Here is a 64,827-nt window from a genome sequence, read left to right as displayed (position 1 = left end):
CGGTCAAAATCACTGAGATCACATTTTCCCCCATACTGATGGTTGATGTGAACATCACCTGAAGCCGCTGGGCTATACCATCATGAGTTGATGCATTGCACTGTGGCCACAAGTTTGACTGATTAGATAATCTCATGAATAAGTAGGTGTGCGGGTGATCCTAATAAAGTGCTCCGTGAGTGTAATTTGACTTATATGGTATGCCTAGTCCTTAAAGCAAATGGCATCTTCATAACTGCTTGTCTAAGCAATTAATGTTGGCAATATTGTAAGTCCTGTTGCCCAACATGTCTTCATGTCATTTTTAAACAAATATAAATAATCAACTCTCACTGTAATGGCTCAATGGCACCATTGAAATAGCTCCCATGCTGACGCTAATTATACATCTTTCAGCAAATGATGCCAATAGTGATTATTCTTCTCGAGAGAGACGCTGCCTTTTATCTTTGTCTGTTGTACAATATACAGTGTTGTCCTGGCACATATAAAAGCTGCACAGAGAAATGAAAGAGACAGAGAATAAGAAACCCTGCACTCAGAATCTGCCAAATGGGGCATTTCTGTTCCCCTTTCAGAAATTGTTTACAGGCTGAATACTTTAAAAGTTGTCATGGTAAGTTGAGATAAATCACATAGGAGCTATTAATAAAATTAATAGAACATCTAATGTGAAGTGATGTAAAATAGGTACTAATAGATTAGACCTATATAGATTATATTTGTATTTGGTTATTAGTATATTCTATTTGTGTTTTTTACATTTGAAAAGAAGTGGATTATTGTATGTCTTATTCTGAAATGCTTATAGAAAATCAACTTAATTGCACCCAATATTCAGAACACACAAAACTATTGTACTTAATGATTAATATCTAAACAAATTAAACTGTTTTTAAGGTTGGCTGTGCTTCTTTTAATTCTAATGCACTTTAGTTTGTCAATTAGAGACCCTTAGATAGCATGTACATGGACATTAAACAACTATCTGAGCTAATAATTGGAAAGTGACGATCTGTAGGGTTCAATCACCCTTTGCAAATATTGTCTCGATTTGGCCAGTTTTCACCAAGTTACACAGAACAATTAAGAGACCATAGATGCTCATCAAATTCTGTGATGAGACAAATATAATTGTGAGAAATGCCTGCTGAAAGTTGATTGTCTGACTGCAGCCATGTTTTTGAAGTAACCCAGTCATTTAAAATCCATTTAGTTTACCAAAATGTGTAGTAATACAATTTTCAGCTTGATCTGACTTACAGTTCCAGATAAAGCTATTTGAACTGACCTTCAAAAAGCTATTTTCACTGACCATGCCCCACATTGCTAAAACCTACCCAGAACCTAGTGCTGAATAAGACCTGAAATTTTTGAGAAAATCCATACAGCTAGTCCTGAATTACAGTTGTTTGAGTAAACCAAGCTCTCACCCCACTAGGATTTATTGGGATGTTCTTGATAAACGTGTTTTTAATCATTATTGAGGTTCTCTGACGAGTCATGTGAAACCAATTGTATGAAGATAGGGTAAAAATCCTAAGTTCGCAAAAAAAAGTTTCCGGAGTTTCTTTAATTAAATCTGCAGTAAAAAGATTTAGGGGGGGGAGGGATTTGAAAAGTGCTATTGTACACTATTTCATAATGTGGGTTGTGCTGAGACCTTCATTACCATGCAGATTAATGTCACGGCTACAACATTTATTTTTTGTGATCTACCTTGGAGTGCAGAAAAACAAACTGATGACTCTTTGATGTGTCATAGTTCAAAATTACACTCCAGTTTTTTTCTGGCTCGAACAATGCCAAACCCAAACATGTTTAATGTTATGGTTTTGTATTTAACCCATTGCTTAGAACAGGACTTTCTAGCTTTTCTTTAAATGACAGCGATCGGAACAATTCCCAAACAAAAGCTTAAAACAAATTAAGCAAGCCTGTTAATGTCTTAAAACACCAATTAAATGAAGTAGTAAAATACATTTGCACTGGTGCAGGGACGAATGGTCAGGAATTCCCAATTGTAAATGATTTTAAAAGCGCAGTAGAAGCATGTGCGTGAGTATTTAGAGCCCTTGTTTTATGCCTAATTAGGCTGCTGCACACAAATTATTTGTTCTTTTCTAAAGTTTTACAAAACTAATTCTACCAGGCACAGATGGGCCGACTTTATGGAAAATATCACACATTTTTGAGACAGATTCTTCACACCACTGCCTCTTACAGCCACATTTGCTGAGCGCTGAAATATGCTAAATTATTGCTTCTCTGTCATCACCAATAATGTGTTTAGTACACTACACATGAAGGAAAAAGTAATCAAAAATTGATGGATTAGGGAAACACTGGCCTTATTCGAACCATAAACATGTACTCTATCTAAAAAGGATTTTATTAACATTTGTTGCAATCAAACACTAATGCCATTTCTACATTCATGTGCAATTCCAGAGAAAACACTGTGCTCTTAGAAATGGGACACAAACTTCAGTTTAGGCCTTTCTAAAGATATAAAGGACATATGGGGTAAAGGAACAGATTTATTCAATTTGTCATGAACATCAGCATGACTGTATGATTATCTCCATGGGATACTCATCACCAGTCAAGTCATAAATCTCCCACACACAATTCAAAACCTTATTCAGTGTTTTTTTCCCCTAAACTCACAGGTAGTCTGGCAACACATTTGTCTGACTGAAATGTTCCTGTAATCATTAGCAGAGTGAAAATGAACATCTTGATTCATTTTCAATGGCAGAGCTATCCTTTACTATTGGCAGATGATGGTAACAGCTAACCTGCTTTTGAATAGTTTCCACACTAATCGTTTAAGCTTCATGCAAGAGTTTAAATCAAGTGGATGAAACATTTAAAGTGAGTTTTAAATTTACAGAGGTGTTTCACCACACGAACACTAGACCAGGAGTGTCAATCATATGGCCCACAGGCTGGGACTGGCACAATAATGAACTGGCTTGGAAGTTAAGGCTCTGGGTTACTGATCGGAAGGTTGGGGGTTCAAGCCCCAGCACTGCCAAGCTGCCACTGTTGGGCCCTTGAGCAAGCCCCTTAACCCTCTCTGCTCCAGGGGCACTGTATCATGGCTGACCCTGTACTCTGTCCCCAGCTTCCTAACAATAGATATGTGAAGTAAAGAATTTTTGATTTCCATTAATTTTCTTCTCCAAAAAAGTTCTGAACTGATAATGTGGGTGGTGTGTGAGAGCTCAGACTGGTTGGAAGAATCCAAATAAGAATGTGAAATTCCCACACTGCTCAAGACATGGGAATAATAAAAAAAAGTGTCAATTAAGAAATTTGAGCTATTTCTATGCTCTGCAATGATGCAGGCACTGCAGCAAACAACATTATGCAGTTTGTGAGAGCTTAGCATGTATTGCTGATGCCTAATCATTCTGATTATGCATTCATGTGAACTCACTTATAGGTAACTAGAAATTTTAAGTTAAATGTCTAGCTAACTAGTGTACTGGTCAAATATAGTACAACTGACTCTACTGACTTTTTTTTCCCCTGCGAATGGACTCGAATTTTATCATCAATCCTCTGAATCCAAGAAAATTATCTTCCATTCTGCTTCCACTCGGCATTGCTTCCATTATTCCATATCAGACTTGTAGCAAAACTGGAGAAAAGTGTATCAGAGACAGTGGGGCTTTCAGCAGTCAATTAAAGTGCATGTGCTGATTCAGGAAGTAATTGGCCAGAATGTTCTTAACACTGCAGCACTGGCACCTCCCCTTTGCAGAAAAGCAGAAAGACGCAAAACCCCAATCTCCATTAAACAATTAAATAATGACGTTTTGGAAACTGATACTATGTTGTGTTGAGAATCAATTACAGTAAGTAGAGTCTGGATAATGATATCTGATGAATGCTTAGCTATTCATTTTGATGTGGTGCAGGATCAAACACAAGCAGCTGAGCCATTTTTTTTTTATTTTGCAACTGCTTAATTATGCCAGAAAAGGTTTGAACAGAAGACCAACCCTATCTATGCCCAAATGCTATGCACCTTATCATACAAAATCATGTCCAGATGTGAAAAAGAAATAAATGATATAAAAATAGATCATTTGTAGATCATCTATAACAATTAGCAAGTGGTATACTAAGAGGTGACTTCTTCAAAACAACTCATGTATAAATTCTGTTTTCTTCAAACACTTAAAAATATACTGTCCAAAAAGAAAATAATTATATATATATATATATATATATATATATATATATATATATATATATATATATATATATATATATATATATATATATATAAAAAAGGTTCACAGTTAGACTGAAAAAGTGTAAATAGCAGTCTCTGACGTAGGAACTTTTGCTACACTGTAGTTTCATGTTTCCACAAACCAGTCTTAATGGTAGCTGAGCTGTCTGTATTAAGAGGTGACCGGTTCTGTTGCCTTTCTGAGCTTTTAGCGAGTCCATTTTCTGATGCCAAATTTAGCCCATATGACTTTGGCTGAACTTCCAGTTCAACAGAGAGGGGCTGCTTTGGGCAGTCTTTGACTGAGCTTGACAATTCAGTCTCAGCTTCTTCCCCTGCTACACATCCATTACTAACACCTTTGCTTTGGCTGTTAATTGTCCCACTACCAAGACCACTTCCCAGACTGTTCCGGAGACGGCTATTCCCAAGACCATTGCCAACGCTGGAGCCTGTGCCTTTATTGGCACCCCTGTCGAACTGGCGGGTGCGACGGGGAAGGCTGGCACTAGCGTCGCTGCTGTCCTGCTGGAGCTGACTTTGTTGGCGCTCGCGGTACGCCAGGTATGCAGCACGGCGGCTGTTGCGGGCATGTAGGCTTTCATGGTGGTGGCGTCTCTGGGGGGCGCTATGCTCGCTGCCCTCCACACTGGTGGGCACATCGTAGGCATACTCCCGCAAAACAGTGAGTCGACTCGCACGGTGCGTCCGTGCTCGATTCTTGTGGTGTCTCCCGGGGTGTCCGTTGATGCTGCCATTGGCACTCCCCATGCCAGGGTGACCATTGCTGCTAATATTGGGACGATACTGGACTTCAACTGGAGCAACATGCATCTTGATCTCATTATCCAATGAGTGCTCGGTTAAGCTGTTGTCTAATAGAGCAGTGCCATTGGTTAGTGCAGGAACTGCTTTGCACTGAGCTGCTTCTACTTGCAGATTGGTCAGCTTGCAGCCTTGGGTGGAGTTGCGCACACTCGGTGCACTCTTATTGGTACAAGATGACTCGGTTCCACTAGTATGGCAACGTGCTATCTCTCCATTTCCTGTATTCGTTGACCCATCCCCGGAGGCCCCGGTCATCGGTGCCAGGAGGGCGTCAACCTGCATAGCATACCTGTGGTGTCCAAGACAGCAGGCCTGTGCCCAGTGCCGACGCATGTCTTGCCGTGTAATACAGTGGTGGCCAACAAGGAAGGCTCCCAGGGCCAAAGCAGCCACACCAAAGAGGCAGGAGAAGGCCAAATCCAATGGGTGCTCCTGAGAAACAGCCAGGGCACCAAACAGCCACAGCAGTGTGTAGAGTCCCAAAGCTCCGGCCACGCCGACCAGCTGTGCCAAGAATGTATGCTCATTCTCAAGTGCCGACAGAGATATTGGCCCAGAAGTCTCTGCATGGGCAGTGGGACCACCAGCAATCTCAGCCACAGAAAGCCTTTGCTGCTCCTCTGGCTGTTCTTTAAGCTCGAAGCGTCTTTCTGGGTGACGCCGTAGCTGAAGAAGAATACTCAGGAAGTACATGCAGTCCACAAAGATGATGAAGGCCACGGGACCATAGAATGCACCCAAACTAGGCTCCCACGCCATCCAACAGCTGAGGACACAACACATGAATTTACTTAATAAAGTACATCAAATAAAGCACATAAAATAAAGTGCACACCAAATCCTAGTATGGAGCATTTACATTCATTTAAAACTATTCAAGTGTAGAGAAAGATGTAGATCGGGACACAATGGAGCAGAATATTAATAATGTACGGTCATACGGTCAAACATTTCGGTTACATTTTTCCTTTCTAATTATACAGATGTCTGCTTAGTGTTCCTTATCCATGCATTTATCACAGATTTCCAAATCACTCTTCTCTTACACAATCCAAACAGTTATCACTACTGAGTAGTAAAGAACTGAGAGGCTATAAAACTGGCAGACACGGGACGGCTAGGCTTTAACTAAAAATAGATTGTCATAATTAGGCTCACATAACTTCAGAGTGCCTCAAGTTATTGCCTCGGCAAAGTAATCATTATTCACATTGCAGCGTGTGGGTGGCATGTGCCAAAAAACCTTGCAAGTATACATAACTATGAATACATCAACTGTGTCAATTAAAGGTTTAACTGGTGTCTGTTCCCTGAATCGCACTGGGAAGTACATCCCCTTCCATACAAGCACAGTACAATGCAGACATGGAATCACTATGTCAAATCTTTGCAAGTGCACAAAATTGCTAAACTTTTCCATATGTTTGAAAGAGCCATGTAGGCAGTTCAGCTAATTTAAAGCAATCGAAAGTGCTTTGTATCATCTACTTTTTCCACATCGACCCACAGGAGACTCATGAGATTTGGGGTGATCACTCAAGTCCCTTTCCTAAAACAATGGTTATGATGCTCTGAAACTTTGTACTTACTAAGGTGCACCTGAACGACCTCCATAGTTTTTGATGTTAGCAGCTGCAGTTATGCCACAGACAATTATGGGAATGCCTCCACCTATTAAGTAGAACCTAAATAGGAAAGAAGAAAATGAAGAAAACGTTTATTCATGACTGTTGACAAACAAGGGGCTTAACACAAAAATACATAATTTAGTGACACATCCTTGATAATCTCAAACAGAATAATAACAGATATTAGCATAGATAATAATTTTATACATGCACTTCCTCTTTTATGGGAAATGGCTGGGTGGTTACCTCAGCATGGGTCTGGGAGGGGGAGGAGGCTCGTCCAGCTCTTCGTATTGCTTGGTCTTGCGTGTGACCTGCTTGTAGATGTTCCGAGCCGTGACGCCTGACCACAAGGCTGTAGCCAGTGTGGAGTAATGCAGCACTATGCCCACCTGACATATATACATAAACATTTAATTACAAACGAACTTAAATTCATACATACCTACACAATTATTAGTGGAGCACTATACATATAAAGGGCCTTTCACACTGAGTGCGATTAAGCGACGTGAATGTATGATGCGATCATGCTCTTAACAATAGATCCCTATGGAGCTATTCACGTCAGGCGCGATCATTTGAGGCATGACAAAGCGACTTTTTTTTTTTCGTCCAGTGTGTCGTTTTTTTCCTGGCGCTCCAGGATGAAATGGGCCATCCAATTAGATTTGAGCTTTAGATCACATGCCTGGACCCACTGCTGTTGTGCAAAAGGGACGAGATAGGTGACGCTATAACCAAGCTGTTCTGACTGGCTGAGGATGGCGAAGCAGTTTTCTGAGTTTTCTTCCATCCATCCATCTTCTACCGCTTACTCCTTTTCAGGGTCACAGGGAACCTGGGAGCATCGGGCACAAGGTGGGGTCCCTCTCAGGGCACAATCACATGCACACTGACACACGCACTTTAAAACATTTTAACACAGGGAGAGACATGCAAACTCCGCACACAGGGCCACGGTGGGAATCGAACCCCCAACCCTGGAGGCATGAGGCGAACGTGCTAACCACTAAGCCAGCATACGCCCGGGTTTTGTCCTGTGAAGAACTGTGTTCTTGCATTATATTTCACATTATTTCATTCATACTAAAACAGTTTGATGGTGCTGTTAAAAAAAAAAACTTTCTGCCTCCCCTTCCCTTTTTTATGGGTAGAATACACATAAAATAAGAAAAGTTAGTGTAACAAACTTCACAACGGGCAAGGAGGCGGGAAAAAGCTGAACATAAACGTAAAGGTTAATAATCAACAGAACTCAAACACAGCATAAAACACACAAACATAAGCCAAAAATAAAGCACATGTGTGTGTCTCTCCCTGGCGCTTCCAGCTGCTCCTTTATCTCTCTCGCTTCCACTGATTAGCCAAATCAGTGCCAGGTGTGCATCCTCACCCTGGCTTCTCCCTCCTCCTCTCAAAGTAAGTTTCTGTGCTTCTTAACAGTTTTGTGATTGTGTTGTGGTGCTATGCAGCAACATTTACGTGATGATTCTTCTTTTAGTTGTCAGAGACGATAGGCCGATCAGCTGAATAGTGGGTTGTGCTACCTAGTGTACAGGCGTAAAATGCATTCTCGGTCAGCGGGAATGGTGCAAGCGTGAATTAGCTGAAGGTGATCAATCGGTGTGTAAGCACTGTTCGGCACTGATTCGCTTTGCTTTACCACGTCACGATCAGTGTGAAAGGGCCTCAAGACTCCTTCGGCACATTGGCTTTCCATGTACTTCATAAAGAGGCTCTTCATTAACTGAAGATTTTATTCAGATATTTATCAACAAATAAAGCTAAATATACCTCACTGGACTGATAAAATTCTATAATGGACAGGTTGCTTGAATGGAATTATATTCATGTAGCTCATACCCCTTGGCACACACTGGTATAGGAGGTCTGGTTAATGCCCCCAGCAAATGCAGCACAGGTAAGGAGGATATGCAGGCACAGGTTAACCAGCATGTGCCAGCATTTCTTGCTAATACACACGGACCTGTGGGGACACAAAATAATAAAATGAATTATTCAAGTTCAATCCAACCTTTCCGTTGACTGTACCAGCATTAAGCAGACAGTATGTAAAAACTGTATGCTAACAGACAGGTAGTGCTCAACCTTTCAAGTCCAACTACAGAGATCTATTACTGCTAGTATAGCATGTCATAGTCTCAGTTCTGTACTTGCCTACGGTAGAAACCTCAGCATTTGCTAGTGCTCTAGTACTGCCAAGGCTCAATAAAGAGTAACTGTCTCAGGTGAATTAGACAGAAGACATATCAATCCAAACCATTTCAATACTCAGATTTCAATACTTTGATCCTAACTGCTATCTCCCGTATGGATGGATGGTATTCTTACTTGTGGTAATAAAAGTAACTGACGATGATGGACAGCAGACAGAGACTAAGCATGATAGCGGTGATGTAGATGACTGGGTGAAGAGGCTTAAAGCTGTGCATAGTGGGCTCCGTCCTAGTCAGATCCTGTTGAAGACAAGCACCAAATAAAACTTCTATTAATACACATGCATATCTACCTACATATTTAATTAGTCTTTTTTCCCCTTGTTAAGCTGCACTTGTGTCAGAACAATTATTCTTTTATTCAATTAGACAACATCTATGAAGAAAGTCAGTTAGGTTCATTTATAGACAAATGACAGACTGTTTAGGTTGCAACCCCCAAACTAAAAGACAAACACTTCTAAGGTGAAGGATAACAGCCTGTCAGTACATTCTGTAAAAATAATTTCCTACTGAAAAGACAAACACATCATGTTAACAGTCTATAAATGACTTTTGAAAGTTAAAGTCAGCAGAGTTTGTACTGACCATCAGAAGGGCATAGTTACTGAGCGAGTCACACGAGAGTGTGGTGAAGTTTGCGTCATGCTGGAGGATGGTGCAGCCGTCTGACTGCCAGCTGCCCTGACCTTCCTGAGCAGTGAAATCCCAGCGTGCAGCCACAGGGTCCAAACCCTGCCCAAAACGCCGGAGGGTCACATTCACCCGACTGCGCAGAGATTGCAGAGAGATTCCATCTGAAAGTGACACACAGGAGGAGATTCACACGAGTTCATATCAATGCGACTAGAAGTAAATCTTCATGCACAATGGGGTAATCTTTTGATCCTGTGAACCGGCTTATGATACATTTCAGAAGTAAGAGTGGAATGACAGTCATATTTATGCATGTTATTAATAAAAACTAAACAAAAAAACCCCACAGAACATCCTTCAAGTGCAATTTACTACACACTCTGGGTGGACAAATCAGTAGCCTGGGCAATAAGGACAAGCAGACTTGATGTCAGGTTGCGTTTTTGTTTTTTTGCATTACATTGTAATGTATTTTTTATTTGTATGCATTTGTATTGTGCTGATTCATACGCAGGTATGAAGAAATGCTGTTGAATCTGAGCAATATAAACTGCAGCACAAAGATGTCATCCTTAAATAGATGGAGAGAAAACAAAAGATGCTAACCCAACATCTATAGCATCCTTTATGTGTGATGCAAGAACAGAAACACTGGCTAATGACTTTGTGTCAAGGACGCAAACATGATGTTCTACATTACAAACTTTCCTAGAAGAGGATAATACAACCCCTGGCAAAAATGATGATATCACCACACTTAAAGGATGTTCACTCAGCTTTTTAACAGCGTGACAAATACACAAATCACAGATATGACAATACATTTTTGTTTAATAGCTATAAACATTCTGGCTTCATGAAACAAACCTTAATGAAATTAAATTACATTGTTTTAATTAATGGCATTTTCCCAGCTCAAGTAGAGAAAAAAAATAAGGAATCATTAACAACAAAAAAATCTTTGCTGCTCCTCCTCAGGCTTTTATGACAGCCTGAACTACACTAATGAAAAACAAAATCCATCAAGCTGGTTCCAGCTCTCTCAAATAGAAATTGACAGATCAGCTTTGCAGGATGGAGCCTTGTCATGGACCAATTTTCTTAAATTCCCACCATAAATTTTCAATGGGATTGAGATTCGGACTGTTAGCTTGCCATGGCATTGAGTTGATCTGCCTTTCCTGAAGAAAAGCTTTAACACCCTTTGCTCTGTGGCAAGAAATATTATCATCCTGAAAAATGACTTCTTCAGCAAACCAATTTTCTATCGATGGAATGAGAAACGTGTCCAAAATTTCAGTGAACACCTGTGCATTGTCCAAAATGTTCAGCTATTAAACAAAAATTGTTTTGTGTCATATCTGTGATTTGTTTAGCCGGATGAACATCCATGATTCCATAATTTTTGCCAGGGTTGAATTCATATATGGATTTGTTTCCTTAGTCTGTATCAGTGCAATAAACTAGCTACCTAGCTTATCACAGGTTATATTATATTATATTAGCTACCACTTTTTAGCCTAATCAGTTAAGTTCCCAGGCGAATAAAACATGTGACAGGGCAGAACAATGGAGCTTTCACTTGTGTGGTGGCCTAGGTATTAAATTTATTTGTCCACCCCTACACAGACCTCTCAGGAATGAATAGAAAATAAATACATCCTACTCAACAACAAGTAACTGTGCTGAGGAAGGTGCTGGTTTGAGGTGATGTAGTTTACCAATCTTGGTGAGGATGACAGGAGTGACAACGCTTCTCCTCTTGGTTGAGTTGCCTGTAGGGGGGAAAAGCTTGCCATTGCGGAAAGCCAGCAACTGCAGCTTATAAATGCCATCATCAGCTTGACCAGAGCTCAGCATAGAGGAGAAGAGAGAGGGAGGCAGCTGCACCGACGCCTCCACTATAGTATTCTGCACATATTCAGGGAGAGGGGAGTATACATGTTTACATACTAAATTATGGCATCAAATAAATGTTCAACTATACACATAATTCCTGCTGGTATTTCCCTTTTCTGGACAGTGCTTAAACTGTGATGCTAAACAAAAGAAATGTAAGAATAGGTCAAACACTTAAATAATATAAGCATACAGTATTAGTGGCTAAAGCAGTAGAGAAAACTATCATTTTTGTGGATAACTAACAAAAAAGGAAAGCAGCACACCTTCAGGGCAAGGGCAGAAAGATTGCTGGTGACGTTGCATTTGAAGCTGAGCTGCCGGTCCAGGTTAATGTCAGGGTTTAAATTTACCAGGTGGGGAATCATAGTACGCTCTGGTGCCACCTTCTGGAACAGCGTGCAGGTCATGCCGTTAAAGCTGCTGGCCTTGATCACATGCGCCTCCACAGCAATGTTGTGGGAGTTCTATTGAGGAAAATGTCCAGCAATGTCCATGGAAAGTGCAGTAAACAGAATTTATAGGCACATAGACACACACACACACAGTAAGAATGTAAAGCAAGTCATGTACGATATTTACAGTGTAATAAGATCCACTAGCCAGCCGGAGAACTGCGATCCTTTGTAGACTCTCAATGACGCGTGAGCAAGCTCGCGCCTCCTTCTGTGCCATCCACAACACTCGCTCATCAGTCAGCATCAGATTACTGGAGATATCCACCATCACATCCCCTAACTGACAACACACACACAGCTCCATTAATACTCCAGTAGAATTTTCCATATACATACTTTATCCTCCACTCCAACACAAACACAAGTCCAAAATAAGAGACTCACTGAAGTGATATAATCATGGAAAATGTATAGCACAAGATCCTGAGACATTATTTTATTAGTCCAGAATGCCGAGTGAAAAAATTGCAATACTACTCTGCATTGTAGATCAGGGTCATTTCAGAGAATCACCTTTATTTGAAAAAGCTCTGAAGTGGATCTACATGCAGGTGTCACAAGGTCAGTGTTTCCCTTCAACACAGTGAAACCCAAATCCAGAAAATTAGGTCCACTGTGACTTTTTGCCTAAATCCCTCCATTTTTGGTCTTATCTCCTCCCTTCATGCCATTTTCTCCATAAACTGATCCACAGAATGTGTGCTTTGTCTACAGTAAGGAAGCATGTCAGACGGTGAACAGTGGTCTTGCCAACTGCTTGTTTTAAGCTGAACTTGATTAAATAATTCTTTTTTCTTTTTTTTTAGGGTTTAGGATTTTTTTAAGATTCAATCCTTCCATGGAAGCACAAGTCTTTTTAAGAGCAAAAAAAATGTAAACGTTGGCATTCATCTAGGATTAACAATCATGATTTAAATAAATGAAGTCAGGCAATTATTAAAACTCATTTACAGATTCAAAATATAAATATGATGCACACGGACTACAGTGAAGTTCTTTCTTGGTCGTATGTGGCTACATTTGCTCTTGGATGATTCACCTCTTTATATTTCTCGGCAAACGTCCCAATCTTCTCAATCATCTCAGCCACAAAGATCACGTCCACCTTGTCTGAGAAGTTAGGGGCTTCTACTGTGTAAGCCAGAAGCTGCTGTGCTGTATGCACTGCATTTGTCAGGTTCAGAGCCATCTATCAGACAGATAATACAGAAATCAATAAAAGGAAAAGAAATGTGACTGTATAGAAGAGCGGACAGAGGAATTCATCTAAAAATCATACTAGAGTGAAGAGACGTGTGTCACATAAATGTATCAGCTATATTAAAATTACACATCATTTTTTTTATTATTGTTTTCACTTCTGCTTAGGATCATGCGAGTATGATTTGTGAGTAGTAAGCTGGGAAGGTAAAAACAGTTCTGCACCTGGTTGATGATGTGAAGCACGCGGGTGGTGTCCTTCATGTACTCGCAGCGGGAGTAGTCCTCCTCAGCCCAGTGCCCACTGCGGTCACATCGTCTCCTGGCACGCCGGTCTTCAGCTGAGCTGCCTGAGTAGATGCCTGCGCCTGTTACCTGTCGCGCACAGGGCAGGTACGCCATGATGCCTGCCAGTGTGCGAGGCCATCTGCAAAGACATCAGTCATGATGGAGCTTAAGTATTACAAGTGACATAACATAAAATCTGTTACCTAAATCCCTCTTGGCTAATTACTGTAGGCTAGTTTCTACAACATATCCAGGATAATGCTGTTTCTTTCTATTTAGATCTATATCTATATAGAACCAAATAGATAACAACTTGGCAGAAAGACGCGGGAGGTTTTAACTTTCATGCAGGTGTGAAAGAGAGAGAGGTCAGATATGAACCTTGTGATATAATCGATGATCATGTTCATTAACATGAACATGTAGTTCTGTGGGATGCATATACAGAATCCTTAGTAAGGCACTGGTCAGGGTTTGCAGTGCTTTAAATTGGGCTACGAGTTTGGTTATATGTTGGGAAATAGATGCAATTAAAAAGAGTTCCATCCACATCTCTAGTCGACCAATTGTGAACTTGCTTTCATTGAGGGACTGTCAGAGCATGAATTCACACAGCATGCTGACATTTCTACCCCCCCCCCCCCCCCCCCCACCCCACCCCACAGTGTTTATGTCAGGGTTCATAATTAATTAATTAAATAAACAAATAAAAAAACCTAATTTCAGGCCATTTTTGGGTTTAAACTCAAATAAAGATACAGATATTTGGAGCAGTAAACAAATACAGATCACACGGGCGCACTCTATGCGAGACTGCTTTTCCAGCCACTAGAGGGAAACGATGAGCTAAAATTCTCAAGCTGAACCAGTACACTTTAAACTGATTATGTAATGTTTAGTGCTTCTCAGGGAAATATTTTGCTAAACTCACCTGTAATCTCCTTTATTGTTGGACACCCTTTCAGGAGCACAGTATTTAGCAGAGCTCTCTAAAACAACAACGTGTACCGTGCGTGTGTTGTTGCCTCGGCTAGTGCGCACTCGACACTCCCAGTCTCCTGTGAAGCCTGGCTGGATGTTGGAGATTGTCAGAGCACTGTGAATGAAGTGGAGAGAAAACAAGAGATTGTTCACAAATGACACTAAGAGTTGTAGTTTAGCCTAAACAATCATATTACATCATGTAAGTGGACATACGCCTTGAATTGATATACTTGTATGCAGACTCGTATGATTAGGCTCATAATTGAGGTATATAACGTTTGACTTCTGTATTTCTCTCTCTCTTTTTTTCTTTTAAATCAAACCTTGCCTAAATACAGTAGAATTAAAAAAAGAGAAAAGAAAATACAGATGTTTATTGCAACACCATCCTTAAGCTCCTTTATGCTGCATTACCTGGAAATAAGGGAGCAGTTTTGCACCATGCTCTTCTCTATGTAGATTCCCTGCGTGGCATCAGACTCCACCATCTTGCCATCCTGATACCAGAGCACCTGCATGTCCTCGTCCACAAAGGAGGCCATGCACTGGAACGGCAGGCTGTCCCCCTGGAAAACTATCTGATGCTGGGAAGGAGTCATTTGGAAAGAGGGGAGCTCCAGAGGTGCATCTACAGAGAAAACAGGTAAGAGTGAAAAACCGGGTGTGTTTGCGGTCAAAAGATCCGGCCCATTTTTAAATCTGCACCTCTGTTCTGTTTCTTCACTTTAGTAACTGTTGCTCAGTTTTTCATCATCATACAAGTGAGTGTATCTGTTACCTACAACCAATCAGATGCCCTCAAACAACACTGAACTCTTTCTCCAGGCAGATTAAAAGAAAGTTAACCAACCTGAGCACCCAGACTGAGTTTAATGTGCATCTGGGAAAGCAGCCAGAAAAAAGGTTATCACTCTGCTCCATCTATATCAGTGTTTTCACTGCACAACCTCCACAAAATAAAGGAGGTATGATGAGTATTTTGGTGGCAAACCAGTGCTTTTAATCTTATCCATTAGAGTAGCCTGCATTGTGAGTGCAGTGTATTGAAATATTACAGCAAAAACTGACTCAGAGTTCCAGGTCTCCTAATTAACACATCATTTCCATTTATTAAGTAATAAAAACAATTATTCCATTCAGTGCATTTGCATTTTATGAAAAAGATGGAAATATCAAGCAAGTAGTATAAACATTTTTAATTTCAAATGAACTTGCTTGTAAGAAAAAAAAATACTTGTCTAGTTTGTAAAAAAAAATAAATAAATAAAAAATAAAAATCCCTGTGGAAGTTGCTAATGCTACCTACAACATGCAATGTTTAGCTGCAGTTTCTATTTAGTAATACTATAATTTCAAGGATATCTTGTGATTTGTAATATTGGCATACATTTAATCTGGTTATTTTCTTCATTTAAGGCCACTTAGCTAGAACAACTAGAACAGCCCCTTTTTAGTAAGTGTATGCGTGTTTGTCTTCTTACCACAGGTGAGCATTTCAGGTTTGAGGGAGGTTATAAGCTGGCCCTGTAGTGAGCGAGGGTAGGAGCACCGGGTGTCTTTCACAGCTATACCCTTCTCTTTAACATAGCGTACCAGCCATTGCAGGTTACAGTCACACAGCAGATAAGGGCTCTGAAACTCCCTAACACACACACACACACACACACACACACACACGTACACACAATCAATGAAGTGTAGGCAGCAAAAATATGGCATTAACTACTTTTCATACCACGGCATGGTTGAATTGTCAGATTCATTTTCTATAACGTCACACTGACAGCAGTGCTGGCTTCTAATATGTTATTGTTTCTATAGAAACAACTAATTCACAGGGACATGTACGACAAACACGTCATATAATCTAAACCCGATAATAAAAATGTCATTCAAACATATACACATTGAGAAGGTGACGCTTTCACTAGGAAGGTGTTTATGTTACATTTATGGAATGAGTCTCGAGCATCAGCGCTTTGTAAAAGTATGTTTTCCACAACGGGAAACTTTTCAGGATAGAGAAATTTGTTATTTCTGGCTTAACTGTAACATGACAAGCTGTAGGTTTTTTTGTTGTTGTTGTAGTTGTTTTATCTTCAAGAAAGAGAAAAAAAAAAAAAAAAAAACAGAGGCTAGAATGTTTATAGAGCATGTGATAACATGAACTCACTTGTTTTGTGGACATTCCTTTACATTACATGTAATTACAAACTGATAAACAGTATGATTTAATTAATAACAAAATGTGATTTCTGGCAGAATGATGTAATATGACAGGAATAAAACAATTTGGGATATTTTATAGTAAAATAATTAACTTTAGTCCTCCTGTTGGGGTGGCGTGATGCAGCCAGCACCATCATTGATTATTTTCCTATAGCAGCATGCCCCATGATATATGATCCCTTACTTATCTTTTTCACTTATTTACCCCCCTCAATCACGTTCCTATAATAACAAGCCATATACTTGACTGGTTATTTCAGTGACTTTATCCAATCCATAGTGGCATAACGGTCATAAAAAAAGAAAGAATAATATGTGTTACACAATATCTGGGTGAAATCGCCTAGGGCATAAAAAAGCAGGATTTAAATGTGCCTATATTGAAATATGGAGATATAAATTCAGTTTACTTACAGTGTTTTCAGAGAGACGAGGCTGTCAAAGGTCCCTTGAGAAAGGGATGAAAACATGTTCCCTGAAAGGTTGCTGAAATGACACCACAGATGAATTGCGACATTGCATATGAGAATCAGGATCGGCTAGATCTAGCATCTGAGGTGGTCTTCCTGTTATAGATATTTGTGCATAACTGAATGAGCCAACTGATAATTAGTTGCAAAGGGTTAGCTCTAATAGTAGTAATAGCACATAGTTCAGAGCTGATACTGAGATCATGATAAATTATATAACAATGCACTTTTCTGAGATTTTATTTTAAAAAGGAATTACAAACTCTGATTAGAAGCAACTGATTTTGAATATTTAAAAACCTTCAACATTGTAAAATGTATTTATTATTAATTATTAAAAGGCTTTTTTTTTTTTTTTTACCTTTTTCATTTTAAAATACTTTACTTTTTGGGGGGCATTGTAGACAGAAAAGTTTTTCATAGCTTTTTAAAAAATACATAATTAAATAAAGCGCAACGCTACTGTTTTGTTGCCAGTTGGTTAGCAAACATTGTGTATCATGATACATATTGTGCATCACAGAAATGTCTTCAAGTATCATGATATGTTTTTTGTCACACTGCCCACCCGTAGTTCAGAGAAGTCTACACCCTACTTGTTTCGGATTCCTCATAGCCGCTGCTATTTATCTCCAAAAACATTTACATAACAGCTTAATCTATCATCTGAGAGTTTTAATCAGAATGACGGCTTTATTTTCACATGGATAGCGTTAGCATCACCTTCACGAGGTGGAGAGGACACACAGGTGTGTGCACTGCTGTTGCTATACTCGAGGGAGGCAAAAACTAACATGCTAATCTTACAACATCTGTTCATCAATTTAGAGCACAGTGAAGGGCAATTACATTCTCAATTTCTAGCCAAATGCCTAAAACACTTCTAATATCCTCATTAGGGAGCCCTAAACACAGCACTTGAAATATAAAAGCTATTAAAAATACAACACAACAGAAATTAAGAAAACCTATCGGCCACCATTGTGATGCTGATAGAGTAATAGGTAATAAGGAGATTTACTTACAGTTTAACCAGGTTTGTGAGGCCTTTGAATATATCCACATTCAGGCAGCCAATACGATTATTGGACAAATCTCTAAAACGATGAGAACAAAAAAAGATACATCAATTACACAGACATATTAACATACACTAAATCACTATGCAGATACAAAATCTACTGATGCTAGACTAACAGAACAAAGTCACTGTAGAAGACACATTTAGCATTTAGCATTAAATCCATCTTTGGCTTCTACTCATCACTAATCAGTGTTGTTACTCATGCTTATGACTAGTATGTTCTAGCTAGATACAATATATGGCCAAAAGTTTGTGGACACCATCACGCCATTATGGCTGTGGGGATTTGTGTTCATTCATTCAACCATAAGAGCATTAGTGAGGTCAGGTATTGATTTTGGGTGAGGAGGCCTGGGGTGCAGTCAGCATTCCAGTTCAAAATTGTCAGGGTTCTGTGTCGGCCACTCGAGTTCTTCCACACCAACCTTAGCAAACCATGTCTTCATGGAGCTCACTTTGTGCACAAGGGCATGGCCATTCTCGAACAGGTTTGTTCAAAGTGAAGGGAAACTGTAATGCTACAGCATACAAAGACATTTTAGAAATTTGAGGCAACAGTTTGGGCCTCATATGGGTGCGATGGTCAGATGTCCACAAACATTCAGCCATATAGTGTATTTTGGACATCGCAGGGACCAGTCCTGCACATCTTATATGTCAACACCAATATAACTTCAAAGGAATCAGTAAAAATGGTCATCAGATGAAAGCAAAGCTGCTAGCACAACTTGGCAAAAGTCTTACTTTGCCTTCAGCTTCTTAGCATCAAAAGAGAGAGAGCAGTGACATAATTATAACTGTCAAGATTTCAGGGTCTATAACATCCAGTGGTCCATCAATTTTGTGTGATGTTTGAGAACCACTATTTAGGTGATTTAGACTTTACCGGAGTATAAAGCTGAACATTTATACATATACACATTATACTTATAAAACTGAACGAACACACACACACACACACACACACACACACACACACACACACACACACACACACACACATATATACATACATACATATATATATATATCTTGGCTTAACAAGTTTAGCGCCACCCCGACTCGTTAAGAGACAGAGAGAGGAAAGCTTGCTGAGAGGAAAGGTAGCCGGTTGCCGGTGTGCAACTGATGCTATCGTTCATTTCAAACAAAGCGAGGAAACACCTGGAATTTGGCGAAGCATCTGAAAGACGGTCCTATATTATGTTTGTTTGAGACAGCTGGCATTGTAAACGTGAAACCAGCTAACATTATGCTCCATGTAATGTTTGCGTTAGCCAGTTATTTGTTAACAACACTAACTCATTGCAAAGTTATAAACTACCTCCTAATAGGCCACCATGCATTGCCATTCAGCCCGTGTCCTGTCAGCTAAATGTTGCCTAATGTCACTAATAATTATTGAACTGTTAATGGTTTTAATCAATCTTTTTGGCCTGCCACCATATCAGTGAATTTAAACTAATGCTTGCATTCAGAGTACAAGGGGTGTGTGTGTGTGTGTGTGTGTGTGTGTGTGTGTGTGTGTGTGTGTGCGTGCGTGTGTTTAGGAGGGTTTGTTATTTTTGACACTTGTCAGACAGTGTTTGATAACTAAAATATCCCCCTCTCTCTCGCTCTCTCTCTCATTTCCAGTATCAGCCAGAATAGGATGTCCTCCAGGAGTTTTTAGTTTTATTTAAAAATTATTATTATTTTTTTCAAACCACACCGTGGTCTCGACTTTGGTATTGAGTATCATGTATTTTTGGTGGTATCGGTACCGACTACTATATTTTTGGCATTGTGACATCCCTAAGTTCTAGTATATATTTCTCTATAGATAGATCTGTAGTAATGCAGTTCTGACATGAGAAATATACAACAACATACATGAGGAAAACTTTGGCCCTGCACAAATCACCACAGAAAACTTCTGTCATTTATTACTTCCACTGAGAAAGTTGCCATTGACTCTGAACACCAAAAGTTAGTGCTACCTCAGTGCTACTTTAGGACTCTACTCAATAACGATTCAGGCTGGTTTTAGGTTGTATGGAAAATTCTTTGGATTATTTAGGTGGGGTGGGAAATCTGATCAAAGCTCTAAGGAAAGGAAGTGGACAGAAACATGTTACATATTTAAGCCAAAGCACTCTTTCATCTAGCCGTACCAATTCCAACATGCCAAATGGGATAAGGCTTGGTGTTGAGCTTCTCTCGCTAACATGACATGTTGGCGTCAGAATGGATTTACTACGCCCTGCAGACAGCCACTCTAACTCAAAGGCAACTGCCAGAATCACATGTTAGCTTCTTGTTCAGCTGATGTCTGCTTGTTGACTGGGTGAACAGTAGCTGCCTTTTACTATTGTGGGTTTTAGGGAAGAGCTTGGGAATTTATGGCAAGGAAAGTCCACTCTGAGAAGAATCCAATGGTGTGTTGTAGTAAGGAGAGCACACCGAGGAACTATTTTAACTTTAGACCCAAAACAAAATGAGAGCAGTGGTGTAGGGCTGCAGAATTTTTTTTTAAATTACTTAGTGTAAAACACGCATCAGCTTTAGCTTACCATTAATGTGATAGTAGCTTGAAAAACTAATATCAATATGAGTTTATCATTAAAAACCATGTGACCAGCCTTTAACCAAAAGATTCTCTCCATTTCAGAAAGTATGATAAGCTGTTCTAGCAAAAGACTATTTCTTCACTTGTTTTTTTTCTTCCAACTCTCTAACTCACAGTTGCAATACTACCTTCACTGGCCCCTTTCTCATCACCTGCATGTCTTTAAAGCCCTCTTTCTCCTGATTCATTCCTTTCATTATCGTTTCATCTTCCTTCTCCAGTCCTGACTCAACTTTCCTTCATCTCTTTAATCTTTTCATCTCTCTGCTCCACACTTCTCCTCTAAACTCTGTCTATCCCTGTATCCCGAGGCCAGTGACTTGTCTCAAAATGTAACAGGGGAAATGTAATTAGCTGTTTTGAGATGGGGGAAAAATTAAACGCAGATGGAAAAAATTTAAACTGAGAAATGTTCGCACACAGGGACTCTTTTGTTGGCAGACCCCTCTGCTGACCAGATTTAACCAGCTTGTGTGCTTTTCGTGTTCTACATGTGAATTAACATGATCGCTCCTTTCCAAGATCCAAAATCTTTCTTGTTCTTTGTGATTAAGCAAATTGGCACAGATATTACATTTGCAAGTAGGTATGTAAAGTAAAGACATAAGCAAGTAACCTATCTAAATGTTTCAGATAAATGACAAAGCATTAATAAAACCTAAGCCTATAATTACTCTTAAAACACAAATACGTTAAAACAGACCTTATTTGTGTATTAATGAGTAAAATCTCATGGTAGTAACATCCTTTTACATGGCAAAACCATTACATTTCAGTGTTGTTATTCACTCAAAGCTGTTACCTATACACATTTACCATTATGAAATATTTTAAATATTCCACATGTTCAGTAGCTGTATCACTCAAAGTTTTTGTAGATTATGGGAAGAAGAATAGTATGTTCTCTTATGCTTTTTATTTTCAAACGCAATAATTATAACTGATGGTCACTTTGAAAGTATGCCATTACCCAAATTATTCATTCTGATTAATTATTATTATTTTTTAAAATCATTTTCATGTCAGTAGCATGGATGCTACTTAACCACATTTTGTGTATTTGCTAATTCTATGTTTTAAAACTCAATTGTGTTATTTAATTAACAGCAAAATGCAGCCACTGTCAGGAAAAACTTTATATTATTTATATTATTTATTTATATTATATTTATACTAATATATATATATATATATATATATATATATATATATATATATATATATATATATATATATATATATATATATAAATATATAAATAAACATATATAAACAACAACAAAAAAAAACCAAAAAAAAAAAAAACCAAGTGTTGTGAGATATGGGTTACCACAGTTTTTGGAATAGTAAAATGCATGTTTTTCACCCGTCACGTAATCACCCAGGCACTGGTCTTACATGTTCTGAATACGTGTAATATCAGAACTTGCTCAACATAAAATGGCTTTTGCAATATTTCTATACATTTGTTTGCGATGTGCCTTGTCTAATTTCTATCCAACATTTTAAATTATACCTTTGGCACCAGTAATGTCAGTATGAATATAAATATGGGCCTTAAATGGAGAAATTCCCTGAATGCTCACTCTCTCTTGAATATTAGAATGATATTTTGGAGCAGCTGCATAGTTCTCCATTCAGGCAGCCAAGAAATACTTGTGAATGTGTACATTCACAGTCTCACCAAACATATATCCCAACCGATCAAAACCCCTCTTGTTACCACACACACACACACACACAGCATATAAACTAGCCCCAATACACTGTGCAAAGATCACGCTCAAAAACAATAATTACAAGAAATAATCAATATATTTCACCCAAATTTTTTATCTATTTGCCCAAGCTATGTTCTCACAAAGATATTTGCTATAAATGTTCTTCTGGTTCAGATAAATGCAAAAGAGAAACCTGTAGTTTTCAGAATATATATATATATATATATATATATATATATATATATATATATATATATATATATATATATATATATATATATATACATACATACATACATACATACATACATACATACATACATACATACATACATACATACATACATACACACATATATACACACACAAAAAAATAAAAATGCCAAAATTTATACGATGTGAAGGGCAGGCCACCGCACGTACACACAATACCTTCCTCTGAAGTAAAAAAATTTTTTTTATTTTTTTTTTTTAAATACTCTGAAATATACCACATGATTGACTAATCACTCATCTTATGAGAAAAAATAGCAATATTCACATTACGCCCCATAGTTGTATGCATGCATATAATATAATGCTAGAGCAACCAGACAGAGTAATCAGACAATGTCCACAAACTCATACAAGCACTCAGTTAATAAACACAGCAAATCATTAATTAACCTTGGTGTTACCATCCTCAAACAAGACAATATTTACTTACAGTCTTTTAAGAGCAGTAAGTCCAAGGAAGGCTCCTGGCTCAATGCGGGTGATGATGTTATTCTTTATGTCCCTAGAAAAGAAAGCAGCAGGCAGGAAACAGTAAATATTACTATTTCAACAATAATTAATTTCTTAATAATTATTAAATTCTTGATAAGTATACTATCCGCAATATGCAACCTGCAATAGAGTATATTAAAATGACAGACCAGATGTTTATAAATAGTGTATAAAAGGCTCAGTAGCAAATAGTTTTTAATACCATATGTTTCAACACTTGACAAAATAAGATTGAAATCACATCACCTTCTTGGTAACACCAGCCTAAGATTCAAGAACTTTGTCATATGCACAAGCTCCCTTGTACAATGAAATTCGCAGCTTGCGCAACAGATGCTACAGTATAAAATCAAAAGATGAATAATAACAAATAAAACAATGACAAGGTAAATAAAAAAAGAAATTAAGTAGAACTCAGCACCACTGGCATCAAAAGGCTAATCCTTCTTGTAATTTGTATGCCAGAAATACCCATAACATATACTCTAAACAATACTCTAACATATTCTAAACATTTGAGAAAAACTATTTAAAAATTTTTTACCTTCCTGTGACCTTGACCCTGCTTGGATCAATTCCAAAATATAACTTCTTCATTTGCTGGTTACAATGATAATTCCATATACACCCTACAAACATTTAACCACTCATTGTTGAGATACTGTGACGAGAATTTGTATGGACAAACAGGAGGATGGATGGACGCATAGACAATCCGAGATCATAATGCATAAAAAAAAAATTTGAAATATCATTGATTTTACATAAACCTACACAGAGGCTGAATAGGTATGTGTGAGGTTTTTGCACAATGCAGTGCAACATTGGAACAAGACAACAATATAGACAGCCTCTACTTAGACTTTAATGGTTCCTATGGAGACACTCGTACAGCCAAACAAGCAGCGCACCAGTACACAATATGTGATGACACACTCCAACCCTCAGATTTCACAGGGCAGTGATGTGATGCTTGCAGACCACACCTGCGCTAGTCAGCCAACAGCTAGTCCTATTCAAAAGCTTCAATACACACATACCGCCATCTCAATGGCTCAAAGGCCCAGAGCCTTTTGAAGTCCTCACTCTGTGGTTACAGTGGAGGACAGAGAGAAGGCTGGGCTGTTCACATGAATGGTTTTGATGTGCCGGGGAAAACATGATGAAGGAAGCGGTGAGCACATTGAGGAAAGATGAGTGGAATGGAATGCTTCTGTTTTTGAATAATACTTTTATATAATTGCAACTAGCTGACCAAAAAAGCCACACAGGAATCTAAGCAAATTAGGGCTTCAGACCTAGCTGATTTTTGTTATCTATCTATCAAATCATCTGTTACCAGTTATCTTTATTTTCGCAAAAACTATGCTTAGCCTTTACAAGAAACTGGATTTGACCCAGTGTTTGGTTCCTGCTCAAGATTTCCACCAGAAATTAACGATGCAGTTCGTTGCTGATTGGTTACACCCACCATGTCACACAGAGTACCGGACGACGACAACTAGCATCCCATCCAGGGTTGATTCCTCCCTCGAGACTCCACTACAACCCTGACTATAGCAAAGCAGCTACTGAAGATGAACCGACAACCTAGCTTGGATTCAAATGGATAATCAATCAAAGTAAAAATGGTAATGCAAGACCTTTTCAGATTTCTCTCATATTTTCACTCTCAAATGAAGCTAATCAACCACAAATACTGTTTTTCCATCACCAATTTAACCATCTTTACCAATAATTATAGAGCATATTCTGGAGAGGCAGTGAGGTTAATGTCAGTTTGAATTCACTGGCAGGAAATGTCTCCATCTGGCAGTTAGTGTGATGAGCTTTCAAACCGAAAAAAAAAAAAAACAACAACAATTTTTCAGTAGCATACTCTGGTGCAGGAAAGCAGACGACAGCTACAATGAGAAAGTCTGTTGAAAGTTGTAACTTATTAAATGGCACGGATAAAGGTGAAGAACTGCAGACCAGAAACCATTCTGCTTGCGGTCTTCATCACTAAATAATAATTACTGGGGCTGTTAAAGACAAATTGGTTCCTCCTTCATTGTACTAATGCGTTCCACATTATTTTTAACCAGAAAGAGCTAAGCACACGGACTACTTGGCAACCTGTCCGTCAAAGCTGTTACAACAAATAAATGAGGATAGAGTTCTTATTTCACATATGGAAAGTTTGTCTTGGTCTTTCTTTCAACAGACCAGCTATAAAAGGTTCCTTAAATTCTCTAATAACATTGAGCGAAGCTTGTGTCTCTGGAGTAGAAAGACCAACAAAAATTCCAGTGGATCACTTCACCAAATTTCTTTGCACATGGACAACAAAAATAATCTCTTTGCCCAAGCACTCCAGGAATGATTTTCTAGGGTCAGTTACAAAAAAAACAGTTCCTAATGTTGGAAGGCTTCTACTGCAATCAAACTTGAAAATATTTTAAAATGGCATATTGGTGCTGTTCCTCAAAGAACAATAGTCAGAAGGGCTTAAGTGGCCCTGTAAGCGTGTGCGCTCATTTTAGTGACGACAACAATATGAAATGTCTACGGATGGACTCTGAGTAAAAACAGTGAGGTAGCCACAGTCAAGCTACAATTTCATGGCTGGGGGTTTAAGGTGAAAGATGGGCTTTTATTGATTCTCCCATACCCGTCACTCTCAGAGCAGAGAACAGCTGTGATGCCAATGAGCTTTGCTGTGGTGTGAGCTGGAGACTGCAGTGAGGCTTTATTTGCCTTGAAAAGGGACGGTAACTCAGCACTCACTCCTTCTTTCCAGCACACAAAAGCTGCCAGAGGCACAGCGTTTTCGGGGAATCAGTCTGTGACACCTCTGGCCCCTGTTAGCCTCATTAGCATAAGAAAGGCAACATTCCCATACTGTTCAGGGAAAGTGAGGCCCGAATTATATATCGGAGTGTGTGAATCTACAAACGTGCTGGCTTTGTGCACAGGCCTTCACACAGGTGTATGCGCACAATGTTAAATTGTGCATATTGACCAAAGCAGGATGTATAGGAAATTTCCCAAGAATGCACTGTGACTGCATGGGCATATCCTCAAACAAGTCTAATTCACAGTGTGCTTTTTTCCATGAGATATTTTGTTTAGTTTCAGATTAGGGCCTTGTTCCAACACAAACACTACCAGAAATTTGTGTCCTGGGTTTATGCACATGATCAATCCACAGAACACCAATTCACAGCATAAAATTTGCACTTCCCAAACACAGTTCATAGAGATCCACCCTTGCTTCAGTGGATAATCTCACGTCAGTACTGTAGACTTAACTCCCGACTCAGAATTATTTCACTTTTGAGCTCAGTGCTTTCAAGTTTAAAAAAAAAAAAAAAAAAAAAAAAAAAAATGTATGCCTTGTTAGCAACAAGAACATCAGCTAACATTTAATAAGGATGTATTTTCATTCTGAGAACAGTGAACTTTATGGTCAGCGATATAGATTTAATCAATAATACTTTTTAAAAAAAAAAATACTGTTGTAGACTCATTTAAAGTAGTGAAGTGATATTTTATTTACTTATGAGTGGCCATGCTGAGATACCTATACTGAACTCAGCGTTGTGGACACCTTCCCAAGCTGGAGTTCGGAAACTCAGATTTATGAGCTTTAGTCAAATGCAGCGTAAGTACCTAAGAACTGCTTGTGTAATCATAAAGACTTTCCTGTGCGCTTCCCAGGACTCTTATTCACAATATGCTTATATTGCCCATCAATAAACATGCTTAGTACACCATTGTAAAAGTAATGATTATCCAGTGTCAACAAAAGAAAGAATGGAGTTCCCTTTAGGTTCTCAAGGTTGACACAAACTCTAAAGCTGCTGTGTCTTGCTAAAAAATAAAAAATAAAATCTAACTGAATTAAATTACATCAACAGATAGTATCAGAAAATATCTAAAATTCTGATTCTAGTGTTTCCAGTCAATTGCAGACCTGATACTGGATGGACACTAGTACAGATGTGCCCATAAACCCCATACTACCCATAAACTCCTCCTCTGCATCTTTACACAAGAACAGTTTTATGTGCCCCGAGATAAATGCACGGATGAATAACAAGCGCAAAACGCCAAGAGGAAAAGAGATTCAGAGACTGCCTGACTAATAGACTTAACCAGAGAAGCATAGCTCATTTCCCTAGGCTTCTAGGGCAGAGAAGGATGGAAGTGTTTATACTTTTAATGGGCTCTAAAAGACATTTGTTTAGCTTACGCTCATGATCTGTGCATTTTTGTCCGCTTTAGAACAGGAAAAAGAGCCTATAACAGAAACATACTAATGTACATTTCTAATCCCAGGACCGGAGTTTTCAAGAAGCAGCTTTGCACCTGGGACACACCAAGTTTATAAAGGGAACGATGAGAATTTAGGGAACCACTGGATTGTATTTGCAACAAATGAATCTCAACTAGCCTTAATAGTACATCATATACAGTACAATGCTTTTCAGATGCCAAACCAAATCAATTAAACTCACTTTCGATCTTAAAAACTGGCTGAAATGCCTTTGAAAATAGTGAAATTGCTCAGCATTCCTTTAAGGGCATATAAGGGTCAAAAGGAGAAGAGAAAGGATTCGGCATGAAAGTGTTGTCTAAGCCTTGCCAGAAAAATACCCCAGAAAGGCCCCTTGCCTTGTCTTTTTCCTCTTCTCACCCAGGGTCTCTATAATGACAGAAAATATGCCCTTGGAATTCCAGTCAGATTGCGTCATGTTATTTTAGCCCTCATTAAAACACACGGGCTGCTAATGGGCTGGTAATTTTTTTTTTTTTGCACAAAGCCATTTTCAAGCAATAAATCACCCTAAGTGCTACAAAACAGGATAGCTCTCTTATGCTTTGGGAGAAAATCAGGCACACACATTTCTAAACCCAGAAGAAGTAAAACTGTGCTTTATAAGAGAATAAAAAGTGCAAAAAAAAATCATGCATGCATTTTTTTTTCAGTAAACCGATTGTTTAACCAATACATTCGTATTATAAAGCAGGTCAGATACTAGTGTTCCCTGAGGGCCGTGTCTAAAATTAACTGTCCCTTCCACCACCCCCTCATGACAGGCACTTAAAGATTCCTCTACATTACTGAAGTCCTTCCTCTGGCAGCTGACAAGCAAATACAGTACACGTTCCCTCTGTATGTCACGGTCACTGAGGCTGCACAAACCTGCAGCCATTTTCTTAAAATAAAAAAAAGATCTGTGTTTTGTTTGCTTGGGATATTTAATTATATTATTTTGTGAACAATGATCATTACATTTACATTTATTCATTTAGCAGACACTTTTATCCAAAGCGACTTACAAATGAGAAAATACAAGCAAAGGATCAACTTTCATTAATAACAGAGAAAAATCAAACTCAACTTACAGCCTCTCAAGCATGGACAGACCAACGAAGGAGCCATTGAGGAGTTCTTGGATTTTATTGGTGCTTAACATGCTGTAAAGAAGGAAAAAAATAAACATTAATAAATGTTTAATGCAATGTGTAAACATCAGGTTGCTTCAATGACCTAATTTTAAACCTACATTTTTATGCAATTTTCAAAAGCATCTTTCAGCCTATTTCAAGAGCACAGAAAATCCACATACTCTTAAAGTATCAGACTTCAAGTAGTGCACTTGAAAGATCGAATTTCCAAAATCCTGTCTAAATAAGGTGGAAAATTTCCACAAATACCATATACATGGTGCTTATGTAAACAAACAAAATCAGTGATTTTCCACTGGCGCTGAAAGTAATACTTTAAGCATTTAGCTCTCATGTGGTGAAATGTATTCTTTAAATGTTTGAGAATATGTGCCACAATCTCCTTCAAACACTAGAAAGACGCCGATGCATACTAAACAGTTCGATTGTAGTTACTAGGTCAGCATTTCATAAGAAAGCACCGTTAAGGAAGGAACATAGCCTGAAGGAAAGTCTTTCTCGGTCAAAACATTCCCAGTCGAGAGTTACAGGATGTAGTGGCTCACACACTCACCCTTTACTCACACAGACATACTTTCATTACGAGGTGCTGAGGGCTGGTTTTATTACAGGATAGCGCAGGATTTAATCCCCCACCTCCATTACAAGACCTTAAGAGTTGAGAGCGTGAAGAGATTCTGTGCGCTTCTCATCACACTACAGCAGACATTAGCATTTCTAACGCCACATGTGCATAGTGCAAGATATAGGATATGCAATCACATCTCGTCTCAGAACATAAAGCTGCTGGGTGTCTGTGGTGGAAAATAGCTTCATTGGGGGAAAAACCCATACTGTTGCTGCTTCACATGCAGCAGGATTCAAATAAACATGGTATGATAATGAGGTGAAACAGAAAAGAACCATCACTACTGACAAACTAAAGATCAGGTTTAGCAGGTAATTATCAAAATGGTTACTTTGACTCAAACACTGTGAAACACAGCTATCCAAAGTTTAAGAAATTTGAATCAAACACAATAATCAAGTAAAGTAACAAAATGAGTATACACATTTATTGAGCCTCAGACGATGCTTTTTTGGATCAAAATTGCAATTAATACTTCTATGTGGACAGCCTATAAAACATTAAGCTTGAGGAAACATTGGTGGCAAATCTGCTTTTTCCCCCTCAAAGTCATGCAACACTCCCCTTAACACACCATGGCGGTGGAAACACTGCAAAGCGCAATAAAATACATTATTTTAATATGAGTAGAATAATGCAGGGATGGATAATTGATGCATAGCTAGCCCACCAGACAAGCAGAAGTTCCATGTTCCCTGGAACTAGGGATGGGCAATATGGACTTAAAACTTAACCAGGACATTTTCTGGTATTTATTGCGATAATGATAACAGTGAAATATAAATATAGTACCATTCACCACAGTTTTTGGCTACAAGTGGCAGTTGCATGCAGTCTTACGAGCCTCAGAAACACAAACATTGATCTAAAAGTAAAACTGATTTTCTGTAACCAAACCAGTTCCAGATTGTAGAGGTAGCTCCTCGTTTAGCAATAAACTCCCCCTCAGCTTCACGTCCACCTTCCGCCGTACTTGTTTTCGCTCCGCACGTGAGCTGCGAATGGGTCACACACCGTCTCTCAAAGAAATACATCATCAACTAGGCTTTATCGTTATTATTGCGAAAAAAGACTAATTCGTATTGTGGGGAGAATTTCTACCGGTATATCACAAACAATAAGATATCACCCATCCCTACCTGGAACCTGACTAGGCTTAAAAGGTGATAACTAACCTATATATACACACATATGGTGAGCTTCATTGGTGGTTAGGTGCTAAGGAAAATGCAGTGATGTGGTTCTTCCAAGACGTGAAGTCAAACCCCTGTTCATGCAGTGTCACAGGGCACTTGCCCTCTTCTGCATAATGTTGCTGTGACTGACAGGAGAGAGACAATAATCTCTTCGATTCCTCCCAGCCAGATACAGATACAATATCCAATTTTGCTCCCTTGGCTCCTGGCCACAGATGCTGTGGTATCACTTTGACCTTGCGATCTCCCGATGATAGGGTGAACACTTTTCTGTTGCGCCACTCAGTAGCCACTGCTTTTCGGGTTCTGAATTGATTGTCAGTCATCCACACTTGGTAAAAACTGATGAAAACTTGTTTTGCGAAACTCAAATAATAGTTTTTTTCCCTCCTTTTTTGAACTTGCACATGAAATCATTGTCCACTCCTGATTATGATAAATAATTGTGATTTCAGTACTGCACGAAATATTCCTGATTATGGTCCAACAGTGCGAGCTGAAGCAGGGTAGAGTGGAAATGTGAATGCATCTTAAACAGGGATGTCAGAAAAGATAGCAGAATATTTTTTTCTGAAAACGACCAAAAATGACACTGAGTTTGTACAAAGTAGAAGGAAAAGGTTACACTGCTTTAATGTTTTTAATTTAAAAGGTTAACTAGATCAACAGTGTCACTCTTAATGAGAATTCCAAACAGTGGTGCTATGTCTACAAACAATTTCAGCAACATATTTAGTTTTGCCAGATTTGTTCTCAGGATCTGCTCTGATGGGCCATTATAAATCTGGTACCAAGACTGGTACTTGTAATGTGTAAAAATGTAAAGTTTTAAAAGAGATAGACGGTGCAAGCAATATGGCAATACTCAGCCTGTTTTAGTGAAGTCATTACATTTTTAGCACACGTAAAACTCCTCAATCTTTCAGACACCACACAATCCAATCCTTAAGTCAGAAGTGCCTAAGTCTATTCCTGGTGATGCATCACCCTCGAGAGCTTACATCCAACACAGCTGGCTCTAAGATTCAGGTTTGTCTAAATGCACTGATTATCAGAGATCATGTGTGTCACATTAGAGCTGGAAATAAACACTACACGGATGGTGATCTCAAGAACTAGACTTAAGCATCCATGCTTTAAGGATGGGTAAAGACAAGCACATAACCTCTAAAGAGCAGTTGAAATGTCTAGAGAATGGAGAGACTACAGGGATAATGAAGTGCAGGGGAGGGGAACTCTGACTGTAGATCGCGCTTGTGGCTTCTCTCTGGAAGTCCTGACAATTAGCATGCAAATTATCATTTGCTTGGGGCCTCATGGTGCCGGAGACAGGAATCTTCTTTTGATATTTTAAAGAGATTTGGTGCCTCACTACAGCGAAGCCAGTTAAAGGAATATAACCAAACCTACAAAGCAACCAACTGTAAGAATAACTAATATGGCGCACGTTACAAATAATGGCAGAAGTACGAGGAGCTAACATTAAGTGTAATTATTTATTAAGACTTTTACATTTATTTTTACATCGGTTCAGCTGATAAAAATGAAAAAAAACGTTCGAGTACTTTGACAACACTGAACCAAACCTTTAGAAAGTGGCTCCTCGAGCTTTCTGGAGTCCCAGGAGAGACAAAATATCAGCTAGCCAAGACTTGTTCACTGTACAGACGTTTATCAGAGAAAAAACAAACCCAGTGATTTAGTCCCTACTTTTACTAAAAGAGTCCAGCTAAAAGACGTCAGAGGATTGACGAGACACAGAATGATAACACGGTGATACTTTTGTGTACACTGCATTCTAATGGCGCTTGACAGATGCTTAAGTCGTCCCTGGCTAGATTCATTAAACTTGCTCAGATGCCTGTCAGGTGATGGGACTACGAGGTAAAAGGATTAACGGCAAAGCTCACAAAAAGTGAGTGGGTTAAAGCTCAAGTAATGGGTATGGTGAGCTTTGTTACTGAAACATGCATTACTATGTATAGTAGAGTACGTGGAAAGCTACTTTCACAAGCACTTTAACCCAAGAGACGCTATCAAGACACATCAAGACAAACTAACAATTTCATGTATTTAATGGAATCCAAAGTCTTCCTTCTAGACGTGCATTGCAAAAGCGATCCCGCTCTGAGGTTTTAGCCAAAAATGAACGACCATGTCAAATTTCGTCCACCCTGTCTTTGGTCGCAATGGAACCAAATCTGAAAAAGCAATAAATCAAGACTGACCAACTAAATCAAGTCCAAGTCATGACCAAAGAATTCCATTTCCATCAGTACATTTACATGGACAACAATAATCCAATATTAACCCGATTAAGACAATACTCTGATTAAGAAACTACCATGTAAACAGCAATTTTTAATTACCTTAATCAGACTAAAGTCATACTCGAAGTAAACACAAATCAAATTAAGACGTGTGGAGTACTCCTGTTTTAGTCACATTATGGAAGTGCATTACAGACATATACACACCTTAATCACACTATTAATGCCGTGTGAGAGTTTTCACCGCATTTTGCGGCAGGACACGATCACACACGGCAGTGCTCAACCGTCGAGAGCACGGCTGCGTCCAAAACAGCATACTTAACTACTATATAGTAGGCAAGTACGCATTTTTCGGATGAAGCCCACGGCTTCAAGCAGTCGTCTATTAGCACGTATAGCACGACAAATAATTAACCACATTTGAAGCTTTCGTAATGTTAAAAATGAAACACCCAATACTATATACGGTACCATGACGAAGACGAACTGTATGTTGATATGTGAAATTTTGGAGGGACGTCGGACGGTGTGGCGCGGGGACGTAATGACGTGTGCCGTTAATCGATCTATGTTCTATAACATGTAAAACCTGAACATGAAATGTGTATTCTAAAAGCAACCCATGTATAAGTCGGTAAACACCTTAATCAAAATATTGTCTTATTCAGAATAAGGTCAATAATTAGATTACTGCTGTCCATGTAAACGCAGTCAATGACTACGTTTACATGGACAGCATTAATCTAATTATCGACCTTAATCTGAGTAAGATAATAATGTGATTATGGTGTTTTCATGAGTTGCTTTTAGAATACTCCTGTCATGTTCCCATTTTACATGTTTTAGAACATAATTAGATTAACAGCCCGCGTCATTACGTCACCGCGACACGCCGTCCGACGTCCCTCCAGAATTTCACGTATCAACACAGTTTGTCTTCGTTATGGTACCGTATACAGTTTTGGGTGTTTTTATTTTTATTTTTTTTACGAACGCTTTAAGTGCAGTTAATTATTTGTCATGCTATACGTGCTAATAGACAACTGCTTGAAGCGGTGGGTGTGTCCCAAATCGCGTAGTTACCGTCTATATAGTAGCCGAGATACATGTATTTTTCCCCACTACAGGCCTATAGTAGGAAAGTATGCGATTTGGGACACAGCCGAACTCTCTTGTTCGCCGTAAAACGTAAAACTGCCGTGTGTGATCGTGTCCTGTCGCAAAATGCGGTGAAAACTCACACACGACGTTCATAATGTGATTAAGGTGTTTACATGTCTGTTAAATTACTCCACCTGTCTTAATTAGATTATTGCTTACTTCGATTATGACCTTAATTAGATTAAGGTAAGTAAGAATTGCTGTTTACATGGTAGTTTCTTAATTAGAGTATGGTCTTAATCGGATTAAGAGTGGATTATTGTTGTCCATGTAAACGCAGCTATTGTGTGATTTTTGAGAGAAATAATCAAATCAAATTAATTTCCTGTTATATGGAAGCTGCGATCATGTCTCAGTATTTTCATACTCAAATGTGGTGAATTCAGAAAGTGCTTAGAAAAGTGCTATTCAATACTAAACACTGCTCACTGACTAGAATTCAGCTTTTAATATGCAGACACAGCAGAGCTCATACAGTCATCTTTTGTCCAAACTGAATAAGTCCAAACTGAATAAGCTGGTGTCAAGTTGGAAGTTTAAACAAGGAGACTCTTCCTCAACAGGAAGCTTCCAAATATCCATTATTAGTTGGTTGCACTCTAACTGGCCAAATCGCACAGGTGTAAGTAACATCATCTACTAGCAAACTAATTTAAGGTTAGTTACCATTTATATCCCTTTGGCATGTGTACAGTCAGATAATGTTAACCTTTCTACCATCTCTTCTACACCCAACTACATAAGAATTCAACCTCCAACTCCATTATGCAAATATATTACACTGATATATGCTAATTTTATAACACAACATATCCTTTTATTCAAATAAGAAAAGACAAACTTGGTTATCTATGGAGATCTGCTTAATCTTCAGGAATCAGACAGTACAAAGAAAGCACCCAAACCAAACACATCAGTATGCAAGAAGTAAAGAAAAGCAGCTGCAGCAGTGCCTGTTTTTCTGTGCACCGCTTACATAAACACTCAAGATAATCCCAAATTCACCTTTTCATGAGACAGCAGCTACACAAATCAAACCAACCAGTAAAGTATTTTACCACCTGAAGAAATACCTACGTGAAGCAAAAGCACACAGGCTCAGAAAAAAAAAAAGTCTGTTATAAGAAAAAGCAATACCTATGCCAGATTGAGAAATCATTGGTGTTAGAATACAGCAGAGACAAAGGGACATTTTCTGTTATAGTTGGACAGAAATGCGACTTGGGCTGGCCTGGAACCGATTTGTGTTCCCGTCAACCAAACTGATCTGGTCTCGCTGGGAACCGCAATATTAAATTGGACTCGGCTAGATTTTCAAACTAAAGCAGCTGCAGTGGGAGGAAACTTTGCATCCCACAGTGCTTTGCTACAGGTGCCAGGTGTGTGTCAGCCAGAGAGAGAGAGAGAGAGAGAGAGAGAGAGAGAGAGAGAGAGAGAGAGAGAGAGAGAAAAATGACGAGCTGCTCAAGAAGAGTTATTATCCTCATACTGAACAACAAGCACAGGTGCGTGTGCACTCACCTTCACACACTCGCACACAGGATGTACCATTGTCATCTCTTTCTACAGGCTGAAACAGGGATAGATTATTGTTCAAATGAAACGCATGTCCGATATGTTTTACAGTAATAATAGATGATGTGGAAATGTACCATTTATTATGTGCAGTAAAACCAATATAAGAATTACTCAATATAGTGAACACCTGTTGATTAATAGTTAATAGTTTATCTTACGTGAGAAAGACGAAAAATATCTTGCCAAAAACACTACCCAAGGAAAAGTATACCTTTCCATATTTAATTGCTGAGGACAGCAGAGGAAACCTGATGATCTCATATGGTGTGTGTTTGTGTGACTAGGCTTCAATCTAGATCAACGGAAATAACTGACTGTATAAGTCGGTGGAGTTATGGCAGGACTGCAGGAACCATCAACTCAACCACAGTCGAAAATGTACTGCAAAATTTGATGGGTATGTGCATGTAAAACACTACACTAGGGATGTGCGAGACTCGTCGACGAAATGGACCTGCTGCTGCTAATTGACACTGGAAATACTAAATCGATCTTTTTTTTTTTTTTTTTAATCCTATATACACACACGTTTTTTTGACTATCTTCTGGGGGTTTCTTCCTTATAGACTAGCCGGATACAACATTTCTGTATAAACGTCAGTGAAATCACTCGTAGCGCTCATCCCTACTTTACACGTAACTAAATCATTTGGACCAAGTTAGACAGACACATGCTCCATGAACAAGAAGTCAGTTAAACACCAAAAGCTAAATGTGAATGTAGATGAATCACTGAAATGTGCAAGTGTATACTCATCAGGTTATTCGTACTGTTGGAAAACTGTTCCTCAGTATTTCAAACCCAGCAGAACTGGTTTACAAAATCCTTTGCTCAGAAAATTAACACTGCTTTATTCGGGCAAAAAGTCATCCGAGAATATGAAGAACATCATGTTCCCAAAGAAACTCATTTGACTTGCCGTTAAACAAAGTCCTCGAGCCAAAAGGGAAATGCTAATTGCAAGATAATAGTTCAGCAGATTCATACAGTTATGTCCTGGAAAATGAGACACTGATATTATTCAAATATCTATATAAACTGCCTGCATGCATTTTATGTCCGTTAATCAAGATATCATCAAACAAAATAAGCCGGAAGACCAATTTCCCAAATGCTGGACAAGTTTGGATATGTACTAACACTTTTCCACAGAGATTCTTTGCACTATTTGTTATGACACACTGGTTACATTTGAATTTCAACTACCAGATATAATAACCTGATCCGATTATTTTTGGTAGAAAAGCACATAGGTAAAGAGCTGGGCTGATTATTGAACAAGCGCAGAAGAAAAGTGTACACAACTGATAGACATAACATGTCTGTCATTCCAGCATCTTTAGGGTTCTTTGGGTTGTACTTCTGAGAGGACACTTTAAAGAGTCCATGTAGAACATAAAGAGAAGCAAAGAGTTTTATTCAGTAACCTTTGTGAAACTGTGTTATACTTGGTGTTCTTCTCAAAACCAAAATTATGGCATTGTGACAACCCTAATATACACCAAGAAAAAAGGGCACTACACTAAACATTACTTTATCACCTGGGGTGCAGGGCTGGCACCACTACTCCAAAAGTTGTGGGGTAAGATTTTTTGTCTGAGAGAAGAGGTACATCGGTCATTTGTCGATAAAAACATACAGACTAAGGGGCCGTTAACACGACAACGTTCTCAACTAAAAACTGAAAACTTGACATGACTTGACGTCACAACGCCGTTTTGGGGCCTGAAAACGGGTTTCAAAATGCAAGTTTTTGAAGACAATGCCGTTATCGTCTCTGTGTAAACATACAAAAACAAGAATCTGTGAAAACGATTACGACATGCACACGCTCATTACGTGTTCAGTCTATAGGCATGCACACAAGACATTCAAAACTACAATGGCAGAGTACAGGACTGTGTTTGTGCTGCTCAAGATTTGGAGTTTATTGACGCTTCTCTAGCAAAGTGTAGACTTAATGCATCACTACTACAACCAGCAGAGACACATTTGTTACATAAACCACATTATTAACCCATGTGTACACCGACGAAGGGTATTCAAAATCATATAATTATCTTTGTAATTGTCTGTTTTGGAGTAAATCTGTATCCTATGTAGAAAGCAAACTGACTGCCAGTGTCTCACTATTTGATTTGTATTTGCTGATTTTGTTCCATTTTGGTACAACGATGGTCAGTTATTAGTGCTTAAAGATGCATTATTTTGATTCTTTCAGTATATTAAATTGAATGAGCTTTGTTAACAGAATTCTGACCTGGAGCACAGGAAAAGCTAAAAGATGGGGTTGAAGACAGAAAAGGCCACATCCACAATAAAAAGAAAAAAATTTTAAAAATGCACATTTCATGTACGTTAAATTATATTACATTAGGGACGTCTCAGTGTTTATTAACCAAGACAAATAAGCCAAATCTGTGCTTGACAAGCGTGAGTTTTCACAATTCCTTATGACAATGAATCATTTTCCAAGTCTAACTATTGAGATTGTAAGTAACTGGAGACAGAACTTTTTTTGTACTCATAGATCATAAACCATTGAAATTGTTTGAGAAATGAAAACATCATTGTGCTCTTTATTCAGAAAAACCACAGCTCCCCAGTTTACTTCTATTTGTTTATAGGGCAGTCTTGCCCGGATCAATATGGCAGACACGCTGACGTGAATGCTTATGTGCGCAAGCGTGTAGCGTTTCTTTACAAAATGACATCACCAGCTACTGACCTGGCACGCATAATACAGCGTTTTTAGTCATTTTTGCAGATCCGTGTGAACGGGGATCGTTTTGACAACGTTGTCATCTGTACTGAAAACCTTTCAAAACCCCAAAGGAAAAACTTTTCCGTTTTTAGTAAATCATTGTTGTGTAAACGTACCCTAACTATGGATTTTGCTTTTAGCACTATATGAAGCCAGGGTCTGATTATAATACAATACCAGGGTAAAACACACCTTTTAATGACCATCAGAGTAGTTTGTTTTGACCCAGCACATTTAATTTTACGTTTTACTCCTCAGGCAGCTAAGAACGGCAAAAAAATTTGTTCACAAAGCTAGACAGCACTAATTCTAAAAGATGTTATAAAAATCGAAAACATTCGTAACTGTCTGTTTCGCTAAACATATTTACAGGAAGCCTTACTTGCTTTATTTGAAGAATGTCACTTGAACCTTCCTATAATCAATTCTGTATACAGAATATGTGCAAATGTCATTTAACATATTGAAACGTTAGTGATACTGAATCAACACACGATTATTAAGCGCCAGTGAGCGCCAAAGCACGGTTAACACTTTATCACTCATAAGAGATACCCTTTAGGAGAAAGGTCCCACTCCCATAGCTGAACTGAAAGTTTCCCTTGTTTTTTTTTTTCAACTGAGTCAGACCTGTCTATTATTTCCTGAAGTGCTGGGTCACTGCCCTAGTAGTTTGAAAAGTGTGGGGTCAAATGCCAGCTCGCACCCGTTGCTCCAGCGGCCCTACTGGGGTGGTACCATCACCTGACGATGTACGCTATAGTAAAAGAGACATGTTAAAGGTACAAACGATGTACCCTTAAGGGTACCACCCCACTGACAAGAAAATATATTATTTAGTACACACTTAACATGTTGCAATACTCAAGTCAGTATGTATCTCTCATTCATTCTTCACATCTACAGTCCACTTACAAGCTAAAATCAAGGTAGGCTCAAGGTTGAAGATGGAGACCGAATATGTAGGTATGGTTTGTGAGACGGCTCTACACCCAACTACAGAAAACAACTGTTATCCAGTTCCAGGTTTTGGAATTTCATCATGAGCAATACTCAAAGTGTGTGGTGGAATATTACAAGCAAATGCACAGCAATGGAATATGCTTGTTGGGTAGAGTTTGTATAACAGCTCGACACCTATAGCCAGTTGAAAAATCCAGCTTGGTCTGGTGAACTACCAGCTACCAAAACACAGACTGAGCTGTTTAAGCTGTTAGACCATCTCTGCCAGTAGGAAGGTTATATTTCCAGATTCCTTATTGCGTGACTAAACTTATCGATGTTCAACAGAAACGAGACATGTCAATAGATTCATTCTGCGTGTCTATGGATCACGCGTGCCAAAATCGAGTCCGGCTCAGTGATGAGGACGGAGAATGAATGTATTATGTGACTGCTTTACACCTAGGTATAGCAAAGGTTTGGTCCAGGTGGTTCTGTTTACTGGAAACTCATTATTTCAGGCTCAATATGGCTTAGTAGTCAAACATTACAAGAAATTACAAGAAAGGCAGAGATTGTATGACAGCTCTACAGATTTGAGTCAAGCCCAGCGTGTTGAAGTTGTACAGCTGAATGCATGCTACATGTATTGCTAGATATGAGGCATGTACACCCAGGTACACAGTCTGAGAACCTCATAGGCCTTCCTTCATTGTTTCCACCAGGAGTCATAGGTGCCACAAAACCACAAGGAAAACAAGGAGGTAAACAACACAACAGCATGAAGGTGGTTACTTACAGTGTGACTGTTCTGTTGGGGAAAGAGGTGACAGGCAGCACCTGCTGGAGCTCCATGTTGCTACACACCACCTTCTTGTCCGCTGTCCCTGACCGACCGCCGGTTTTCAACCGTTCATCATAGATTTTACATTCAAGAGAAACCGCACAGTTCACAGATCCGAGCAGCACAAAAGCCAAGAAAAGCACACACCAGCTGCTGAGCGACATTTCCCGCTTAGTCTGTAGCAACATACGAGCTGGGCGAATGAGTGAAGTTAATGTAGCATTGAAATGCTGAGTTATTGGTTGTAGTTTGTTTTGGTGTGTATATATATATAAATATATACACACACACCCATATGTATGTACACCCACACATAAAAGAGCTCCTTGTCTCTTCAAGAAACGCATAAACGGGACAAAAAAAAGAAAAAAAATGTATGGTAAAATATGCTCGACGTTTTAGTTCATAGTGCAAGCCTGGTATCCACATTTACATTTGGATGCGCCATGGCTTTGTGTACTCCACATGAACCAGTCCAGGGAAGCGCTCCGAGATCCTTCCTTTGTTTTCCAATCGGCTCCGTTTACCACTCGGTGCCATTGAGTCGGTCAAAGCTCTCGATTATACTGCTCAACAAAGTCTATTTTGTAGACAAACACTTTACCTCCACCATAGACTTGTGTGTGATAGCTGCCCTTGCTGGCTGTAATCCATGTCGTGTAGTTTTGTTTTTTTTTTAATAGCCAGGTTCCTGCGCGGTGAAGAGACAGCTGCAGCCCACACAGGACACAGAAACTTCAGAAAATCCGATCACGCTTCAGTCAAGAGAAACTTTCCTTTCTGACTGCATTCAGACTCCCAGCAGTGAATAAACCAGTTACCAAATAAAACACAAGCTCCAGCCTGCTAACTTCTCAAAAACAAAAGTTGAGCGCGCGCCGTGAGCAGATCCTCAGCGCAAAACATCATGTTGTTAGACACCAGCGCAGCTACGATGAGTTTAGTGGATATGCACTGATTTATTGATCTTTTTAACACGAGAAAGCGGATCGACGTAAATGTAAAGCCGTACAGCGGCGGTGAAAACAGAGAGAGCAGCTCGCAGTTGTTGAACTCGTTAAAGTCCGTGTGTGAATCCGAGAGCTCCACTTCCGCTGATGACGTCACCGCGAGTCTGCAACCTTTCCCATGAAAAAAGAAGGCCACGAAGGAGAGCAACTGATACAAAAAAAGTGACCAGGCTTTCGCTGATAAAACAACCCAAGTGTCCAGTATCACACACCACCACCATCACCCACAAGAACCACAACAACAGCATTAAAACAAACAAACAAAATAAATACATACATTCATACATACATAAGTGTTGGCTGAGTGGTTAAGGCTTTGGGTTACTGATCAGAAAGTCAGAGGTTCAAGCCCCAGCACTGCCAAGGTGCTACTGTTGGGGTCTTGAACAAGGCCCTTAACCTTGTGTAGGTGCTCTAACATGGCATCATTCCTAATTGCAAACAAAAAAGAAAGATAATAATTTCACTGTGCTGTAATGTGACAAATAAAGGCTGCTGCTTCTTCTTCATAAATAAGTCAGTTACATACGACATATATCCATCAGTTTGCATGCTCTCCCCGTATTTCCTCTGGGTATTCTGGTTTCCTCCCCCAGTAAAAAGATGTGTGTTGTAGGCTGATTTCCAAATGTGATTGTGCCCTGCAGTGGGTTGGCACAGGGGCCCCCAAGTTCCCTGGGATAGACTACAGGCTTCCTGTGACCCTGTGTAGGATAAGCAGTACAGAGGATGGATATATGCATCAGAATAAAGATATACACAGAAAAATATCTCATTTTGAAGTATTTTGTGTTTTTTGTATTTCAAACACAGAAACAAAAAATGAACTTGTTTTATTTCATGTAGCATGTAAAAACAGGGTAAAATGTTAAATCTGCATTATGGCTTGTGTTTTTCCCTCTATGGGAATGCTCCAGAGTTCTCTGTAGCATCCTTTGTGTAAAACCCAACAACAGATTATACAGACTATTAATCATCATCAAAGAACCTTGAACACAGAAAAATTATATGAAGGATTTCATAAAAACATAACTATCTTTGTTAACTGATGTGTATAAGTTGTATTTTATGTGCTAAAATGAATTAAATCTAAATATACAAGAATATGATAAGTGATAAACCAATGAATTCTGTTTGTGCTAGATTTACTTGTTTGTTTGTTGGTTTATTTGTTCATTGTGCATTATTTATTGTCTTCCTTGAACTGTGTTGACCTGATAAAAAAAGAAAGAAATCTTTTAAATGAAATTAGAAGCGTGTATAAATGGGACACTGTGTGCATTAAAACATGGGTGATTAGCATTGGGGTTTTTTTCTGCCACCTAGTCAGTTATTCTTCACTTAAATGAAAATGTAAGTGGTCTAATAAACTAGACATAATTACGTTTAATAAGAGAGCCCAGTATAATGACACATATTTTTACACTTAGTATTTAATGACACTCATTTCTTATCTGCAGCAGAATAAAAAAGCCCCACTATGAATTTAAGTACACTAACTAAGCTGCATCTAAACTAAGCTGCATGCTCACTGAACTGCACATAGATGTTGGATGCCATGTATAGTATATCTCTTTGTATTATACTTTGTGGTGTTAAAATATCTAATCATAAACTACAGTTTAACAAGTTACTTGTAGCTAATTGATAAATTTGTGACGTAGCTCCCAATGCAAATTATCGGCGAACTAAACATACTACAACTATAATACAATCCTCCATAATCCTGTATGCATTGTAGTCATTGTGGGTCTAAAGAGTGGAGGCAAGTTCAGACTCGTGATTGTGGGTAGCCTACAACAGAGTGGAGAGCAGACATTGCATGCAACTGTATAAAGTCAGTGACAAGACTTGCTTTTCTATTTGTGCAAGTTCTAACAGTCCTTTACTATAATGACAAAATATAATTTCATGTTGGCATTTTAGACTGAAGCAGGAAATTTATCGACATTTACAAGTAAATGAATAAATGACTCACTAAAGGACATTCAGTGCACTCCATAGGGTATAAAGGCATTACTTAATACCCTTTGTGGTGTAGAAATTCAGCAGTGAGCTTTTTGCTACATATCTTTTGATCCAGTACCACAGTTGTCTAAAGTAGTGGATCTCAAAGTAAAGTCTGGTGACCTCTAGGGTCTGTGAATTATTGATTGATTTTACTGATTTGAATAAGTTTAATACAAACAACAGTAACTCCAAAAACATGTACAACTATCAATAATGTCAACATGGACCTAAAGTGTTTTGTCTGTGGAAAGTTGAGTAATAGAAAGCGCCAAGGCTCTAATAAATGTTTTCACTATATTACTGTACAAAGTATTATTGAAATAATGGTAATAAAATAAATCTGAAGTGAGGGGCTCCGTCGAGTTTATTCTACAGTTTAAAGGGTTTCTTGCTATAAAACCTTTGGAGAACCCCTGCTCTATTTATGAACAGATTTCGCCCCACCCCCTCCGTACGTGATGACGTTTACGCACACGCTGTACGTGCAGACGCTCCACGCTGGACTTCCTGCTACTGTAAAGCAGCGGCAATTACAGTTGAACTCTAACACTCAGTGACATATGAAAGAAAGGCAGTGTAGTGTGTATACCACTCACTGATAAACGCACCCGACATGGCTCTTTCTAAAAATGCGTCCGTCGAAGGTTTTCCCAGTGATTTTGCATGGGGAGCTGCAACAGCTGCTTACCAAATCGAAGGTACATTAATTGAACTTTCACAATTAATAGTCGTTAACAGTAGTTTTTAAATTTTCCTCGGTTTCATTCCTTACCTGCTGTTTGAACGGTATGTATACTAAATAATATGCTAATGCTCAAATTGTGTACAATTTAGACTTTGCCTACTATTAAGTACGCTAGTAAGCAGTGTTGAATGTATTCTACAGCTGCAATATAATGTAATGTTGCACACACACACACACACACACACACACACACACACACACACACAACATTTAAATACACGTTGAAAAAAATACAAACCATAGTTACACATATTCTATTTCAAAATGTAAAGAAACCAGTCATTAATCTGATCTTCAGCAACCACTTTATCCTGTTCACTCAGGGTAGTGGTAGATCCAAAGTCTTTTTCAACACTGGGCATGAGATGGGAATAACCTTTGGACGGGACACCAGTTCATTGCAGGGCACCATGTGCACACACTTACACATAATCACACACAGAGGGGTAATTTAGCCGTAGTAAATTAATGTTTTTGGAGGTGGGAGGAAACCAGAGAACCCAGAGGAGAACATGCGAAACTCTGCACTAACAGTAAAGTGAGTTCTGGATCAAACCTAGAGCTGTAAAGCAACAACACCTGCTGTGCCAATCATAGTAATACATATTCTGTTTCAAAGCAAGAGATCTTTTAAAGTGTTTGCTGTAACTTTTGTGTGGTTGTGCAGGGGGCTGGGATGTGGACGGTAAAGGCCCCAGCATATGGGACACTTTTTGCCACAGTAAAGGACGAGTATTTGAGGATCACACTGGAGATGTGGCCTGTAACAGCTACCATCTTTGGGATGAGGACCTGAAGTGTATCCAGCAGTTAGGTCTCACACACTATCGTCTGTCCTTCTCCTGGTCACGGTTGCTTCCTGATGGAACCACACGTTTGGTCAACCCACAAGGTGCTCTGCCTGGAAAGTGATCAATTATTTATGGCAGATGATCAAAATGGAAAAGCTATGATTAATAATACATCATCTACACTATTAGAAGATAGCACATAAAATGTGTATTTGTCAGAGAATTTCTTGACAACATCCACAGGACCTTTATCTATGGAAACAACCATAGGTGGTTACTAAATATGGAGTGAATATTTGTATATTTGTTTTGTGATAGTGTACAACTGAGGAGAGCCAAAATCTCAATATCTAACCCTAGATTATTACTTGTGAAAATGAATAACAATCCTCTGTTATTCATCTTCAAACTTAATGCACTAAAAGCTTTGGTTAAAATACATTCCTGTTTTATTCCCCAGGTGTAGCATACTATAACAAAGTGATTGATGACCTAATTGCCAACACTATTATGCCCATGGTCACCCTGAACCACTTGGACTTGCCTCAGGCTCTACAGGACCGTGGTGGATGGAAATCTCCAGAGATTGCAGCTGTTTTTGATTCCTATGCTCAGTTTTGCTTTAAGACGTTTGGGGACAGGGTGAAGCTTTGGATTACAGTGAATGAGCCTTATGTGTGTGCTAAATTTGGGTATGAGAATGGCCTTTTTGCCCCAGGCCTTAAAGAACCAGGGACCTCCATCTACCTCGTAGGTCACAATTTGCTGCGTGCCCATGCTAGAGCCTGGCATAGCTATAATGCCAACTTCAGATGTCTGCAGGGAGGAAAGGTGTCCATAGCTCTTAACAGTGACTGGGTTGAACCTTTAAACCCATGCTCTCCTGAAGATGTGGCTGCCAGCCAGCGATACATGGACTTTAACCTGGGCTGGTTTACTTGCCCAGTGTTTGGCACAGGGGACTATCCAGAGAATATGAGGAGCAGGATTGAGGCCCAGAGCCGTGAACTAGGATATACTGAGGGGCAGCGCTTGCCTAAGTTTTCAGAGGATGAGCCCAAGCCCTTAGGCACAGCAGATTTCTTTGCACTGAACTACTATACATCACGCAAAGTGAGGGACACCAGCTCTCATCCCAGTGAGTGCAGTTTCGCAGGGGACCAGGGAGCAGAGGCTATAATAGATCCATCATGGCCAGTGTGTGGCGTGTCCTGGCTTGCTGTCGTGCCTGAAGGATTGCGCAAGTTGCTAAAATACATAAAGGTATGTTTATGAGAATTGAGAGATATTATTTATGCTATGTTGTCATTTTATGCACCTTGTATTTCCAATATGTTACATTTACAGATTCATAACTTTTATATTTAATGGATGTTATGTTTCTCAGGAGACTTGCAACAACCCTGCCATTTATATCACTGAAAATGGCTTCTCACAGATTGGTCCTGTTGAATTTGAAGACATTGATCGCTGCCAGTTTTATCAAGATACACTTCAGCAAGTATCAAAAGGTCTCGCAATAGCTGTGTACTTTATGCTTTTCACTTGCAGTAATAAATCAATAAAATATTTAGTGCACTTTAGTGCCAATGTCGATGAATCAAAGATTAATCGTAGTACGTATTTTTTTTTTAGGCTGATATGTTTTCATACCCTTGATGCAGCGCCTTTTATTGTTTTCTAGCTATCACAGATGATCGAGTGAATGTGAGAGGATATTTCGCCTGGTCACTTCTGGATAACTTTGAGTGGTCAGACGGCTTCAGTGTGAGATTTGGCCTCTTCCATGTGGACTTCTCCAGCGCTAAGCGAAAGCGCACAATGTACCGCTCTGGAAGAGAGTATGCAGCTTTAATAAAAAGACACTGTACCTATACCAAGCTGGACAACTGAAATCAGCACTCTGAGATCTATACTTGCCACTACATTTTTTAACACTGAATAGTGGCAGCAACAACTATATATATATATATATATATATATATATATATATATATATATATATATATATATGAATGAATGAAGTATGATAATTTTGCTTGTAGAGGAGCTTTTACAATAGCCAGTAACAAAAAAAAATAGTGTAAATTATTATTTGTTTAATCTATGAAAAAAAAAATATATATAACGTACTGAGCAGTCTTGGGCACCCTTTTTTTAGTATGAATTGTTCAAAAACCTTTCACATTTCCAAACATTACTTTTCCAACAGAAAATAAATGTTAAATAAAAATGTTTCAGTAAACACAGCAACATATAACATAATGAAGGCTGCTGCGTTTTGCAAAAACAAAGCAAGCCAGTCTCCAGAAGATCTGTGGCAGATTCTCCAAGATACTCAGTAAAACATACGAGCTAATTTCCTCATAAAAGTGCACTAATTGTACCTGAGGCTACTAATAAAAAAAGTGCAAAGTCAACAATATTTCCATATTTGCTTTACATAATTTATTTGCAAGTAATACATTATATATATATGTATGTATGTATACGTATATATATATATATATATATATATATATATATATATATATATATTTGTGTGTGTGTGTGTGTGTGTGTGTGTGTGTGTGTGTGTGTGTGTGTGTGAGACAGAGAGAGAGATGTTATATATGTGTAACAATATAGGAAAGTCATTACATGAGGTTATGAGCAGAAAGCAGTAGTTAAAAGAGCTTGAACTGTTCCCAGGTGTAGATTGTGCTTGATGGTTAAATACATGATAGATCAGTTATATATTGACATCTACACGCTGTACAAATTAGGGAAGAAGTTTGACAAGTTTAATAAATTACAGCTTTGGTATTATTTTAATTAAATCTAACATATGAATGAGAGGGAAAGGTTGAGAGAGGCAAGAGCTACACTGTTCATATTTTGTTGATGAACACTACCACATCGTGGTGCAAAAAGGTATCGCATGTATAGATGATTTCAGTTACAGCAGAGTGTCTTAGGAACTAGCACCGTGCTGCACTTGGATGAAAAGGAGATGTTTGCCACAAGTATCATTTAGCCTAGTGTAATGTGGCTGTGTTCATGTTTTAATCTGATAATAAAATATTTTGGATGTTTATTACTGTAAAAGTTAATTTACTTCAAGAAATTCACTTCTCTTCAGGAGTGATTGCAAGCTGTTAAACATGGATTTTTGAATAAAGAGTTCCAAATTATAACTTCAACATTAATGATATTCCCTTCCCACAGTATTCTTAGAAATAAATACTATTTTCCCCCATATAATGATATTCAAAGGACATTCAAGCAATTGTTAAAATCACCAAATGGGATTTTAGATACATATAATATGTAGAATAGCCATCCATTAATTTTCTGTACAGCTTATAGTACACAGGGTTGCGGGGAGCCTGTAGCCTATCCCAGAGGACTCGGGGCATGAGACGGAGGACACCCTGAACAGGGTACCACAATTGCACACACTATGGACAATTTACTGATCCCAATAAGCCTACAACTCTGAGGGGATGAGGGGAGGAAACCAGAGTACCTGGAGGAAAACCCCGAAGCATGGGGAGTACATGCAAACTCCACACACACAGGGCAGAGACAGGAATCGAACCCTGGCAGTGTGAAGCAAAGCCACCATGTCTCCCATATGTGCTTCAACAAAGTATTGAGCAGACTGTGAATACTTATGTACATGTGCTTTTTTTTTTTTTTTTTTTTTTTTTTTTTTTAATAGATTTGCAAAGATTTGAAACAAACTTCTTTCACGTTGTCATTATGGGGTATTGTTTGTAGAATTTTGAGGAAAATAATGAATTTAATCCATTTTGGAATAAGGCTGTAACATAACAAAATGTGGAAAACGTGAATTGCTGTGAATACTTTCCGGATGCACTGTATGTAGAATATATCATATGGAATTGTAAAATCATTAATTCAATCATCTTCAATAGCCACCTTGTACTGGTCAGGGTATTGATGGATCTGGAGCCGATCCACTCATTCACAAGCATCTGGCTCACATGACCTCTTGTGAGAGCTTCTGGTAATTTTACTTCTTATGAACAAACATAGTAACATAACATTTTATTATTGAGCCAAATAATTATTGTATCCTAGACCATGTACTGTATATGCCATTTTTTGTTTAATATATATTAACAAGATGTCATATATAGGTAGTATTTACATTAAAACCTAATAACTAACTGACTCTTAGCCACATGACGGCACACACAAGTCATAACGGTAGTCAGTTCTTGAAAAGTGTGATTGATGGTCTTCCACTGCTCTCGTTCACTAATGCTGTTTGCCATTTAAATCAACACTGTAACACCGTACTTGAACCCTGCCTCATAAGTAATATAACTAACCGTGTCATAAACATGGCATTGCCAGACATAGCAGTTGTTTATCAGTGGCATATTAACATTACTTAATTAACTGTCATGATAGCTGCAATAATGGTTGTTGTCATGACGGTTTATGTTGCACACAAATCTTTGCTGTGTGTTCCCATTAGAATATGATTTATTACATGTTTTAAGTTATGACACGTAGTGACAAGTGTCAAAATGCCTGATGAATATGTTACACCACTCTGAACATATAAGAAATATCATATTTCAAACATCATTATTCATAAAAGTTTATGGATTCTACAACAATGACATTGCTAAGTATATGGCAGGGCTCATTGTTCATAAGCTCATTGACAGTTTAGTTAGCTAAAATTTAATCCCCGCCCTGTGTATCAAAAGACATTGTCCTGCTCTGTTTGTTGCATTCAATTAAAACATTTCCATGTATGTTATTCCACTGTTTGTGTATGTATGTATGTATGTATGTATGTGTGTGTGTGTGTGTGTGTGTGTATATATATATATATATATATATATATATATATATATATATATATATATATATATATATATATATATATATATATATATATACACAGCATCACAAATAACACTATAGGCACCATGTGTATATATACATATGCATATACATGGTGCCTATGCTGTTATTTATGATCACCGTCATGGTTACATGGAATTAGTAGTATTAAATTAGGACCGTGATAAAATTTTTTGCCTGATGTATGAGCAGGATTAATTTTTTAATCCCACTGCCACCTGCACTGACCAATCCCACCAACTCGTGTAGAAAGGTTGACCAATCCCATCCGCTCCCACCATTATTATTTTTATTTGTACCTGTCCATGATAGTTTCTGACAAACGTAGTCAGTCCTATTTTTAAAATATAAACAAATCAGTACATTAACTGAAAGTGATTTGGACCAGGAAAAAACATTTACTGAAGAATGAATAAATGTTGGTAAATGTGTTCCACGGTGCTGCACAAGCAACCTGCCATGTCCAATGCACTCGTATGCTAATGAACGTGCCCTTTCTTTGTCCTGAAAGCTTCATAGCTGACCACATGCTCCTGTCTGCCAAAAAGTAAAAGTGAAGTGTTGCCTTGGGAATAATGTGCTTGAGATTTGTAAAGTTTGTCCTGATTAGATTGTTGTGTCAACAGAAACCTTCCTCTCCAGTTATAGCTTCAGATCCATCATGTGAGCAGGTAGGTCCCTTTTGAGGACACATTAGTATATAAATGAACTGAATTATTTAGCTGATTTAATTAGCTATCTCAATTATGTAATGTGTACAAAGTGTAGGGCTTATGTTTTGGGCTTATATATTGCACACAGGTACAGGGGGATTGACTTGTGGTAAATAATTACCTGATCTATTACTGATCTCCCTCATCTGCATATTCCCATAAGTAAGTTTGTAATGAAATAGTTTATTTGATAATCAGGCTGAGAGAGGATGTATATGATCCCTCTTTACCCTTGAACACTGTGTTCTCTCTTTTGCTCATCATTTGAAGGGAGAAAAAGAAACACAAGTTTGAGAGGGCCATCTTTCTATCACCTTTCCTTTTTATATTCTTTCCCATTCTCAGGAGAGAAGGAGGAGGGCGAAAAGAGAAAAGCATCTGGTCTCATGCTTTTGCTCAACCACTCAGGCTGATTTTCTTTTTCTTTTAGAATTCTTTTAGAATGCCTGGGGACTGCCATATTACCTATCTACTTGTCAGAAAATACTACGTGATGTGCTTATGGAGAACTCAAAGTAAATGATTTACATGGTGCAAAGGCATGATATTTTCCATCCATCGATCCATTTTCCATACCACTTATCCTACACAGGGTTATGGGGGAACCTGGAGCATATCCCAGGGAATTTGGGACACAAGGTGGGGGACACCCTGGACGTTAGTTACGCAATTACAACTAGTCAGGTAGCCACAAACAGGTGGTTACGCAATTCTTCAGGTTCACAAATGTTGAATTGTGACAGTCATTCAAAATGAGGTTAGTTAGCTGTGGAGCTTATGCTTAGTATGTGAACTATGTCCTCAAATATTTCCTCAGATTGATCTGTAGCCACACAACTACCAGGAGAATTCATTAAAAAAAACAAAAAAAAAAACTTGTTTATGGAAAGCAGTAATGCATTGGAGCCATAGTAAAATCATTCAGACTTGCAGTCTACCCCCAACTTCAGCCTTGCTTGAACCATCACTGCATAAAAAAATGCTAGTGATGATCTTATATGATAATGGTTTCATCACTTCTTCAGGATATGTCAGTGTAATTAACTATGGAATTATGTTAGCAAAGAAAGAAAGAGAAGGATGCAAAAAAAAGTCTTTCTGTATTCAAAGTAGCTAAAGAATCAGCATTGATTTAAATTTCCAGCGCACCAGAATGTAAATATTCTCGTCGACCTCATAATTTCATGATGTTGCAGACTGTAATGTTATTGATGATCTTATTGCTGGAACTGAAGTCACTGGATGCTTCTGTCACCTCAGAGACTTTCTCCCTTTTGTTTCTGTCATGCATACATGATATTCTGTTGTCAATTTTGTACCATAAATACTGTGGAAAATTTGAAAGCAAACTGTGGCTAAATTGTTTGTTGCTTGCTTTCTAGCTATCTTGTTTTAATACCGGTTAACTGTTTGTATCCAAGCAATATGCCAGATTTATAAGACGTCACTGTGGCAGATGGTTACTTCCTAAATCTCCCAGCCTTTATGTGCATGGTTTACGATTGTGGGTTGTAGTTATGTCTGCACTATACAAACATGGTCATGTTGCCATATTAACAAACAAATAAAATGGATACACAAGTACTGGATCCTCTTGTTAGCATTGTTATTTCAGCTTTTTAGTGTGTACTGGGGAAAAAATCCAGTCTACACTGCATACTAGAAACTTTCACACATGTTTGAAACACTTTAAGCCAGAGGATTTCAAGAAGGATTTCAAGTTTGAACTTGCTGGTATCTGGCTTAAGATTGGTAATCACAGAGGACACGGTCCCTTCAATCTTTCTGTGGACCATTGCCAATCAGATACTGATTACAGAAACATCACCACCACTGAAAAAAGGTGGCAAAGTGTCTAACTTGCCTCTAATGTAGCTCTATTAGACATGATGGGAAGGTGATTTCAAGTGTAATGGGGTGAGCTGGTTGATATTGCTTGTATGTAATGCCAATTTCTGATTAATGCGAGTTTGGTCTTCTGATACATAAGGTGCCCTCCACTAATATTGACAGCCTTGGTAAATGTGAGCAAAGAAGGATTATTATTGTTTAACCTTTTTTTTGTGCATTTTTAGAACAATAGATCAAAAGGTTAAACAATAAAGACAAATCACAGCCTTCTTTGCTCATATTTACCAAAGGTGCCAATATTAGTGGAGAGCATTCTAAATATACAGATAAGACATTGGTTACGTTTTTTCTTTCTTATTTTACTTTGAAATGGCTTTGATGGTAAATTATACACATTTGTCAAAACTCCCCTTTGGTGCAGTGCTTTTTGCATCTAAGTAAGTTTTTCCCGCTGATTGCTTGCGAATTATATAAATGCAGGAACATTTTATGGCTTTATTGAATAAAAAACAAATTTAAAAATCAAATTGGCCTATTTTGCCTCAATTTTGTGGGCCAAGTCACAGGAAGAGTGCAGAGCTCACTTTATCAACAGATACATGAAACAACCAAAACAGTAGGACTAGGCAATAGTCAAAAACCATGAAATAAGAAATGCAATAAGGTAACAGGCATTAACCAGAAATTCAAATAAGCAGAGAACTTGAACCAAATGAGATCAAGTTCAAAGTGGGGGACAGTTATGTAAAAACACCCCAGTACCCTCTAGTAATAACAAGACACCACACAAAGTTATGGCATGTACTAATTGTGATCAGGTGTGTACTGAACCTGTGAGAGTATGGAAAGGTTTAGCATGAGTCTATGATTGGTGATTCATCATGTGACAGAGTATGAAATCCGTTAGCTGGCATGGAGGTTGACTAAGAAGTAGTAGCGCTCAGACCTGGAGCTGACTGTGAGTTCAGTTATGTTAGCTACTGGAATTGATGCTAGTCTAACCTGGCATTAGCAAAGAAAACATAGTAAATATAAATATAGTCAGTTAAGTTAGTTAGCAAGTTAGCAAAACTTACCTAAACATGCTTTTTCAAATTAGATGGAGCTTGTGCATTCTAAGGAGGCAAAAGGAGACACCTCCTTTTCTATGAATATAAAGATATTAAAACATTTTCTGAGGTAGGTGCTTATCTTCAAGTTCAACACTGCAGTCTGGTGACTTATCCATATTCATACTCACATGGACAGTTATAGCATAACTACTATGTGTAGCAGGAGAAGGTCAAGAATTGGCACAATTCACACATTAATCAAAGATTTCCAGAACTACCACATTAGTTGATTATTATATATATATATATATATATATATATATATATATATATATATATATATATATATATATATATATAATCAACTAATGTGGTAGTTCTGGAAATCTTTGATCAATATTAATAAGGACTTGCAAATATTCATGAAATGAACTGTGCAAAAGGCACATGTAACAAAATGCTGTATGGCAAAGATGACTTCATACATAGTGAAATAAAACGTTTTCTATATTTAGAAAAATCTACTATAAAGAACAGGAAACAGTAATGAACTAAACAAAGTCTATATTTGGTTTGACGCTTTTTAAAAATGCATCACCAGCCTCTTTTTGCACTGTTTTAAAAGGAGATTTGCCAGAGAGTTTTACTGAGCATCTTGGAATATCTCTTCCACTGCAGACTCTGACTGTCACACTTGTTTCTGTTTTTTAAGGAAAACAGCATTATGTCTGAAAAGTGGTCTATTATATAATATATTCTTGTTTGAAAGGTAATGTTGGTTAATAATTGGTAAAGACAAAATTGCTGTTAAAATTTTTTAGGGTACCTAAGACTTTTGTGTGGGTTGTGTGTGTATGAACCCTTTATCATGTATTTTCAACAGGGTGATTGTTTTATTGATATAAAACTCTCTATTCTGGCAATAAAGAATATAAAATTAAAGTTGGCAAAAGGTATTCCTGACAAATAACCCCCCCCCCCTAATTTATTTATCTTTTGTATCTATTAAATACAGTAAACAGCAGCAATGGGCATAAAAAATATTCATGAAACATTCCACTCAGCACTAAAATCTCTTAAACTGGATGTTGAAGCATCATCTAAATCTGATTGCAAAGTAGTTTTTGCCATAACACGGGCTGAATTACCCAACTCTTCTCATGTTGCATTTGGGGCAGCCTTGAGCTTCCCTACTTTCAGCTGTAACCTCATTCGGATAGTGTTGTGTTTTCCCTCTCTAAACAGTACATTAACCCTAGAGTTCAAGGCTCTTTGGAAATGTATTTTCTTTGTTCCATTTCCTTGGCTTTTTGCCACAAGCAGTGTCTGGTGGTGGTTGCATTAGAGGTGTGTCAACCTATTTATTATAATCAAAGGCTAGTATATATAACTCAAAACAGGAGATATCACACAAGAGACTCAAGTACATTAGCAGCTACTGAGTGTTTGAAATGTACTGAATACTATGGTAATGACTCAATTATGTGAATTACAAGGGAATGGCGTATGTTTTTAGCAGCTGGATCAGTGTTGAATGTACATTTTCATCCCATTTAAATCAGAATAATGGCCCCTTGCTGTGAATGAGCATCACTGAAGAGAGCGAAAGAGGCCTCCCTGGGGTCCCAATAATCACAGAATTATACTCTCACACTGCTACTGCCTTTGTTTATGTGAGGACTTTTGTGAACCATACTAAAATCCCACATCAAACACAGCTACATGGCTTCAAATACTATCATTCCAAATACATTACTTTTTAGGAGAAAAAATTAGACTCTTTCTAGACACGAACTTCGCTGTGGAGTCAAGGAGATAAATGCTGCCACTGATAAGCATGACGAAATATTAGTTGCAGTATGCTAGAAAAGTCCATTTTTGATTATGTTTAATTAAACCAGTGTACTGATTATAATGATTATAGCTAATCTTAGAGAAAGTGTTACTGTTGCACCACTATAAAACATTGAAGCAGAGTGACTGTGTCATTATGTGTAATGGGGAGTTCATTGGCATGCAGGTCCTCACAGGTAAGTGACAGTCATCCATACAGCTGAGGCGACGTGCTATCAGCAGAGACACTCGCTGATTTATGGCGGAAGGTGCCACGCCAGCGGGGGTGTCCTGGAGCCTGCTGCAGTTCAGAAGAGATGGATGCCACCCCGCATTGGGAGCTCTGGGGTGGCCGATGCAGAGGAGGTGCGAGACTCAATCTCCAAATCGAGAGAAGAAGAATGGGCAGAGTGGCTGTAAATGGCTCCAGATGGGATATACTGTTTGATGAGATGTGTCAAGCGGCATAGAGCATGCTCACTGGTGTGTGTTAGCGGCTCACACCAATAACAGCATGACTGTTCATTTTTACTAGTCAACCAGTACTTCAAAAAAGTAGTTGGTTGGTCATCTATTCCAAAGTTAAAGCGAAATGGATTCAGGACATCTGTATTTTTAGGGTGTTTTATTAATTCAGTTAAATGCCAAAAACCATCAGCAAAAAATGTCATGCTGCACTTTAATTAACTCTTTTTACCATTTTTTACAATTTCCACCTTGCTCACCAGCACCTTAACACAAAGTCATGATACTCTACATACAGAAACCCAACAACGCTGGCGGAATGGAATGCCATTGTACTGCGAGAAAGACTGTCTAGAATAGAATATTTTACAAACCCAAATGACATTCATTCATTCATCTTCATTAACCTCTTTAATCTGGTCAGGGTCATGATGCATCCAAAGCGTATCCTGGGAAAACCTGGCACAAACCCGGGAATACACCCTGTACGGGAATACACCAGTCCACTGCAGGACATCACACATACGTTCCCACCGTGCAGCAATTTAAAGTTGTCAATCCACCTACATACCTTTAATGCAGAAAACAATATATGTTTTCTACATTTTTATCCTGTTTTGTAACTTACATATAAGGTGTAGCTTACTACCACTAGAAGTAACTTTTTGTGATGTGATTACCTATACCAGTATTCAAGTATTTCGGATTTTAATATCATTACATTACAGCATTTAGCAGACGCCCTTATCCAGAGCGACTTACAATTGTCTCATTTATACAACTGAGTAGTTGAGGGTTAAGGGCCTTGTTCAAGGGCCCAACAGTGGTAGCTTGGCAGTGCCGGTTGGGATTTGAACTCACAACCTTCCGATCAGAAGTCCAACGCCTTTTCTGCTGAGCTACCACTTCCCTTCCCCATCATGGTACATACTGGAATATCATCGTATCCTCAGATCAGACACGAATCCATTCAAACAAAAGTTTTCTCAAGGACTAGCAGATGGCCAGAAAGGTGAGCAGTTTCAGGCTTGCTTTACCATGGAGCTGAAGTAACTAGTTGACGTTCTACATCAGTCCGCTAAGCTGCCCCTGTAGTGGTGAAGCAGGGCTAAGCCCCAGGGACAGCATGCTATAAGCATCCTCTTTGTCCTTTATATCCTGGCCCCACTGGCAGACAGTATTTTATAATACATCACCTGCTTGCTAATGCATTTTGTGCTTGCGTCCAGCACACATGCAAGTCGACAGGCCTGGAAGTAATTGTTTTCCATATCTGTATGTCATATATTTACTAGCCATTTATAGTTTTATCATTCTGTATGTGTAGAATGAAATAATGACCATAGTTATTACTTTCATTCAGAATTCACATCATTCAGCATATATGGAGTATAAAATTGGTTTACAGCCTACTTGTATCAGGATGCATGCTATAACTACCGTGTACAAAAGCAGAAATAAATGTCAATTGGAAATAGGCCCGCAAATAACTTGAGTGATCTGATATATACTGTACCTGCCCTTCAATGTTTAAATCTATCACACTACTTTTCTGCTTCGACCAGCCTCTGCAGTGCAAGCTACTCAGAAATCAATTCACCCCATTGCTTTTGTTTCACTCGCCTCACACACACTTTGGAGAGAGGAGCGCCTGTTCAACAGAGGGCACAGGAATCAATTTCCCTTATTGAAACAAATGGGGGCTCACCACTTAAGCTGCATATTTTGTTATCATAATTAACCCTCCCTTTCTGAAACCCTGATTCCGGTCCTATGCAGCTTTCTCACATATGTTCCATGTATTCCTTTTAATATAATGAAAAGTCCTCCATTTGCAGGTAAACGCTGTATGATTTATAGGATCTCTGACATACAAAAAGGTGTCCTGAAAATGGAAGGGATGCATTAAAGATGACAAGTCAATGCAAAGTGCTGGGGTATCCCCTGGATTTTATGGTCATCCAAGACAGAAAGAGCATCCTAATAAACACTGCATTTGAGAGAGAAAAAAAACTGTCATTATAGTAGTCATGATTTACTAAATCAATTTTGCTGTTCAATGTCAGTGTTTATTCATATTCATTTTGCATGCTTGTCATAATATTGTAAGTGTAGCCTATGCTGACTATTTTGAAGTACCGTATTTAAGGTTCTATGGCGTACCCTTTTGAATTTTTTCTGCCACCCTGATTGATCTTAAGCTTGCAATGAGCAATGTAGAGGATCAATACTAAGCGAGAAAAAAAAATACAGGGTCACCTCACAGTGTGTGTGACCTCCAAATTGCCACTATATCTGTCATTTGACACCTCAGACCACTCCATCTAATAGTCTATGTATAAACACAACAACAATTCACCTGAGACTGAAGGGAGCAGCCCACAACACTGTAAGCAAGCATGGTATCAGAGTTATTTTCACTTGAAAGAGCATGCATCAAGTGACTTCGATAGTAGCCTGCTATTTTTGACATTGACATTAATTCGAAAGAAAAGGCTCAGGTTTGAAGTTATGCTTGTCTCTTTCCTTTAGCATGTAAGCAAGACGTAAAATCCCTATTACTGCCATGCTTCTTTGGTATGCTCTGCATGACAAGCTAATGAAAATATGTGTGGCTTCAGGAGTGAGGCAATGCTACAGAATATGAGCACCCAAACAAACACATGGGAAACTAGAGAGATGTTTGCTGAAAATGTCAGGCATGTGTACAGATTGTCCCCCAAACTGGTACCTACCTTTCAGCTGGCATGTATAATAATTATAATCTTTAAGGCCTTCAGGTGGCTCCTGGAGCCAAGCTGTAGTGCGGAGAGTGGCCGAGATTGGGGACTCACTTTGGAAAACCACAACTGGCTTTATCTGGGAATAAAGTGAGTTTTGTGCTTGTGCTTCATCACTCTCAGCTACCCCCTGTGATGCAGTACAAGCTTATATTCACCTTTCACCATTACAGATTGGGATGGGTCGGAAAAGATACCCAATAAGAACTTATGTATATCACATTGCAGTGTTCGCAAGTAACGCTGAGAATTCCATGTTTACATTTTGTTGTTCTGTTACTAAAATTTGTTTTAATTAATCAAGTTGGCCAACTGACTTTAGAAAAAAGCAAGGCTATCTGATTAAAACATACAGTTGTGCTAATAAATTTGCATACCCCTTGCAGAATCTGCAAAATGTTACTAATTAAAAAAAGAGATCATAAAAATTGCATATTTTTCTTTATTTAGTTCTGCCCTGAATTAGCTATTTCACACAACAGATGTTTACATATAGTCCACAAGACACAATACTAACTGAATTTATTTAACAGAAATTATCCAGTTCAAAAGTTTACATACGCTTGATGCTTATTACTGTGTGTTGTTACCTGGATGATCAGCGACTGTTTTTTTTTTTTTTTTTTTTTTTTGATAGTTGTTCATGAGTCCATTGTTTGTCCTGAGCAGTTAAACTGCCCACTGGTCTCCTCCAGGTCCTGCACATTCTTTGGTTTTCCAGTATCTTTTTGTATAAATATGCAGTATCTCTCTGCATATTTGACCCCTTTCCAACAGGGGCTCTATGATGTTGAGATCAGTCTTTTCACACTGAGGACAACTGAGGGACTCGTGCACAACTACTGCATTAAAAAAGGTGCAAACATTCACTGATGCTCAAGAAGGCAGCATGATGCATTAAGAACCAGGGGGACATAAATGGTTGAACAGGATGATCTTTGTAAATTCTTTGTATTGTGTCTTCTGAGAAACATGTAAATATCTTATGTAGCTTCTGATACTCATAATCTGCAGCAGTATGTCTGTATTCATCTATTGTTATCACAGTTAAAAGGGAACATGTTTGTCACACATTCCTGTTCCTGAAACAAAGAGAAATATTATTGGAGGTTAAAGCTCTATGTGATGTCTGTGTGAATTGATTTTGAAGTGAAGCTGAAACAAATTGTAGAGCATAAAGAGATCTCTGAACGGTTTTACGAGAAACATATATATTTTTTGAAGCACAGCAGATAACATTGCTCCCTCAAAGCTCCAGAGTCCCCAGTTTAATCGGGTTACTGTCTGTGTGGAGTTTCCCTAGGTTTGAATGAGTGTGTGAATGTGTGTGCATGATCCACCATGACCCTGACCAGGATAAAGCAATTATTGAAGATAAATGACTGATTTTTCTGTGGAAATTATTATTGGTTACTGATGGAATTTAGGCTTCAAATAATGGGGGTAGTACATGTACGAGTAGGGTGTGAGTTTGCTCATCTTCCATCTATAGACCCACTTCTTAAATAAATCCACCACATGTGCTAAACTGTTTTTCTCTTGCATTTCTTTCTTCCAATCCCTTGACATCTGCTCCTCTCTAGCTCTCTTTAGTAGGCTGATTCCAAATGGTCAATTTGAAAATGGAGTCCAATGTCCCGAAGGCCACTTGCTTGTCAAATTGAAAATGCACAAGGACGAGTGGCGCTCGTGTGGTTCTGTGCCTGGAAATGGAGAGATGAAAGAACATAACAAATTCCCCTTGTGTGACAGCGCACCGCCTGGTGAAGAGAGGAGGTGAGGAGGCAGGGAGAGGAGGGGAGGCGGACTTGTATCTCCAGCATCTCGCCCTTAGCATTTGTATCACAAGTCTCCACAAAGCGCCAATGGATCATTGCAGTCAGCTGGTGTTAGTGGTATCGAGAAAAGCCATGGGCTGTCACTGAGTGTAGGCCTTTCATATTTTACCACAGACAGCGTTTCCTCACTCCCAGCCTCACTCAATGCTACTGCCTTGATTTTGAGGATAGTATCTTCAAAAACCTCTCGTCCCTCCCTGCTGAGAGGCTATTTTTGAATCCGTTGTCTTCTCCACCATGTCATTTGCCGGCCGCTTGAGGAATCACCACACAGTCATCCTCCACTAGTGGATGTGACACTGTTCATTTTTCTGTCAACTGCAATCTGGAAAGATTTTGTTTCTGCCTGGGTTTGTCACTTCTGATCAGTAGTTTAAAGGGCAAACTATGTTTATTTTCCCCCTCTCCAAATAGTCAGCTATGTTGCATTTAATGCATTGTTGTAGACAGTTTAACTGTGACAAAAGGCAGGCAGTTAGGGGAATTCTGTTTAACATGCAAGATGCAGTGTTGTAAGAATAAAGCTGTTCGAATTCGTGAGTTACATTTTGTACAGCATATAGCTTCTGCTACCCTGTGATTCACAGCAGAGTGCTTTTAATGTGTGTATGTGAAGCGTTTTCTGCTGACTGTTTCCACTTTTTATCATTAAGATGCTTACTTACTCGGGCAGTATAGCATATGTATATTAAGAAGAAAATATCTCATAAATAGTAACAGAGAAATTAAATGGTGACTCAGAGTAGTCAACATTCATCATTGCTCATCTGAAGATAACCTCAGTTTATTTCTCAGTTATGCCCTGGAATGTTTGTATATATATATATATATATATATATATATATATATATATATATATATATATATATATATATATATATATATACACACACACACACACACACACACACACATTTGCATGTTCCACTTGCAAAACTCTTGCGATTAAACTACTATGAGGGGGAAAAGGGACAATAATAAATTTAATATAGAACAGGAATATGTACTAATCATCACTTCCCCATTCTTAGCACGACTGAGAAGGCACATTAGTGCGCCATAGTTGATCTCAGAGGATGTGGTATAGCTGTGACCTTAGTAAGCCTGTTGCTGATACTGGGGGTAGTTAATGTTTCTATCCATACATGATGTGAAAGAACCTCAGAGGATCCTCAGAGGAATCATGTTGTACTTCAATTTATCTGCCTTACACTCCTCAGTCATGCTGGGAAAAGGATTAGAAGGATTGCCAGATAAGTCTGTGTTGTCCACCACTATGTATTTCATCATGTGCTGGGAAGAAATCCATCATGATATGAAGTCTAATTGTTAATCCTTTGGCAAACGTGGGCTGCATTTTTGTATTTGCCCTTAAATTCTTTAACAGAAATTCACTTATAATGAACTAATACATTATGCAGGACTGTTATTTTAATGTGGAAAAGACTATGGTTAGGTATAATAGAAGTATTAATTGTGCAAGACAAAGTTAATTCATGCAATGCATGGTTCATTCATTCATCTTTAGTGACTGCTTTATCTTAGTCAGACACACCATGGATCCTGAACCTATCCTGGGAGCACTGAACATGATGATGGGACGCTGGTCCATTGCAGGATACCACAAACACATATTCACACGGTCATTCACACCTAGGAACAATTTAGAGTAATCAGTGTGCTTCCCGGCATCTTTTGAGTGGTGGGAAGAAACTGAAGAGCCTGATAAACCCAACACAGACAGTAACCTGAGCTTAGGAGCGAACTGGGGATCCTGGAGATGTTTTACTGCTTAGTAAAAATAACACAATTTGAGTATGATGAATATTTATTCTATAACCTGCACAAATTGATAATGTTTTGACAGAGGGCCTTGACAGGGACTTTGCTTCTTTTGTAGACACCAGCACAGCACCATCGACAGATGTTAGAAGACAGACAGGAGATAGCCTTGCACAAATAAACAGTAATCCACACTCAGATCCTCAGACAGGCTCTGTGGTCGTCTGTCAAGCAGCGTTGGGCAATTTGAATGCACAGCATGCATCTGGACTTCATCAGCATGGAGCGAGGGTTTAGATTTCGCTATTGTTCCTCTCCTCCTCGTCACTGATCTACTGTCACTCGTTTGCATAAAGTGGCAGTTTGATAGCTGCATGAATAGTGCTGGAACAGAAAACTTGCAGAAAACTGAAAATGCTGCAACACCAGGAAGGTTGGACTGGAAGGTTCGTTGTTGATATGCGATGTACTTAATATGCTAGCAGGTAAGCTGACTCTAGGTCATCTATAAAATGTGCCGTTGATGGTGGCACAGATAGAGATGTTTCATTTGAAACTACAAAAACTAGAAGGGAATCTAAAGGGAAGTGTTGATTCTGTGTAGAATCTGGCATTTATGAGCAGTATACCTCAAGATTTTGACTTTCGAAGGAGAGTTGCTTTTTTTTATTTTTTTAAATGCTCAACTGCTTTTTTTCTGCCATGCTGGAACAATATCTAGCGTTGATCCAGAGCCTTTACTGAACATCTTGGCCTTTGCCTTCACCTATAGCATTGATTGCTCAGTCAGTTAGCAGAGGCCAAAAGCTCTCTGACCTGACCACTTAACCCCATGGCTGCCCTGTCACACACTCACTCACTCACTTACACACACACACACACACACACACACACACACACACACACACACACACACACACACACACACACACACACACACACACACACACACACACACACACCTTTCATCATCCACTCCCACTTCCCAAAGCCCATAAGATTTATTACACTTTAAATTCACTGTCACTGAATTAAACAACAATGCAGGGAAAATGTTAGTTGGTATTAGTCAGCAGGGCTGCACACACTAAATATAGCCAACGATAATTGTAGCGTCCTCTGAATATGTGATGGAAAGACACTGTGGGAGGTGCAGTCGTGTGTCTGAGTTAAACAGTTTCTCGTGACACCATAATGGAAAAATGGAAAAGCAAGAATTTTCATTGGATATGTGAGAATTTACACTACTGTAAAGCTACTGTCGCACCAGGGAACAATGCAACTACATCACACAAATGTAAAACTGAATTTAACATACAAATGAGCAAAATTGTAAATAGTGAAAGCTTCACTTTTGATACATCCGATACACAAAGAAAACACTGTGATCTTGTTAAAAAACAAACAAAAAAAACCCAAAGCCATCAGAATCTTTCATTACCTGAGAGGGTGGTTAGTAATTACTTTCACAGTGATCTATCAAATCATAGACTTTTTTCTCCTTTACAAGACTCAAGGGAAGTGCGGTGTTATAGTGCTGGCTGCAAAAGGGCACTTTGTTAAATGGCACAAAGCAGCTTTTAAATTTGCTGGTAAGACCTAAGGTTTTTGTTTTATTCTATTGAAGTTTCTTATGCATTATTTATTTATTCATTCATTCACTCACTTGGCGCAAGGTGGGACAGTTCCAGTCCATTGAAGGGCATCATGTACACACACACACATGTTCACATGCATTCACACCTAGAGGCAATTTAGCATAGCCAGTTCACCTACCAGCATGTTTTTGGACAGTGGAAGGAAACTGGAGAACCCAGACTAAAACCATATGACAGTAGCCAGACCTCTGAATCAAACCCAGGGTTGTGGAGCTGTGAGGCAATAGTGATACCTGATGTGCTACAGTGCAAAATAATTCCATCCATCAATTATCCAATTTTAAATGCCAATCAGTCTACAATGTCTTTGGACTGGTGGGGGGAAACTGTAGTACCTGGAGGAAACCCCCTAAGCACAGGGAGAACTCCATGCACACAGGGCGGAGGCAGGAACCCCCAACCCCGGAAGTGCAAGTCAAACATGCTAACCACCGTACCCCTGTGCAAAAATAATTATTTAGTCACAATCAATTGTTCAACATTTAAAACATCCTCCATAGTGCATTAATAACCCTAAGGCAGGATTACTTGTTATACCTAATATACCAAATCCTCTCGTCGTTTCAGTGAAATAAAGTTCAGTACATGTTTCCTTTCTAAAAAAGTATAGCTATTTTCTCTGACTTAAACCTCAAAAAATCATGATGCAATTACAAGAGATTGTAGGATTGTGTTTATGTTCAGAGTAGTGCCGAAATATAGAAGAGAATATAATCGAGTACAACAATATATTTTCTAAAAAATTCAGGACATAGATAACCATGTGCATAAGTTACTTTGACCAATGCATTTTCCATTGGGGTTAATGTTATAGTAACATTAGTCATAAAGGACACTCATTTGCATGTTTTGCACATACACACAAAAAAAGCAAGAAAACTGTAGTATTCTTTTATGAAACATATGAAAAGAAATATGATAGAACCCCCCAGTGCTATTTCTCCACACTCTTATTCCCTTATGTTTAAATCAAATTTCAAGCCTTTTCTTTTCGTACTCCAGCCGAAGCAGCGGAGCTAAATTACACCTCTGTATAATTAATCCACGTCAGCCAAAAAAAAAGCTGATTTAAGCTACCTTTGATGATGCAATGACTTTTTATTTTCTCCTCCATCCTGTGCATTGTTTGGCCTTCAAAGTGAAATGTGTAAGCCCTTAGGAAGCCATTTCTTCTCTGCTTTTATGTTTCTGATACTCACTAAAGAAAGATATGAACACTCTATAATTGCAGACAAGGCTACAGTTGTAGTGTAGACTTATGACATTTTTAAGATGACA

General features: G+C 38.6%; 2 protein-coding genes across 2 annotated transcripts; one reads left to right on the top strand and one right to left on the bottom strand.

Moving 5' to 3' along the window:
• Positions 1 to 4,286: 4,286 nt before the first annotated feature.
• On the bottom strand, positions 4,287 to 41,240 carry adgra3 (adhesion G protein-coupled receptor A3). The gene is made up of 19 exons (XM_017472733.3): positions 40,090 to 41,240; positions 28,685 to 28,756; positions 23,229 to 23,300; positions 18,135 to 18,206; positions 17,054 to 17,125; positions 15,892 to 16,052; positions 14,825 to 15,038; positions 14,358 to 14,522; positions 13,364 to 13,565; positions 12,978 to 13,127; positions 12,063 to 12,218; positions 11,747 to 11,947; positions 11,303 to 11,492; positions 9,534 to 9,742; positions 9,061 to 9,185; positions 8,572 to 8,695; positions 6,952 to 7,097; positions 6,667 to 6,762; positions 4,287 to 5,843 (listed from the first exon to the last, which is right to left on the bottom strand). Exons 1-19 carry the CDS (start codon positions 40,479 to 40,481, stop codon positions 4,364 to 4,366), a joined length of 4,299 nt encoding a protein of 1,432 aa, XP_017328222.2. The 5' UTR covers positions 40,482 to 41,240; the 3' UTR covers positions 4,287 to 4,363.
• A 2,402-nt stretch (positions 41,241 to 43,642) lies between these two features.
• On the top strand, positions 43,643 to 47,115 carry gba3 (glucosidase, beta, acid 3). The gene is made up of 5 exons (XM_053681789.1): positions 43,643 to 43,852; positions 44,567 to 44,791; positions 45,151 to 45,953; positions 46,078 to 46,201; positions 46,375 to 47,115. The coding sequence occupies exons 1-5, from the start codon at positions 43,768 to 43,770 to the stop codon at positions 46,581 to 46,583; spliced, it is 1,446 nt and encodes a 481-aa protein (XP_053537764.1). The 5' UTR covers positions 43,643 to 43,767; the 3' UTR covers positions 46,584 to 47,115.
• Positions 47,116 to 64,827: the final 17,712 nt, after the last annotated feature.

Source organism: Ictalurus punctatus, chromosome 7 (assembly GCF_001660625.3).
Source record: "Ictalurus punctatus breed USDA103 chromosome 7, Coco_2.0, whole genome shotgun sequence".
In the NCBI taxonomy this organism is placed as follows: Eukaryota; Metazoa; Chordata; class Actinopteri; order Siluriformes; family Ictaluridae; genus Ictalurus; species Ictalurus punctatus.
This window is presented reverse-complemented; position numbering and strand designations above follow the sequence as displayed.

What these genes read in the sequence shown, in the direction of transcription:
- adgra3 (XM_017472733.3), bottom strand. Translation starts at nt 40,481, where the DNA reads ATGCGTTTCTTGAAGAGACAAGGAGCTCTTTTATGTGTGGGTGTACAT. An exon ending in GTAACTATGCCCTTCTGATG is followed by an intron (nt 9,186 to 9,533) that starts GTCAGTACAAAC and finishes TGTCTTCAACAG; the next exon opens with GATCTGACTAGGACGGAGCC. An exon ending in AGTTACTTTTATTACCACAA is followed by an intron (nt 8,696 to 9,060) that starts GTAAGAATACCA and finishes GTGTCCCCACAG; the next exon opens with GTCCGTGTGTATTAGCAAGA.
- gba3 (XM_053681789.1), top strand. Translation starts at nt 43,768, where the DNA reads ATGGCTCTTTCTAAAAATGCGTCCGTCGAAGGTTTTCCCAGTGATTTT. An exon ending in AGCTGCTTACCAAATCGAAG is followed by an intron (nt 43,853 to 44,566) that starts GTACATTAATTG and finishes GTGGTTGTGCAG; the next exon opens with GGGGCTGGGATGTGGACGGT. An exon ending in ACGTTTGGTCAACCCACAAG is followed by an intron (nt 44,792 to 45,150) that starts GTGCTCTGCCTG and finishes TTTATTCCCCAG; the next exon opens with GTGTAGCATACTATAACAAA.